The following is a 72,089-nucleotide window of genomic DNA, read 5'->3' on the forward strand; positions in this document are numbered from 1 at the left end:
GTTGTTTTTTTTTTAAAAAAAAAAACTTTAATCCTTATTGACACCCCCTTATGTATTGTAAAAATATATTCCAATGTCTTTTCTTGAAGAAAATTATTATTATTATTTAATCAATTTTGATAAAAAATTAACTTTAAAGAATTAAAGTTAAAATTTATTAAAAGTACAAGGACAAAAATTGAACAATTAAAATAATACATCGATGAAAAAGAAATGAAATGGTCAAAAGTACAAAGATCAAAATAATATTTTAACCTACAAATTAAAATTAAGTGAAACTAGTGTAAATATCCAAATCGACATGTATTTCTATAATTCAAGTACTGATTGGTTTGTTTCTCAAATGAAGTGAAAAAATGGCAAATTACAAAAACCACCCCTGAAGTATGGTGGTAGTTATAATTAGACCCTTAAACTTCTACAGATGTTAAAATTTGACCCTCAAACTTATAAAAAAAATCTCAAATGACAAAAATTGAACCCTAAAATTTATATAATTTTTACAATTTCTACAATTATGTAAGTTCAAGTCCAACTTTAATATTTATATAAGTTTGAAGGCTCGATTTTTACATTGAAAATTTGAGGGTATCATTGTAATTACCACCAATAGTTTTGTATAATTTATCCTAAGAATTACTAGTTAACAACTATTCAAATTCATATAAGTCAATACCAAAATGATGAAAAAAAATTGTTAGTATTATTTCTTCACATTAGAAATAATTATGGATGTTCTTAGGTTGGATTGGGTTAGGAACGTTGGGTTGAAATACTTTTTAGACCCAATCCAATCATTCGACTTGTAAATTTCTTCAACCCAGACAACTCTCGTTGAATAATGAATCCAACTAAACCTAACTATGAAATATTTGAGTTGGATTTGTTTGGGTTACTAGGGTCATTATTTAAATTTTTACTTTAAAAAAAGTAACATGTTAATATGTAAAAGACTTGTTTAAGTATTCAAGATTAGCAAATCAATTTTAATTTTATTATGAAAATTTTATTACCATAATGTTAAAATTTTATTTTAAATAATTGGTAGATAATAAATAATCTAAAACCAAATCATGAAATTAAGTAAAATTAAATAAATATATGTATATATAATTGTATTGAAAGTAATAAAAAAATTTTTTTAATATTAATAATAAGTTCGAGTAAGTTCAAGTTGGTTCAGATTAATTTTTTGTTAATACATAAACCAATCCAATCTATAAATTTTTTATTCAGTTGAACCCAATCCAATTCAAATGAATTAATAGTTCAATCCAAACCATACGGATTGGATTGATTGGATTTTTCAAGTTATCAAGTTAATTGAATGTTTTGAACATGGGTCCAAATAATGAAAAGTAATTTAACAGCCAAAAGAATTTATGGATAATTACTAAACAAAATTAATAATTTGAAAAGGATTAAATTGATGAGCCGCATAAAATTAGAGATCTCATATATAAAATTTTCAATTGGGAGTAAGTATGACTTATCCAGAAAAGTTCAAATTCTCCTATGAGTAATAATTATATAAAATTTTTGCTTCAAAAATAATGTTTCATTGAAATTTTGTCACTCTTGGAAACTAGCCCACATGGGGTCCAATAAGACCAAATCAAGGCAAAAACTTCTCCAATCAATATGGGAAAGAAGCCCAACCACTTACTTGGCCCAAACTCCCACATCCAAGTGTGTCCTAAATATAAAATGAGCAACTTGTACCATGTATATACAATTATGATAAAATTATGCAATATATACATAATTTTATCCTAATATAAAATTTAATGAAATAATATATCCAATCACAAAAATATAGGTCAAAGCGAACATTCTCAACTGATATATATTATGTGTTGGAGACTTATAGATTTGTGGTTCGAATCTTTTCACCTTTATTGTTCTAAAACAACCATAAGAATATAAATTATGATTGAATGGAATTTGTTGATCTTGAATATACTAGAAAATCAATAATCAATATTGGATATACTTGTACCAATTAGATATTGATTTTAATATAGTCAATTTGAGTGATTGCCTACTATTACATCGACCTAATGTACAATTTTTCTCAATTTGTGAAGAATACTCTCATCTCTCTTTCAATTTTTTCCCAAAAATTTTATAGGCATCATTTGATAACTATTTTTTTTTCTTTTTTTTTTTTTGTGTTTAAATGCTACTTTTGCTTATAATTTTCTTGTTTGATTGTCAACTTATTTTATTTTTGAAAACCTGGTTAGATTTTTAAAACTAAAGGAGTGTTTGGCTCATCAACTCAATGTTTGGTCCATCAATTTAAATGTTGGTAGAATTGAGTCGGTATATTTTACCAACTCACCACAACTCTTCCTTCTTCTAATGTTTCCAATGGCTCCACCTATCGACCACTGTCGGCGACTATTGCTGCCACACTCTAGAAATATACTCCAGGCTCCGACAACCACCTCCCGAGACCAATTTCAGACTTCGAAAACCACCTTCAGTAACCCAACTTCAACAACCAATTTTGGGCTCCGACAAACAAACTCTGACAACCACCTTCGTAGGCTCTGAAAACCACCTAACTACAACTTTGATGAAAATCACCTTTGACGACCACTTTCAAGCGAGTAACTTCGACGACCAACTCCGGACTTCAACAACCACATCCGATGACAAAACTTCGGCAACAAATTCCAATACCACCTTCATGAGACCAATTTCAAGCTTCGACAACCACCTCCGACGACACACTCCGGCGATGATCTTCTTCAATGATCAACTTTGAAAACCACTTTTGTGCGACCAACTCCGAACTTCGAAAACCACCTTCGACTACCAACTCTAATACCACCTTCATGTGAGCAACTTCAAGCTCCGACAACCACCTTCAGCTACAAACTCTAGCGAAAATCATCTTTGATAATGAATTTTGACAACCATTTGCGAGTATTATAAGACCAATGACTATTAAAGTATGTTGTAAGCTTGTTAATTATATATATAATAGTATTTTACCTACACTAAGTGTAATATTTATTGTAGAAGTTTGTAAAATATATTTTTATTTAATTAAATTCACATATCAAATGAGTATTAATAATATTTAGAAAAGCATGTATGTAGCTAAAGTGTGATTTTTTTCTTGTAATATTTTCTGGCAAGAAATAGTGAGAAATGGAGATTTGTTCTCTGCCGATCCTCCAAATTTGGAGAAATTGAAAGTAAAATTGTTGAAGAAATGTGGTGGTATTTAATTGGTTGCTAAAATGATAGGGGAGATTCAATTCAGAGCAACAATAGAAAGAAGAACAACAAGAAGATGATGATGATGAAATTCATGGAGAAAAATTGGGAATATAAAGTTTTGATTTCTCTTTGGTTTTCCACTTTATTTAACTATATTTCTGTAAAAAAAATATATATTGGGTGAATTGTTGTTCATTACCAAAAAAAAAAAAGAAAGAAATAAAGAAAACCTTTAAAAATTAAAAAAAACAAAAACAAAATTGCAATCCATATTTTATTCAATGCAAAGATGGGTAGAATTATTGAATAAAAAAAATTCAAAACAAAAAGTCATTATAAAATCAGATTATTTAGAGTTTAAAAAACTACACCAGAAACTCCAACTATATGAACTTAACTCTATACCCCAAACACAAACATATGAACTCAGACCAAATAACTTTGCATTTCAAGACATATAAACTCCACAGATATATAAACTCCATATAATATGAACTTCAAACATCATATCTCAATTCAGTATCCTAAACAACCACTAAGTGTTTTAAAGAAGATGAGAAATTTACCCACAAATAAAGAAACAAGTATTATTTTCAAAAACTAAAAATCGAACAAAATAATTATCAAATCATCCTAAAATTTTGAATTCCAAACATGTGTTATTTCTTACCCAATAACCTTTTTCTCTCGTGATTTATTTGTTATTAACTACTCATTGTTCGCCTTTGTAAAATATGTCACATTGGAAATATCTGTTTAAAATGACTCTTAAGTGTTTAATTGAAAATAAGTGTACTTATGTGCAAAACAAATTATTTTTAGATAAGTCATTCCATTCAAATTCAAAACCAAACTTAATCCAAGGCCAAAATAGTAATTTAACCAATTTTGTATTTTAACAAACTCTAATATTTTTATTCTTTAATTTACATTAAGTCTAGTATTAAAAAAAAGTGTTAAGTACGGATTTGACCAGTCAAAACATGGGGTTTTATTCCTTAATTTATTTTCTTTGAGGGACATTTATGTGTAAGTGTGTACGTGTAAATACATTAAAAGTCAATGATTGACAGTTTAATCCTAATTTATTATTTATAATATTGATTTTTTCGTATAACAATTATAAGGATGGAGGTTGAACTTTCGATCTTTTAAAAAGCAAGTCATGACAATACTACTAAGTCAAGCTCACTTTGATGCTTAGAATATTGTTTCATACATTATATCATCATTTTCAATCTTAAAATTTTCGCTGTAAGTTTGTTTTATTTTGATTCTTGAAATTATATAAAAAAAATTATTTTAGTTCATAAACTTTTAAAAACAATCATAATAGTTATTGCTATATGTAAAATTTATTTTTTCTTATAATGGTCCTTTACCTACTTGATTTGAATTCACGATTAGGTTAACGTGCTAACACATCGAAATTACATAATTGATGTTTTTTTTTCTCTAAATTAGAAACTTTAAAAATTTAGAAATCAAATGGAACAAACATGTATCCTCACGGACTACATCTTAAATATTTAAGATCAAAATAGAATAACGTGAAAAATTTAAGAAATTGAAATAAGATTCAAACTTAAAAAAGAAAAGCAAGATTTCAAACTAAATATTTTCTCTCAAAAGTAGGGATAAAAACATCTTTTTGATAACAACAATTAAGAAAATGTTTGGGACATTTAACCTATATATTTGTTATTGTCACGTAGAGTCGTAGATTCAACTTTCTATAAATTAAAATTACAAATTAAACCATAAGTTATATAATTAAACTCATTTTTTACCATCTTTTAGCATTCAAACACAAATTTGGACGGATTAATTTATAGCTAAAACGTCTCTTAATAACTTAATCAATCTAATTATAGTTTAACCAACTAAGAAACATAACGTCTCTTGATGTTACTCGAGATGTTAGAACGAAAAAAAAAAAGAAAATCTCTTGAGCATCACACAATCTTATATAAAATGAGTATATTGTAATATGATATATTAGAAAATTGCACAAGCCATGACTTGGAATTGGGAGCCACGTGATGCCATTAAGACAAAACCCCCCGACCAATTGATTAATTAATTAAGGTAAGCTCTAATTTCAATACTAGAGAGAGAGAGAGAGAGGTGGGATTGTGAAGGGGTATTTCAGTCAAATTGTCAAAAAAAAGTTACCAATTAATTTAAAGCAAGGTTTTTTTTTTTTTTTTTTTTTGGGTGTTAGTTAACACAAGGGAGATCTATGAGGGATGCCTTTCCTTCTACTTATGCTCATACTTGTTGCTATGTCTTCACTAGATATCTTTCTAGTTGATCTTCCACACAAACAAAGACCACTTCTTTTCTTTCGAACAATGGGTGGTTGAGCTATGCTCATGTTCTCGGATCCTGAAGACGAGCTCATTGGCTCGTCGTAGTCCACAACCGTCGAACGAGGAGTCTCGTTTGTCATCTCGTCATCTCCTACCTCTTGTGGAACTAAAAAATCCATACTAAGTGGGAGAGAATTGCATGATCTAAGGTAAGAAGTTAAGTCTCTCTTATGCTTCAACACAAAATCCACCTAAATTCATGAAAAAATCTAACTTAATTTCATCAACTCTCAGGTTAAATTGCAAAATTTTGGTTCTTTTATTGTCTGGTTAAGAGAAAAGTAGAATTTAGTCCTTATGATTTAAAAGTTAGAATCCATCCTTATGAATTGATAAAAAAAAATCTTTGTAAACAGAAAATCATAAAGGATTGAAATTCTAACTATTTTGAAACTAAAAGGACTAAATTTTAACTTTCTTCCAACTATAAAAGACCAAATTTGTAATTTAATAAAAAAAAATGAACATAATTATATACCTTGCATCCAAGAGAGCAATGGACATAAGGTTCTTGAAGACTTCTATCACAAGAAGTGCAATAATTTCCAGACCCTTTAAATTGTCTATTTTGAGGTCTCTTCTTGATGAACACCACTTTGGCACTATTTATGGTATAAGGCTAAGAAATTTACAAACAAAACCTTCAAATTAGCTAAATTAATTAAGCTCAATTACATTAGAGAGAAAAAGCTAGGGAAGAGAATTAAACATAATTTTTTCAAATATATATACTAACCTGAACATTGGAGCAATCTATAAGTTTTTGAAGATCTTCGAGTCGAACGACGTCGTGATAAACATATCGACGAACTTGAAGAAGACGATGGAATCGGTGAGACGACAAGCAATGAGGGCAAATACTAATACAACAATCCAAACAACAAATGTTCTTCTCATTCTTCTTTGCAGTCTCATGAAATGAACATCCCACAAAGAACTTTTGGTTATAAAGTGCTTCTAACCATGCAGGCTTTTGAATTCCCTAAGAGAAAAAAATTACAAAACCCCATCATCAATTGAACCACCAAAAACCAAAGAGAAGAAATTAGAGAGAAAATTTAAAAAAAAAAAAAAAAAAATACCATGATGACATAAAAGACTTGAAAACTTTGAAAGAGGCTTAGTAATGAAGAATAAATGGTTTTTAATGAGAAACTTTGGAGAGAGGGATTAATAGGGCAAACATGACGAGATAAAATGAGTATTTATGGAGTTTCACAAAGGAGCAAAGGACATAAAACTAATTAAATTTATTCCTTGGGGAACTACACAACATTTTGTCAATTGGGAGGCTTATTATTTATTTAATTTTTTTTAAAAAATATATATTTATATTTATAAAGAGAAGTAAGATATATAAGAAGGAACATGGGTGGTGTTTTTATGTCTCCCATTCTAAATTTAAACAATTTGCCACTCATCTTCTTGGCTTAAGTGCTCCAATTTGCTTAACTTAACTAATCTCTTCTTGAATTAGCTGCCTCTTTTCTCTCTCTCTTTTGATGCCCATCTCTTACTAATTCCAAAATATTTTTTCTTTTTTCTTTTTTTAGTTTATCTCTATTATTGTATCATTGTGTGTGTTGATTTATGTCTAGATCTATTAGATCTTTAGTTTTTTATATACTTTTTTTTTTCATTGGTTTAATTCTCTCTTTTTTTTTCTTTTTTTTTTTTTGTACAATTTATGATTTCTTTTCAAGTACTATATATATTTATTCTATTATTAATTGTATGTTTAATATTTTAATCTTTTTATTAAATCTCTATTTTCAACCATGGTTAGAATTTAATGTCGGATCGAAAAATATTATTTAGTTAATAGAGATACACTTGAATATTATTATTATAAGAGTAAAATATTGAAACTTGAAAAATGAAGGGTAAATTTACAAATATCATCCAAAATTAGAATATGTAGAGTAATAAAATAATCGGTTGATCTATATGATAATTTGTATCAAAAGAAAAAAATATATATTGGGGAAAAATTAAATTCAAGACTGTTTTAAAAATATAAAAAATTATAATAGGTAACACTTTTAAAGCTATTAAGTGTATAACAATATTTTTAAAGAATTACAAATGTAACAAAATCTATCTGTGATAAATTTTATCGTTGATAGATTCCTATTAACGGTATAGTCTACTACAGATAGACTTCAAGAGATGAATTTAGATTTTGTTATATCTACAATTTCTTTTGTATTGAACAATATCTATTAAAACTTTGGAAGTAATTACCATATTTGCAACTGTCCCTATAAATATTTATTGAGAAGAACATTTGACGTTTTTTTTTTTTTGGGATTTACGTAAACATAAAGCTCTAAATTTTGAGAACCTTATAAATTACACTTCCATTATTTTTTTTTTTGTTGTTGTTTTTTTTTTCCTTTTTTTTTTTTTTTTTTTTGCAATTTTCTTTGAATCTATAGGGTTGCATTTTTCTTGGGTGTAATTTATATGTTACTATACAGAAAATAAAATTTCAGAAAACAAAAAAGATAAAAATAAATTTATATGGTTTTACAAAGCAATTATTAAAGAGTAATTAGAGGCAGAATAAAAGGGAGAAGGAAAAGACAATTAAAGGACTCTTAATCCCATTAAGCACAATGTTCAATAGGAAGCCTCTTGAAAGCCACATATAGACAAAGTTAAAATAGGAAAAAAAAAAATAGATAGAGAGAGAGAGAGAGAAATTATGAAGGAAAAAAAAAATCTCTAGAAATTATGTATAAGAAAACAAAAAAATGGAGCTTTGTTAGCTTCATAAACAAAGTTTTTTTTTTTCAAAAAAAAAAAAAATCATAAACAAAGTTAAAAATAGAAGAGAGAGAGAAAGTTGATTGGTTTTGACTAGAAACAACAAAAAATGGGAGGTTGTCTTCATTTAGTGTTGTCAATATCAACTTAAAGCAGCCATTGTTCAATGGAACTATAATGAATAAAGATATTAATATGGGAACTATATAGCTAGGTCTAATGAAGAGCTAAGGCTTATTAAAACCCTTATATATGTATAGCATGAGGCAATTTAAATTACATATTATGATTGAAAGTTTTGTCAATATTAATACCTTATTGTTTCTTCAATTGAATTGTTTATATATTGTGACTGTGATGTTTGAAATTTGTGTTTTGTGTTTACCAATTGTATAATAAGATGAAGTGTTTAGTGGAATCATTGATTTGACATTGAAATACTAGCGTCTAGATTATATAAGGATAATTATTTTTTGTAGGAATATTTTTGAATTGAAAAGAAGATCGATTTTCTTTTTAATTTGACAATCGTGGAAGTGAGGAATAAAATTTATCAAACATCAATAGAAAATATAGTAATCTATGTCTTATCTACTAAATTATAATCAAATCGATGAAACGACACAACTAAATAAACTAGAAGCTATACTTCTCATATTGGTTTTTAAGTTCATATAATAATTTTATTTTTAAAAATGATATACAGGTTCATGCTAGCTTTCTTTTGTTTAGTTTTCAATTCATTTCAATTTTTTACTTGTGATGTTTTCTAGACATTTTTTTTTAAAAAAAAAGATTATTAATATTTTGAAAAATTCAAATTTGGTTAAGATTTTCAAAAGCTTTCGAAACTATTTTTTTTAGTTCATCAATTAAGTGAGGTGGGAATTTAAATTATTGGCATTTTGGTTGAGAACATATTTTAAACAGTTAAATTATATTGTCAAAATGAACATAATTTAATTAATATAATATTTGTGCTATCAATTTCGAAGTCTTAATGGTAAAAAAAGTTGGTTATTATAATAAAGAAAATTGTAGGGTAATTAATAAAGGTGATATCAAGAATGAAAACTTCACCAAATGATCCAAATGAGCACTGATGACTTGTTCAAAAATTCTTTCAAAAACTTTCTTTTCTTGTTTTCAAATATTGTTAAGAACTATGATAATTTTTTATTTCAAAGGTATTGTAATTAAAGTATGAAGTGGGAGAATCGAACTTCTAATCTCGAAATCGATAGTATAAATACTATGCAAATTGTACTACGCTCATATTAGTCACTATGATAAAATTACTTCAAAAAATAAATTAATGATTGATGATCCATTCTAACTCACATGAAAGAAAGCAAACCAAAATAATAATAATAATAATAATAGTTATTTTCATAGATTTTTTTAATATATATTTTAGAATAGGTCTGAATAGAAGACCTTAAGACCTTAGCTTCTCTCTCTCTTTTTTTTTCTAAAATACTATTTTTGTTCATAAATTTTAAGGTTGGTTCTATTTTGACAGCTTTAATCTCTAAACTTTAGAAAAATGTCTATTTTAGACTAATATTTTGTTAAAAACTTAACGGAATGATGATTTGACATATTTTCATAAGATGATGCATCCATCAAATAAGCAAGTTGGGTAGATTAGAGTGTGTTGTTCCTTATTCTCTCTCATAGTCTTTGTTTGATTTTTTTTTCCTTAAAACGGACCCAAAAGCTTAAGCTGATAGGTGAAGTTAAATTTAATTATAATATCTAACACTTTTGTAAATTTGAATTTTTCATCATCTTCACCTTCTCTCTTCTTCTACAATTTATCATTTTCTAAGTTGAACCAATCTCTTCCATTCTCTCTCATTAATCATTTCTCTTTTAACACTATCTTAATTTCATTTCTAGGTTTATGTTTGTGTATATTATATTTAGGTTCAATTTCTCTTGATTTCTACAACTACTCTTTTACTCTCTTGATTCTCTCTACGGTGTGCTCTATCTATCTATTTTTCTTCTTCTTTGATTAACGTTTGAGATAATATTTGGTTCTCAATCTCACGACTACGACATTGTTTGTCAACCTTCACTTCCTCTTTAAGCGTGAACTGGAAAAAACTAGAAAAGAACAGAGAAAATAAAACCCAAAAAGAAAAACGAAGTGGTGATTAGATTTGTAGCTTGTAATTTGTCATTAATGGCAGAAAATTGTGCATCTCACAAGCTATTTCTACCATTTTTGTGCAAGTTGCAAATTTTTTCAAGTTCTTTCTACCATTTTTTTGGAGGATTTTCAACAATAGAAAAATAAAGAAAACTATTTACACAAAATAACAAAATTTAATTATTTTAGAAGATTTCTATAAATTTTTATCACTGATAGACACTGAAATCTGAGGTTGATAAAAGTCTATTAGTATCTATTAATGTGTTTTGCTATTTTTGTAAATTGTTTGACATTTTTTCTAGATTAAAAATCACTTTTAGTCCATAAACTTTCATAGAAGTAACGATTTGGTCCCTGAATTTTACTTTATAACAATTTAATCCTTATACTTTAAATTTTGTAACAATTTAGTCTCTGAACTTTACTGTATAACAATTTAGTCATTGTACTTTAAATTTGTAACAATTTAGTCCCTATTGTAGAAATTAATGATAAGGTTTAATGAGATTTCATGCATAAATAAATCATAAACTAATTAGAGATTCAATATTTTTTTGCAAAATACAAAGTTTACGTCATAAAGTATTAAAAACTGACATCTAATTTTGATCAAATCTTTTACACGAGGGACTAAATTGTTACAATTTTGAGAGTAGAATGACTAAATTATTACATATTAAAGTTCAAGGATTAAATTGTTATAAAATTGAAAGTATAGGAACTAAATCGTTACAAACGAAAATTCAAGGATTAAATTGTTACTTTAAAAAAAAAAGTTCAAGAACCAGAAGTGATTCTTTAACCCTTTTTTATTTATAAAAATTTCCCTTTTTTTTAGCCTCCGTCTTGTCTAATTGAAGCCATAAGGCTTTTTGGTGATGAGTTTTCATATTTTTGCAAATTCAATCGGATATCCAACTTGTTTATTTGACATGGACTTAATGTCTAAGGACATATAAAAACAATAATGACAGTTATCTAAATAGAACTTATAATTTAAAAGTGATTGGTAAGTAACTATTTTGTTTTTTGTTTTTATTTTTAAAAATTAAATCTATATCATTTATATTTCTTATCATGATTTGTATATTTCTTAAGTACAATAGTTAAATTATTAGTCAAATTCAAAAAATAAAAATAATTTTTTAAAAGCTTCTTTTTTTTATTTCTCAAAATTTGGCTTGGTTTTTTAAACCATCGGTAAAAAGTAGATAATAAAAGAAGAAATCTGGAGGTGGAAGTAGTGTTCATAAGCTTAATTTTCAAAAATAAAAACAAAAAATAAAATGGTTACTAAACAGAACCTAAATAATTATTCAATTGGTAGGTTTTTGAATTTCATGAGGAGATTTTTTTCCTTTTAGTACAATAAATAGATGTAAAAGAGTTCGAACTAGCTCCGATCATAAGAGAAATAGTAAATTATCATTGAACTAAACTTATTTTAATATTAAGAGGGTTGATGAAGATCGTGATTTATAACACAATATATAATTTCAAATAAAAATAAAATAAAATAGAAAATAAAAGTATCTATTATATAATTTCACTCATAAAGTAAAATAACATTCATCTTAAGTTTAGGGCTTAGCACAAATACTTTTTCTAACAAAAAGGATGTTTGACCATATACTTTAATTTTTTCAGATGGTGTTTGAAGCTATATTAGGTAAATTATACTTACTTTTTGGTATATAATTTAATTCATCCCAAGTTATATATTTACTCTAATCTCACAAACTAATAAAGGCTTCCAATTAAATTTGCCAATCAGAACATTATTATCATAAACATCGAAATCGTAGGTTTAATCTCCATCTTTTATTATTATGATAGTAAAAAAATATCTAGAACCTAATTTTCCAAGCTATATGCCAATTTTATAAAATGATAATTTTTCCAATCAAACACACACCACACATGAACAAATATAGAATTCTTTTTTTTTTTCTTTTTTATATTTTGATTTTAACTCTCAAAAGTGTTTAACAGTCGATCTTTGAACTTTTAATTTCGCGTCTCTCAAATTCCTAAAATTTAAATACTTATTACTAATAGATCCTATCATATACAAAATTTATAAAAACATTAATTAATCTAATAGATACAAATTTGAATTTTACGTCTAATAGAACTCTAACTTAGCAATTTTGTGTTTATATAGTAGATCAATAATTTTTTTCTTTAAATATCAAATAGACCAACGACGAGTTAGATAGAAAATGAAAAGTCAAGAAATTCATTAGACATGAATTTTAGAAGTTTAACGTACTAAACATATAAAAGGATACGTACTCATTTTAAAAGTTTAGAGATTAAATAGACATAGACTCGATAGTTCGAGACAAAACTTATAATTTAACCGAAAAAATAAAGAAAAAGAAAAAGAACTATATGAACCCAAAACGTAAAAAGTTCCATTCCTGAATTGAATTCATACATGTGTTATATATACACAAAATTATTCAACATACGAACCAAATTTTTTCTAAAGTTGTGAGTCCAACACTGATCCTTTTTTCAATCTAGCTTTTAAACTCTTTTTTTTAAAGCATTCAAACACATTGAAAGTTGAAAAAACAACAAGAAAAGGCCTCATGGGGAATAAGAAAAGTAGGTTTTGATTGAAAACCAAATACAAATACCAAGGAAACAAATTAAAACATATTATTATTTGGGAAGTTATTGTACAAGCTTTTTAGCTTCAAGTCCCTTGTATTCTGTCTGTTCTTTTGGCAAATAATAGGAAGTGGAACAAGACATAAATATAAGCATGCATTTGTTTTGTACTATAATAAATAAATAAATAAATAAATAAATCCGGTTTTAAAGGAATCAAACATGGAAACCAAACACAAATCAAAAAAACCCAACCACTCCACTAATGAAAAATAAATTTTAATTTAGAAAATCTTGTTCAAAAATTTCTCCTAATAATAATAATAATAACAATAATAATAATGTTTTGTTTTATTTTGGTTATATGTAAATGCTTAAAATTATTAAGTATAATATGTTTGACAGAGAGACAAAGCACAACTCACAAAGCACTAGTTTTTAGGGCAAAATGGGATAGCTTACCTACATTATATTGTTTTTTGGCTTCAATTTTTAAGGAACAACATAGAAAACAACCCACATTATTAAAATAACTTTTGTAATTTTTTTTTTATGGCTCTGTGCTCTAACCAAGGGCTGATCTTGGGGTTTGCAATATTAATAATTTTGCAAGAGGTGGTTTAATTCTTATATATGACAAAGATAATTTACTAGTTTTAATGTTCATTTTAAGTTAAAGAAACTTTGTTTCTTTGATTCAAAGATGTGGATCAACCCCACTTTTTTTTTTTCTTTTTTTTCTTTTTTTTTTTTTTTTAAAAAAAATCATAAAGTTCAATTTGAAGGGTTATTATTTTTCTACCAATATATAAAATCATTATCATAAGAGAAAACTTGCATATTATAAGGGAAAAGAGATGTTATATTGTCATTATTTATACTATTTGTTTAGTAATTCTGTTTGGCAAGATCAACTTCTTAATTGAATATAGGGAATCAAAATATACATGAATTTGAAATTAGTATTGTATGTCTTTATATTTTAGAAAAAAAGAATATGCTTTTGTCCCTAAATTTTAGGTCTCATTTTCATTTTATCTCTATCAAACATAATGTAATTACACTTTTACTTCTGAATTTGAGTTTTATTTTTATTTAATCTTTGATTTCAAATTATTACATTTTTAACTTTGAATTTTGAGTTTCATTTTCATTTAATCCTTAAATTTCAAATTGTTACATTTTTACCTTGAATTTTAAGTTTTGAGTTTTGTTTTGATTTGGTTCTATTTCAAGATTTACATTTTTATCCATTTTCAATAAATAAGCTCTTCAATCATTAGGGTAAATGTTTATTAATTAATTTATAAGAATAAAAAAATAATATAATTAATTAGTTTTCACTAAATTTTCATCATTGTTAAAATAATTTTAAAAATTTATTTCATAATTATTTTATACTAATTAACTAATAGTTACACGAGAAACCAATGTGAGTATCAGTGAAAATTCAAAGGTATAAGTGTATACTTTTGAAACTTAGAGACCAATTAAAAACTAAACTCAAAATTGAAAAGTAAAAATGTTACATTTTGAAATTAAAGACCAAAATAAAATTAAACAATTATTTAAGAATAGAAATGTAATATTTTAAAATCCCGACACTCAATAGAAACTAGTTTCACTCTAATTATTAAACATAGAAAATCACATCATTCAATTAGGGAATCAAATTTTTGGGTCAGGAGAGAACAAGTTTGAAGAGAAGAGTAGTCAAATGTTTGTAAGATGAGAGTTTTAAAATAATTTTTATTAAAAAAAATCATATAAAGCAATTTGCAACCTACCACACCTAGTCCCCTACAATTATATTGAAATTAAGCTCAAATAATACAGTAGAATAATTATAACTCATTTAAATATATCAATTGTATTTTAAAATTTAAAATTGAAGTTAAGCTCAATGTAAATATAACTTGGGTCTTAAGAATGTGTCCTTTACAAAACCCACACTGTTTTATATGGCATCTTGTTTGACCTAAACCTTGCATTTCTCTCAAATGATCAATAGAGTTTTTGTTACAATGTAAAGCTGCTTTTTTTTTGTTTTTTTCTTTTCTTTCTTTGCTTCTTTTGGTTACCTATTAATTAATGACTATTTTTATGGACAAAGAATGGAAACTGAACCATGGCTTTTTGTCTTAATCCTACCCTATATTATATAACTAGATATTAGTAAAGAAAAAAGAAGCAAAAAAAAAGAAAAAAAAAAGAAAAAAGAAATTTGTTGAATCACCAATTGACATTGTAAGAGAATTTGAACGTGGGTGCGAAAGAAGATTTAATATTATATCCACGTTCTAATGGAAAAAATTTATATAAAAATTTGTTCATATAATAAGGAGTAATATCAATCCTCTTATAGAAACAAAATCTTTACTTTTAATATTAATTTTCTTACTTATTTTGAAAAATATTAGTTGTACCCAAGGTTTGAAATATTGATGTCGATAAAAATATTGAGGTCCCGATTTTAGAGAAATATCGATGAAAATTTCGAGAAACTTTAAGGAAATTGTTATAATTAGTTAATGAAATTTTGATTATGGCTGAATTAAACTATAATTGACCATTTTTAATAATTATTTATATAAAGCAAGACAACATTTAGATGTATATTATAAAATATCTATGTAAATATTGATGCAATGGTAGAAATTAAAAAAAAAAAATTGAAAAAAAATTACAAAAAATATCAAATATTTGAATTTTTTTATAGAATCAAATGTTGGAAACTAATTACAGTATAAAATTGACATAATATAACATAATAAAAATAGAAAAATCATAACATTAAACATAAGAAAAATATAAAAAACAAAACAATAAACGTAACACAACATAATGTAAAAGAAAAAACTTCATAGAAAACCGACCGATCGATTTAAGCAAAATTTTTTTGATGAGCGATTTTGACTTTTATAAACAGAAGAGGGTGGTTTCGGTGGCGGTTTTCATAGAAAACTGACCCGCCCGACCAATGCTCCCTCTTAGAAAGAAGAAAAAGAAAACTCTATAAATTGATAGAGATTAAGAGAAAATGAGAGGAATATTAGAGAACTCACATTCAATCAAGTTTGAGATGAAATGATGTGAAAATTTAATGGAAAATATTTGAATGAAAATATGTGGTTTCTTGAAAATAAAGATTTTTTGTGGTAAAAGAGAAATAACTTTCCTCGAACTTTTTTTTTAGCTATTGCTAAAAAAAAAATCAAAAAATCAAAAAAATCAAAATTTTAATGAAAATTTGAAAATATTGGTAGAAAATCGAAATTTCCTCGTACTAAAATTTGGAGCCTATAGGAAATTTCAACTATGGTTGCACCGTGTAACGGTCATGCTTGTCCAGGGCCTGTTGCCCATGGCCGCATGCCCAATCCAACCCCCTTCTAGCATATTTTCATGTCCTGTATTGTATTAGTTTAGTTAGCTTGCTTTCTTTACATTTTCATTGTAAGTGACCACTCGCCCTTTTGCATATGCAAGGGCGCCAGTTGGCTTTTTGTACAGAATGCACTATATGGGGATAAGACTAACCATCATTTCCTCATACCCGGAGTAGTACTCTATAAAGCCGTTGTTGTTGCTTATTGCTTTCTAGTCTACTACAATCTTTCTCTCTTTATTCACACTCACAAATCTTCTTACGAAAACCTTTTCTCCAAACCCGTTTTCTAAAACCGTTTTCCCTAAAACGGGGGGTGGAGGTTGCAAGAGGCACTCGGTGTGCCATCGGCAGTCCGTAATCGAGTTGGCTGGCTTGTTCGTGAGTGGGAACAAGTGCCGCACAATCGCTAAGAGAAGCTTCTGAAAGAGCGATTGTGACACACCGCACCCATCTTTTGTACCCAAACAATTGGTCTGCCTTTCGTTTGGTAGCTTGCGAAAGATTTGAAAGCTTTTTTTTCACAAGTCATGAGATGTTTTTAAATTTAATCATATCAAGGCCAAAGAATTTTGGAAATTATATGTAAAACTTTGTTAGCTTGTGAAAGTTTGGAAGGTTTTCTACAAGTCATGAGACCTTCTCAATTAATCATTTCTCAATGTTAAAGGTTTTTGGATAAACTATAACTTTACCAAAAACAAAATGGTAATATATCTTCTAATTAAAATGATTTCTTTTCTTGTTTGAAATATTGTATTACTTCATTTTACCATTATTATTATTTTTAAATGTGCAATTGCCTATCGGGAGAAAATGGTATATATAGAACTAAATAAACTAGTAAACTGATTACACCTCAATTACTAGAAACAATACATTCAATGTATGATATTCAAACTCAAACGAAAGCCACATGGTGTAACATGTTTAGATATGAAAATAACCAAAGATTTGAAAGAACTTCAAAACCTTTAGAGACTCAAAACGTAGTTGAGACACGCTTCCAATAAGCGTTGTCCTAAAGACAATTATTCGCTCTGCACGAATTGCAAGCAGACTACACCAATTATCTCAGCAAGATATAACGACTAACTCCGGTAGAATTACAACCTCAAACTACTCGGATCTAACAGAACTTTTGAATAGTTTCTCTCAACTCAACTCAAGAACAAAAGAAAGAAAGAAAGAAAGAAAGCAAAAAATTCTTCAATTTGGAGTGGGATGCTACAAATGAAGAACCAAGTTGCTATTTATAGGCTAGCAACTTAGTAACTGTCCAAATTATAAAATAAAATCAAATAAATACAAAAATTGAGACATTTGTCAAATTTAACTCAATTGAGTTGTTACTTGACAAAAATCAAACATAACTCATTCAAATTGAAAAAAACTACAAATTTAACTTTATTTAACTTTCGTACATATTAAATTTATATATTAAACATCATTTTAATTTGAGATTTCAATTCAGTTTGAAAGTTTCTAAACAATGAATTTAATCTACACAATTAAATTCATTTTATATTTCAAATCTTCACCAAACTTTCACTTTCTTTCACTATATATATCCAACAATCCCCCACATAAAAAAAAAATGAGAAAAATCAAGAAAAATCGTTGAGAGCAAACAGACAAGCTATGCATAAGGATAGGTGTCTTCTGGACTTGAACCTTCCTTAGTGAATATCCATCGAATTTACCAAAGAAATAGTGAGACTAAACTCTGGAACTATCATTCTCATTGGTGAATTGAGACAATAGATATCATACACAACTTGTCTTGTATTTTTGAGTTCTATACTTTTGTGTCCATTTTGGTCATAGACAAAATCTTGAATTCATAAGAGCTTTAGAGAACTTAAGACATTCAAAAAGCTCTCGTAAAAACGACCCCACTTCTACTCTCATATAGGTAATATTGATTAAGAGCATCCTATCACTACTCCTTTGTAAACCAAGATATCAATATAACCTTGACATCAACAAATCACGCACTCTAAATCATCATAGAAATGGGAAGAAACTATAAGTTTCTTAGTGTGTCAACTATGAATTATCTAACTAATTTGTCTATTGAACCTAGATCTTGTGATCTCTAGTCAACTGAGTTAGGTTACCACCAGATAACTCATTTTATAGGCTTTAGCTCCATTTCCCTCAATGTATATGTGACTTTCTCTCTTGACAGTCCTTTCGTCAAAGGATCTGTAATATTCTCATTCGACTTCACATAATCAATGGAAATTACTCCATTAGAGAGCAATTGCCTTATCAAATTATGCATGCATCTAATATTTCGTGATTTACTATTATAGACATTATTCTTGGCTCCCATAGAAGTCGTTAAATTGTCACAATAAATACATATTACATTTACAGGCTTTGGCTGCAATGGAAGATCTTCAAGAAAATTTCAGAGTCATTCAGCTTCTTCTCCTGCTTTATCAAGAGCTATAAACTCTGATTCCATACTAGAACATGCTATACACGTCTTTTTTGAAGATTTCCATGATACAACTGCTTCACCTAAGGTAAAAAGATACTCGTTCGTTGATTTAGTCTCCATGCTATCAGAAATCCAATTAGCATCACTAAATCCTTCGAGCACATGTGGATACCTCGTATAATGCAATCCATAGTCTAGAGTGTACTTCAAGTACCTTAGAATTCTAACTAACTATTCCAATGATCATGCCTAAGATTGCTGAAGTATCTTGCTAACCTTCCTACTAAATAGGCAATATCAGGTACAATTCATTGTGTACATTAAGCTATCAATAACTCTAGAATATTTTAGAGAAGACACACCTTCATCATTATTTTTCTTCAAATTACAATTTGGATCAAATGGAGTAGCAACCAGCTTACTCTCAAAATGATCAAATTTTCTCAATACTTGCTCTATATAATGAGATTGAGAAAGTATGTATCCACTTGGATTTCTTATTATTTGAATTCCAAGGATAACATCTGCAAGACCAAGATCTTTCATATCAAAGTTTGATTTCAACATCCTTTTAGTGAAATCAATAACATTTCTATTTGTGTCCATTATTAGCATATCATCCACATACAAGCAAACAATGACATACTCTTGATCTATGGTTTTAACATAGACACATTTATCACACTCATTTATCCTAAATTCATTTGATAACATAGTGTGATCAAACTTTTCATGTCATTGTTTAGGTGCTTGTTTCAACCCATAAAGAGACTTAACAAGTTTACAAACTTTGTCTTTAAGTCCTTTAACAACAAACCCTTCAGGTTGTTTCATAAATTTCTTTATCTAAATCTCCATTTAAAAATATAGTTTTTGCATCCATTTGGTGTATTTTCAAAATTTTGTAAAGTTGATATTGCAATTAACATCCTTATAGATGTAATCCTTGTCACTGGAGAATAGGTATCAAAGAAATCTAGCCCTTTTTTTTTTTACGAAAGCCTTTAGCTATCAATCGGGCTTTGTACTTATCAATAGTGTCATCAACCTTTAACTTTCTCTTAAAAATCTATTTACTCTCAATTGGTTTACTTCCAGAAGGTAAATCAACCAATACCATATATTGTTCTGTAAAATGGATTCTAGCTCACTATTGATAGCTTCCTTCCAATAAGGTGCATCGGGAGATGATACAGCTCCATGAAAACTTTGAGGCTCATCTTCTATCATATAAGTTATTAAATCAAGTCCAAAGAAGTAGCTTTCTTAGCTCTTTTGCTTCTTTTAGGTTTAAACTCAGTATTTTGATCGTCTTGACCTTTCGAAGAGCTAGCCTCATTAATTCTTTTAGTACCAGTAATTTTATGTTCTTCCTCCTTTAAAAGAAAAATGTCTTCAAAGAATTCAGCTTCAATAGGTTCCATTCTGTTATTAGTATTGATATTAGATATTTCTGATTTAATCACCATGAATCTATAAGCAGCATTATGCGTTGCATAGCCTATAAAGACACAATCAATTGTCTTATGCCCAAGTTTGATCCTTTTTGGTAAAGGAACTTGTACCTTTGCCAAACACCCCCACACTTTCAGCATTTTATACAAGGATAACTTTCCATTCCACACTTCATAAGGCGATTTATTAGTCTTCTTTTGTGGAATTCTATTTAGTAAAAAATTTGCTATCAACAAAGCTTCCCCCCACAAATTGTGAGGTAAACCTAAACTTTTTAACATACAATTAACCATGTCCTTTAAAGTTCAATTCTTTCTTTCAGCTACACCGTTTTGTTGTGGTGTATAAGGTACAGTAGTTTGATGGATTATACCATTAATTTCACATAATTCATAAAGCGATGATGATTCATATTCACCACCTCTATCTGATATGAGCACCTTTACTTTCTTCTTAGGTTGACTTTCAACTTCTGCCTTATATGTTTAAAAACATTAAAGGTTTCATCTTTCCTATGTAATAAATATACATAGCAATATTTACTACAATCATCAATGAATATGACAAAGTGTCTCTTACCACCTTGTTTGGGAGTACTTTTCATGTCACATACATCACTGTGGATTAACAAGTAAATCATTACTTCTTTCCACAGATGAAAATGACTTTCTAGTAAATTTTGATTCAACACAAACTTCACATTTATGTCTATTATCAATGTTAAAATTCGACAATAGTTCTAAGTTTACCATTCCATTTAAAGAACGATAATTGACATGTCACAATCTAGAATGTCATACATTATACAACTCAACATTATAAGCAGAAGAGTTGATATTATTATTATTATTATTATTCTTTGGCATTTGTGCCAGTACATTCAATTTGAACATGTCATCACCCAGATAGCCTTTTCCCTCTTACATATCTCATTTGCCAAAATAAATTTATCTGACTTAAATACAAGCTTGAACCCATTTTTGTTAAGTAGGGTTCTTGACACTAGATTCTTTCGAATCTTTGGCACATGCCATACGTCATTAATGGTAAGTATCTTTTCAGATGTCCATTTCAGCAGAACCTTTCATTTTCCTTCCATTGAGGCCATTGAAGCATTTCCCATGTCCAGCTTATCGTTGCTATCTAGTTTCTCATATGTAATGAACAATGACTTGTTCTTACAAATGTGCCTAGTAGAACTAGTATCAATCCACCGATCGTTGGTGTCTAAAGCCATATTTACCTCAGAAATGATGCCAACCAAATTGTCATTTTCCACGAAATTGGCTTGATTGTTGGAACTTTGTCCCTTCTTGTGCTTACACATTGTAGCAGTATGACTATTTTTACCACAAACCCAACAATTGCCTTGAATGTGCTTGCTAGTATCATTCCTTGACCTATGATTCACACTTTTCTTCTTGAAACTCTACTTCTTGGGTTTATGTTTTGAAACTTCAGTAATGTGAGCCGTGGCTTCAACTTCTAGCAAAGATTTATCTCCTTTTTTGTTATCCTCTTCTATTTGGAATTTTACCACAAGGTTTTCCATGGATAATTTCTTTCACTTGTGTTTGAGATAACATTTGAAGTCCTTCCACGAAGGAGGCAACTTCTCAATCACAGCAGCAACTTGGAATGGCTCATTGATGTCCAATCCTTCACTTTGTAAATCATTGATGACAATTTGCAATTTTTCTATCTAATTGACTACCAACTTGGTGTCAATCATCTTATAATATAAGAATTTTTCCACAAGGAATTTTTTAGTACTAGCATATTCTAGCTTGTGCTTCTTGTCTAATGCCTCCCACAATAGTTTTGATGTATTGTAAGCATTGTAATAGACATTATACAAAGTGTCCTCAAGACCACTAAGTATATAATTACGACACAGGAAGTCCAAATGCATCCATACTTTCTTTGCAACTTCTGTTCAGGAGTTACAGGGTAATTAGACAATCTTCCTTCAAAATATGAGCAAGATTTAGTGTGTTAAGATAGAAGATCATCTTCTGTTTCCATCTCTTGAAATTGTCTCCCTTGAATTTCTTTGGTTTTTCAGCATGAGGTTTGACAATGTGCAATCCAATGATGGTAGAAGTAGCAACATTGGTGGAGGAGTTTGCAGCCATCAGTTCAAATATATAAATTATCTTCAGATTGTTGGGGAAAATGGTATATATACAATTGAATACACTAACAAACTGATTACACCTCAATTACTAGAAACAATACTCTCAATGTATGATATTCAAACTCAAAACATAGTCGCGACATGCTTCTGGTAAGCGCTATCTTGAAAACGATTATTCATTCTGCACGGGCTGCAAGCAGACTACAACAATCATCTTAATAGGATACAACGACTAACTCTGGTAGAACTGCAACCTCAAACTACTCGGATTTGATAGAACTCTTGGATACTTGCTCTCAACTCACCTCAAGAACAAAAGAAAGAAAGAAAGAAATAAAGAAAGAAAGAAGAGAACTCTTCAATTTGGATGAAGAACCATAGGCTAGCAACTTGGTAACTCTCCAAATTATAAAATAAAATCAAATAGATACAAAAATTAAAACATTTGTCAAATTTAAATCAATTGAGTTGTTAATTGGTAAAATCAACAATTGAAAAAACTACAAATTCAACTTTCATACATGTTAAATTTGTACATGAAACATCATTTTAATTTGAAGTTTCAATTCAATTTGAAACTTTCTAAACAATGAATTTAATCTACACAATTAAATTCATTTTATGTTTCAAATCTTCACCAAACTTTCACTTTCTTTCACTATATATATCCAACACTTCCAAATTTATTTGTAAAGTTACAGTAATCTCAAACTAAATCTAAATAAAAAATAAATACTAGGCATGTAGTTGGACCCACTCTCGAAATTATTGAAAACAAAAACAAATACATTTTGTAAATGAAAATTGAAATAAACTAAATTAGCAAAATTAGAATGAAAGGATCTCATCAATAAAATAAAATGAGTGAGGGTCAATTATTTGAAAGTAAACCTCCATTCTACTTTTACCTTTCATTGTATTTCTTACTAAGGGTTTTAAAAAGAAAATGACACCATACTTCGTTTGTGTAGAATCTTAAAAGTTTGAGACAGTTAAAATATAATTATTTATTAATAGTTATGAATATGTTTAATCTTTTTGGTTATTTGTTTACTCTCTCTCTCATAGTCATATATGAGCATGAACTTTTTTCAAGTAATTTGAGCATATTCCTATATTAGATATATAGTATGTTGAGGGCTAAATATTATGCTTTAATTTTTTAATATTTTTATGCCTTAAAACATATCAACTATGTTTCTTATTTATGAAGGCAAATACATAACTTTAGTTCTTTGCAAGACAAAGTTTAATATATCAAAATTATTCATCCATGGGGTAGTGGGTCTCTAGAATATTTTTGGGTAATAAAAAAAAAATCACTTTTTTTCCTTCTAAAACAATTCACTTTCCTTGGGTTTGTTAACTGCTGCAAATAGAAATTCCCATGTGAGAAAAGGTAATTAAGTTTTTGGACTCAAAAATACACTTGTGTAAAAATAATAAAAAATAATAATAATTTAGAACCATTTGGTAACTATTTAGATTTTGTTAAATAAATATTTAGTTTTTTTCTCAAAATTAAGTCTATAAACACATCTTCCATCGTCTCTAAGTTTTTTTTTTTTTTTTTTTTTGACTTTGTTATCTATTTTCTATCGATGTATTCAAAAATCAAGTTAAATTTTGAAAACTATAGAAATAATTTTCAAAAATCCTGTTTTTGTCTTTTGGAATTTAACAAGGAATTTTTGTGTTTTTTTTAAAAAACTAAAAGTGAGAAATATAATTGAAATTTTAGGAAGAAACCGATCTAAATTTTGAAACATAAAAATAAAGATGAAATTATTATCGACATAACCTTAATTACCTAGATATTTTAATTACTTTCATTTATATGCGTGTGTATGAGATCGTTAGATAAATAATAGGTTCCTATACTATAAAAAAAATCTAATAGATCCTTAAATTTTTATTATTGTGTTTGGACGTGATCATTGAACTTTAAAAAAATTTTAACTTTCAATTTTTCCTTAAAAAATTTTAATTTTATGTAATAGATTTTGAACTGTTCGAAATTTTTAAAAAAATTACAAAACTATTGAACACAAAATTTAAACTCGAACATTCTAGATACAAGATTTAATTTCACGTCTAACATTTCGTTGTTTTTAAAAATGTTGAATATACTAGAACCTAATTAAAGTACAAATGACCTATTTGATATTTTTAAAGTTCAAAGCTGAGTAGATGCAAAATTGAAAATTGAAAATTGTATTATATATTAATATGGAAATTTAGAGACTAAATCTGTAATTTCAAATATATACTTTTTAGTTGTCATCTTCCTCTTGAAGTTTTGGATTAATTTGTATTAGACATCTAAATTGAAAAGTGTATGTATGGTTTGATAATGGTTTTTTCTGAAAAATGGTAAGCTTATTTAGTGTGTGTATATATATAATATGCAAAGTTTTTACAATTTTTACCTTGCATTTAGGGGGAAAAAAAAGAAATATATTTACTAAATCATTTATTGGATTTTTTTAGCAAATTTATTAAGTTGATTTTTTGGAATATTCTTTTTTTTCTTTCTTTTTCAAACATAGACAGAAATGTTATAAAATAATTTGACTTTTATTTGTAGTTAAAAAGGGAAAATTTGAGTAATGAAAGTTCAAAATAAATGGAACTTTCGGTTGATAACAGCAAGTTTGATGATCTTTTAAAACCGACCAATTAAAATTGTACCCCACACGTGCAAACCTGATCTTCGAATCCGATATTTTTTTTTCCAAATATTATTTTTTAAAACTCTTATATACAAAGAAAAAATTAATTAATGTAATAAAAGGAAAGAGTGGCCAACCCCACGTGCACGTGCCATGACAAAAAAAAAAAAAAAGGCAATTTGAATTTTGGCATAAAGATAGCTCACGTGCAAGAGATCTACTCATAGTCATAGGTTAGATTTGTGTAATTGTTAAAAGAGTTGAGTTTATATTTGACATATGGCTTTTAATTGCTTAAGACTAAGAATTTATTAGACCCTTTGCAAAAAAGAATATATATATATATTAGTATGTTATGCAAATTTACTCATTTGAACGTATCTAGTTTGATGAACAAGAGAGATTAACTTGTACATAGCTCAACTGATTTAGATATATAAGTTAATTTGAACATAATTCAACTAGTTTAGACATATATCATGAATCAAAAGGTCTAAGATTCGAATCTTCATCATCATAAATTAAACTAAAAAAATGAACAAGAAATTATTATTAAATCACCCACTCTATGATTGTTGAATTAAAAAAAGATCGATGAACCTCATTAATGTAAATTGGTGCATTAATATTATTTAACAAAAAAAAGAAATAAGTCGAAGTCATAGGTTAGTCCTTAACTTTCTAGATTTTTGTCTATTTTATTCCTATAATTTCGATTTCGTGTCTAATAGGTCTTTGATACATTCAACGATATATTTTTAAATTAATAAATTTATTAGACATAAAATTGAATTTTGTCTAATAGAACATCAAACTTTCAATTTTGATAAGTTTGTGAATTCTTAAAAATATTGAAGAGATCAATGACCTATTAGACATGCAATGACTTATTAGATACAAATCAAAATTTTAAGATTGTATTATATATCTTTTAAGATTTGGAGACTTATTAAATACAAAATTCAGAGACATATCCAACATTCAAAGGTTGAAAAATTAAGCTTTATCATCTCACTTAATTATAGATATTTATTTTTCACAAACGAAATGCAAATGTGTTGTTTCTCTTAAACTCTTTTAATATTTGATTGATTTGATCAATAATGGAAATTAACTCATCATTTAATTTATTTATATCGGTCATTGATTTGGATATAGATTGAAATGATGATAGGTCTTTATATTAGCAATTCACATGCACTCTATTAAATTAATACCCCTTTTCTTTATATTAGCCGAAAATGAAATTATAATTTCTTTATATTAACTTATCTTATAAATTATATTTAATATATTGACATGGTTTGATATAATAGGGTGGTAAATAATTTTTTTTAAGAAAACAAAGCCACAAACAAACTACAGAATTACATTATGAGACAATAACAAAGAAAACTACTCTAATTAAAAAGAAACAATGAGAGAAGACACATGTTCCTCCAATGAAATTAGGACAGAAAATTGTAGCAACGTTTTATACGAGAGAAGTAGATCATTCTTTCCCTTTTTAAAATTTATAATATTATTATCTAGAAAACTTTAAAACATGGGATTTTTAATAGCCTTCATACTTATAAGATTTTTATATCTGAAAGATGAATAAAGCCTGATTAACAAATAAATTAATATCAATTAATCATTACTATTAATTTAATTTATTATTAAAATATAAATATATTGCTTAGACTTGATAAATTCCAACTAATATATTTATCATTGATATTTTATATTATCTCAACTATCTAATATAAATTTTGTTATTAATTATTAATATTCTGATCCATTTATATTTACTTCATTATTTTTATTAATTAAATAATGTTTAATTAAAATTTTTATTTATTGATATTTTAAATAATTAAATAATTGATCAATATAATAATATATTAAATAATTAAATTTAATTATGACTACCTTAATTGTTTTCTTACATTCAATTAATAATCATTTAGTTTTAATTTCTATATTTAAAATTGGTAAATCAAACATATTTATTTAACTTTCAGATATTAATTATCATACAAATTTAAATAAAGACATTAATTATTCCGATCATTTAAATTTCACATCTAATATCTATATCTATAAAACAATATCTACCATACAAACCACTTAAAAGAGAGTTCAAAGGGGGAAAAAAAATTGGTCAAACGTCAAAGAGGGAGGGAAGTGAGATGAGAAAGTGCGTGGGTGCCGCACGTGGGGATTGGACTGGCTTTTTGTCAGTCAGAATTCTGAATCCCCACTTCTCATTCCCAATTGCCCCTTCCATTTTTAATTATTTACTAAATCCACCCACCTCACCATCACTTCTTTTCCTTTCCTTTCCTTTTCTTTTCCTTTCCATTTTTTTTATATAATAATAAGATTTAAGTATTGGGTTTTTTTTAGGGATAATTTCATTTGAAAGACTCAAATGAAAAATGAACACCTGTAAAGAATGTAATGAAAAATGACATTTTGCTTATATATGATTTTACCAATTCGTATCCGAGATGCACCTCACACCTGCCAATACCATGCTTGATGCTAATGCAACGACTTGTAATTCGTTTATTTAAAAACAAAAACACTAAATTCATCAGATTAAGACATTTTTTTTAACTGCATAAGATGTTCATTCAATTCATTTAAACATCGACAACTTTATTTTCTATTAATATTATTAATAATAAAATTTGTCCAAAAGACATATTATCAATAATAAATAATAATACCTCCGACCTTTAGAACTTCAGTGCATGTCAATTATGTTAAAGCTATATTCATCTTTTACCGTGATAACTAGCTCTAAAGTATTGTTGTTTTTTTAATCACATAATCAACACTTTAAGCCAGCCCATTGCGATAATTTTCAAAATAGAAACTAAAAGTAAAATTATCATCAAATAAACTCCAAAATTTTGATTTTTTGGTAATTTCTATACAAATAAGAACAAGTTCATATTCAAAAATCAAGTAAATTTAGCGAAGAGAGACAACCAGAACAAGCTTATGAGTTATGAGATATGCCTACAAAATGGAAATAAGTGAAATCAACCAGTAAAGAGAGCATTATTACACATCTATTCTCAATTTAATTCTATTCAATTGAATCAATTATCCTTCAGTTCCAACAAGTATTGTATTAAATTATCAATATAATTCTTTAGAGTTTAATTCTGAACATACACATCATAATGAAGATGAGATTGAAACTCACTTTCTTCAAGGCTTCTGCGCAGAGAACATGATGAAAGATTGCTGCATTTTACTTGAATAGTTAATCAGACCGCAGGATTTGCACAAATCCTCTATTTCTTCCTCTGTTAAGTAGCCAAAATTCTGAAAAGCACGCTGCAGTACACAAACTTATAACGCTCACAAGTCCATCTTCATAACCAAGAAAATGTGAAAATCATTGCATCCTTAGAATTAGAGGAACCTAGAATCTTATCAGTCATTAAAATGCAATTGTTTATCATAAGATGGTTGGCAGCAATTTTACATTCTTGTTTTGGGTCTTGGGATCGGTTGGTATTTGAACAATTGATGGATTATGACAGGATTCAGGATTATTCATAGTATAGATGTCGGTATCTATAAAATGATGGAGGTCATTTAGATCCTCCTCTCCAAGAAAAAGATTGTGTTCACCAACCAGTAGTTTCTTTTCCATAATGTAGTTTGCTTGACTAGAAAGAAATAGGAGAATATTGGTTGGACTATGTAGGTCGTGAAAATTTGGGTTTTGGATTAATTTGTGCAATTATGAGAATGTTGGTTGCACCGATTGATAAACAGAAATCTTATTTATGGTTCTGATAGAACCTCAATTATTTATCCACTGTTTTGGCCCCAAAATAGCCAAGGAAGGTCGAGTTCTCCCCCTCAATACAACCTTAAGCTTTTACAAGATAAAAAGATGTCTCTCCTCCTCTATATTCCTATCTTTTATACTAATTTGTTATCTCCCTCTCTACTAACAAACTTCCCCACTACTAACCGATTTGTTATAGATTTGGTGGTTCCCTCTAATTAATTTGATTCTTTTCCCAATTTACATTTGAGCCCCTCTCTCTATTCTTCCTTTTGCCCTTTCTTTCATACCTTTTAAATATGGGGGGTCTATCATTACCCTCCCCCCAAAGCACCACCTTGTCCTCAAGGTGAAAATCAGGGAACTGTTCAGCCAATTGAGCTCCTCCTTCCCAAGTTGCATCTTCTACTGGTAGGTCTTCCCATTGTATAAGCACTTCGAAGTCATTTGGTGAAGATATTGTTGAACCAATCTTCCTAACTCACAAGACTGCCAATGGTTTTGGTTGTTTCCCCAAGGACCCTATTGTTGGTGAGGAGAATCGTGGTAACATGATCCCTTCTGCCCTTCTTAGTTGTGAAACATGTATCACTGGATGTATGGAGACATTGTGGGGTAGATCAAGCTTATATGCCACAGGTCCGATCTTTTGAATTACCTGAAAGGGTCCAATGTAATGTGGTGCTAGTTTTGGATGCTTGTGCACCAGCAATGATCCTTGGTGATAGGGCTTGAGCTTGATGTAAACTCAATCAGATACTTCAAAGTTTACCTCTCTTATTTTTGAATCTGTTAGGGCCTTCATTCTTTGTTGTGTTGCTTCTAGTGTTTTCTTCAGTTGTTTGAGCATCTCGTCCCTGTTTTTAAGTAGGACATCAACTTTTCCTACTGTGGCATTCCCTTGTGTGTAATAGACGATAGTAGGTGTTGGTCTACCATACAATACCTCATAAGGAGTACGTTTGATGGCTGTGTGCTAGGATGTATTGTAATTATATTCAGCCCATGCCAGCCATTTGTGCCATTGTGAAGGGTTCTCCATAGTAAAGCACCTTAGGTAAGCCTCTAAGCCTCTGTTGACAACTTCTGTTTGCCCATCTGTTTGTAGGTGGGATGAGCTTCTCTTGAGTTGTGTTCCCATCAATTTAAACAATTCTTCCCAAAATAGGCTTGTAAACACCTTATCGCTGTCAAAAATAATGCTCCTAGGTACTCCATGCAAACATACGATCTCCTTCATAAATAAAGTAGCCATTGTTGCTGCTGTATAAGGGTGGTGAAGGGCAATGAAATGTGCATATTTGGACAGCCTGTTGACCACTACCAAGACTGAGTTGTAACCCTCTGATTTTGACAGTCCCTCCACAAAGTCCATGCTGATATCTTGCCAGGCGAGCTCGGGTATTGGCAAAGGTTGGAGCAGCCCAGCAAGGGCTAAGGGAAAATACTTGGCTTACTGGCAGATAGAACAGTCCCCTACAAAAGCCCTTACCCTTGTCTTCATTCCTGTCCAGAAAAATTCCTTTTTTAGCTGTTGGTACATCTTCACTACCCCATTGTGTCTCCCAATTGGATTGTTGTGAAACTCTTGTAGGAGTAATGGAATGGTAGGTGATTGAGGTGGAAGTACAATGCGTTGCTTATACAATAGAAGTTCCCCTTGCAGTGTATATCCCTAGGGGTGTGGTAGCTCTGCCCGAATGTTGTCCCTTATTGCCCTTAGTTCTTGATCTTGCTCAACTTGACTTGTGAATATCTCCTGATTCAGGGCATGTAGTACACCTGTCTCTTATACACATCTAGATGTGTATAAGAGACAGCTCTGCCCGAATGTTGTCCCTTATTGCCCTTAGTTCTTGATCTTGCTCAACTTGTCGTGAATATCTCCTGATTCAGGGCATGTAATACACCTGTCTCTTATACACATCTAGATGTGTATAAGAGACAGGTGTATATCCCTGGGGTGTGGTTGCTCTGCCCGAATGTTGTCCCTTATTGCCCTTAGTTCTTGATCTTGCTCAACTTGACTTGTGAATATCTCCTGATTCAGGGCATGGCGTACCTGTCTCTTATACACATCTAGATGTGTATAAGAGACAGGCCATGACTATGGCAATTAGTTCCCTTTCGTAGGCAGCCTTGAGTCGATGTGTAGGTGGGAGTGCCTTGCTGAAATAAGCCACTGGTCTTCCTTCTTGCATCAGGACTGCCCCAACTCCTACCCCAGAAGCATCTGCTTCAATTATGAAAGTTTGATTGAAATCAGAAAGCTTGAGGGTGGGTAGTTGGGTCATGTGTTGTTTCAAGGTTTCGAAGGCTGCCTGAGTATTTTCATTCCACTCCAATCTATCCTTCTTGAGCTACTGTGTTAGAGGGAAGGCTAACGAACCATATTGAGGTACAAACTTGCGATAATAGCCTGTTAGCCCAAGGAATCCCTTGAGTTGCTTGACGGTTGTAAGTGTTGGCCATTGGAGCATAGCTTCCACCTTTGAAGGGCCTGCTGCTACACCTTTTTCTGATATGATATGCCCCAGATAGTCTATTTGCCTTGCCCCAAACGTACACTTCTTAAGATTGGCCACGAATTGGTTGTCTTCCAAAGCTTGCAATACCACGGATAAATGATGCACATGATCACATAAAGAAGAGCTGTAGATTAAGATATCATCGAAGAATACTAACACAAATTTTCTTAAGTAAGGGTGCAAGAGGTCGTTCATTACCGATTAAAAGGTGGATGGAGCGTTTCTCAGACCGAATGACATGACTAAGAACTCATAGTGGCCTTCATGAGTTCGAAATGCGGTCTTGTGTATATCTGAGGGAGCCACTCGGATCTGATGATACCCTGACTTCAAATCAATCTTCGAGAATACCCGTGCACCAACCAACTCATCAAGGAGTTCTTCAACCATTGGAATAGGGAAGTTATCTGGAACTGTCACTTGATTCAAAGCACTATAATCGACACAAAACCGCCAGCTACCATCCTTCTTTTTCACTAATAACACCGGACTTGAAAAAGGACTCACACTAGGCTGAATGATTCCAGCAGTAAGCATGTCTTCTACCAGCTTCTCAATTTCGTCCTTCTGGAATTGTGGGTACCTATACGGCCTCACTTTCACTGGTCTTGCCCCTGGTTTGAGTTGAATGTGGTGTTCATGGTGTCTCATAGGTGGCAACCCTTCTACTGGACTGAAAACGGCTTGGTGCCTCTCCAAAATGTCTTGTATTTCCCGTTGCAGCTCAGTTATTGACCTTATTTCTCCACTTTTTTCAGAGGTCATGAGGGAGATTAGCTCGAGAAGGATACCTTGGCCTTCTCCTTTTACCAACTTCATCATTGTCTTCAGTGAAATTTGTGACCTCATCAAGCTACAGTCACCCTGCAAGTGGACTCTCCAATCACCTACTTGGAATTCTATCTCGGTCATTCCCCAGTCACATTCAACACGTCCTAAGGTCATCAGCCATTGCACTCCTAACACTACATCAGCACTACCCAGAGGCAAAGGAAAAAAGTCATTGATGATAGTTAAGTTTGGAAGGTTAAGAATTACTCCCTTGCAAATGCCCTTTGTCTTCACTGATACCCCTGTTCCTAACATTATTCCATAACTCGTTGTTGGCGTCTGTGGTAGTTGCAGGGCTGATACTAACTTGTTGTCAATGAAATTGTGTGAAGCACCACTGTCAATGAGGACAATCACATCCTTATCTCCTATAGCTCCCCTGACTTTGATCGTTCGAGGTGAGTCGATCCCGGCAAGAGAGTTTTAAGGATAGCTTTGCTTCTTGTTCGTTCTTTTCCATCACCATCGATTATAAGGTAGTTGTCATGGGCATCTCGGCCTCCTCTGCTTCGTTCACTGCTTCCGTATCATCATCCCCCTCTTCCTCGTCATGGTAAAGGAAAATGCTCAACTCTTTCTTTTTACATCGATGCCCTGGTGTATATTTTTCCTCACAACGGTAACAAAGTCCTTTGTCTCTTCCATCTCCCTGTCGGATAAGCGCTTGAAAGCTCCAGTCGTGAACGGATTTCCGTTGACATCCTTTAAGGTAACAGAGTTTGAAGACGTACCAGAAAGCCGGGTCAGATTGAGAGAGATCGTCCAAGCAGCTGCGTGCGTGTTCTGATTCGGGTTGGGGCCGGTTTGACCCGTGACCGTGTTAGATCCCGAGTTCGAGGATGCGTTTGTTGATTTTGCAGGATTCGGGTTGCCCCACTTCTTTCTTCTGGCCTTCTCCATGTTTCTCATCTTCTCTTTCAGCCCAATCAACTTAAACATTCTCATTTCGACTTGGATGTCTTCCTTCAGCCCACTAACGAACTTGCTTTCTAATGTTTCATCAGATAGGTCTTTCAACGGTTCTGAAAGCTGCTCGAATCGCCGCCGGTAAGCTCGCACACTGCCATCCTGTTCAAGGTGAGAAACAGAGCCCTCCGGTCCTCTTCCTTGACTGGTAAGAATCGTAGCAATAGTTATTCCTTAAATTTGGCCCATGTATCCATCGCAGTCCTTTCTTCCTCCCATTGGTGCCACTCCAAAGCTTCTCCTTCTAAACACAAGATTGCAGCCTCGATTTTGTCCTTCTCTGATAACCTATTCACAATAAAATACCTCTAGACTCTATGGAACCATCCCATTGGATCCTCGCCTGGTTCTCCTTTGAATATTGGTATTTCCAGCTTTCTCAATCGCATATCGAACAAGGGCACCTCCCTTCTTTCTCCCTTTTCCTCACTTGCCGGTTGCTTGTCTTTATCAGTCACTGTTCTTTCTGATGAATCCGACCCCATCTCCTTGGTTGTTTCTGATTTCTTTGACCAAACCTCCAATGCTCGTATCATCTTCTGCTCCATTGACTCTCCTAGTGCTTCGATTTTCGCTGTCAACAAGCTCTCCGTGATTTGTTGCATTTCTCTGAACCTTTGATCCATTCTGTTCTCCATTCCAACTTGAAGCAAGGTAAGTTGTTCTTCCATAGCTGTTAATCTTGCCTCCATCTTCTTCACCATACCCTTTTCCCACGAATCGGATAGCTCTGATACCAAATGATAGAACCTTAATTATTTATCCACTGTTTTGGCCCCAAAATAGTCAAGGAAGGTCGAGTCCTCCCCCTCAATACAGCCTTAAGCTTTTACAAGATAAAAAGATGTCTCTCCTCCTCTATATTCCTATCTTTTATACTAATTTGTTATCTCCCTCCCTACTAACAAACTTCCCCACTACTAATTGATTTGTTATAGATTTGGTGGTCCCCTCTAACTAATTTGATTCTTTTTCCAATTTACATCTGAGCCCCTCTCTTTATTCTTCCTTTTGCCCTTTCTTTCATACCTTTTAAATATGGGGGATCTATCAGGTTCCAAAAGATTAAATAGTTAGAATCTCTAGTAAATATTGACACTCAGTCCAATGAAACTGAAAATTATAAGCCAGCAAGAAGTTCAATCTACCAATTAGGAAGCTAGCTTGTTTACTTTATTGCGAGTTATTTGAAATTATGCAAGGACGGACTTCGTGTATGCAAATGCGTGATAACCAAGTCCTAGACCCGAGAAATATCAAGAAGATAACACAAATGTTTATCATAGCTGCTTCTTGATAACTAGTGAAATTAAATTTTCTACTAATAGATATCCTTAAGTATAAGGATGGCACAGGATAGATTAAGAGTATACCTCTCTCGAAAATCTTATGTACCAGGGAGTAGATGAAGTGTACCGCAAAAAAGTGGTTCCCACAAATACTCCACCACTCCGCATTATACGAGTGATCTCAGCAATCTGATAAGAGTCAAAGAAAACCATTACTAAAACTAGAAGAAGCAGAAAAAGATTAACCTTACGGTGATCAGAACAGGGAGAACCTGAGCTGAAGATATCATAAATGGATGCGTCGTTGCTATAAATATATAAAAATACCCAGGAGCTAATTCCTAAATATTTCAACTAAAACTTCCTGAACGAATGTGTTCAAGAAGACGCATCAAAATTCCAATTGGCCAGTAGAACCTGCTGTTGTTTTAGACACAACAACGTATATTGTTTCATATGAATTGAGTCCATCATAACTACTGTGAAGAGTAAGCTTTGATCACTTCCTTTTAATGGACCAAGTACCAAGAGGAATTGGGGCAAGGGCAAGCATGGAGAGAAAACTTTAAATGATTTCAATCATATATTGCTGGTTAAGAAGAGAATTTCAATCATGAATGTAACGGGATGAATTCAACGACTCAACAGTGGTATTCTGTAACCTGGTTGAGTTCAGCGGATCATGACTACTGGTAGGGAATCGAATAATTGAATATGATCCTACAAGACAAAATGCTTACAGCATTGGAAGGAGATGGCCAACAATGCAAAGCTGCACCAGCATGGACAGCATCCACAGATCCTGATGAAAAGGGAAGCCTAGAGATATCTGCCCTCACAAGAGCAAGATTGCTGCATATTTTGCAAAAGAGGATGAGCTAATTAGGATATCCTTCCTTTTTTACAAGTGAAGAGAACTTAATACACAAGCCAGCAGAGTATAACAATGATTGCAGTTCTAAGGACTTAATGAAGAAAAAATAAAAGTCAAACTAAAATTACCTGTTCAAGAGAGTAGAATCTTTCTTAATGAAATCATAACATTGAAGGAGCATATTCTCAGAAAAATCAAGTGCAATTACACCTGAGAAAGACCCAGATTTTGCAAATTTTCTGGAAAACAAACCACTACCACAGCTTGCATCCACTAAAAGACCTCCTTCAACAGATTTAAAATACTCCATGGCCATTTTAAACTGCAATAGTGTATAGATACAGAAAATATATCAGCCTATATTCACTTTATCCAAGGAAATGAAAAGGCTATACGCCTAATACCAAGGTAACTTATGTAACATTATAATAAGACTTCCTTTCCTTCACGAATAACCTTCGCACATTTGAATGGTAGTGTTATTATTGAGAAGGTATCAACCCATATTCACATTCTCCAAAGAAATGAAAAGGTTATATATCGAATACCAAGGTAGCCTGTGTAACATTGCAAATAGACTTTATTTTCTCCCCGAATAATCTTTTGAATTGCATTAAAATATCAATGTAAAAGCTTCTTCCATTTGCATGGTAGTGTTATTATTGAGAGGGAGCATACTTCTTCATCAAGGCCAGGGAAACCACTTCGGTTGAAGTTTTGACGCCATCCTCTTTCATATAGAAACGAAACAAGTGGACTCCTACAAAGTTAAAAAATCAGAAGAAGTTCAGAATTATCTCCTTGCGAGGGGAAAATGGAGATAATACTGTACTCCTCCCTTTAACTAAACTAATGGGTGACATCAACTTAACACATAAAGATGAAACAAATTAGGAGAACTCAGAAGTGAATTATACAGAGAAGAAAAAATGAAGAGGAAATATCAAACAGATACCGAAACAGCTCAGTCCCCCCAGGTTTGACTTCAACATATTCTTTCATTCCAGAAGTAACCGTGAGATCTAAAAAGATGTTTTTGCTGGTATACGTCTTATTGCATCTTCTACACTTGAAACCAGACCTATAAATAGCTGGCCTGCAAATTTTCCACTTCATCCAGATCAAATTATAATGTAATGTAACAATACAAATTTCAAAAGTTGGTAGACATCCCAATTAGTCAACTTACAAATTTAAACCCGGTGGACCTTTTCTCAACAATGGCTCATAACAAACCGGACATGAAAACACGTCAATTTTCGAATTCTGATCCTGTTGAATGCCTAAATCCTGATAGCAACATAAAATAATAGTAACTTAAAATTCAATCTAGATGAGTTACAATTACAAATTAAACAAAAATTTCCCTAACAGTCAATCACAGGATGGAAAATCACAGTACAATTCAACTTCAACGCACAATAGGGATTCATTTTAAAACAATAACATAAAAAAGGGGAATTATAAACGATAATAGGAACAAGAAAGATAAGGTGAAGCATACCGACTCAAGAACGAGTCCCGAGCTCGCTCGAACGGTAGAGAAGAAAGAACGACGAGTGGAGAAACGAAGAGGAGACCGAAATCGGATGTCGCGAGAAAGAAAATGGCGATTGTTGTATGAAGTTTGAGAAGGAAAGAAAGTAGCTACCGCCATGAAAATGGATTTAGAGAGTTCCTCTGAACTCTGTTTCTTCTTCTTCCCCCTTTCACCAGCTAAATTAATTAACTGCCTTTTGGTGACGTCGATTCTTTATATATTAATAATCTCTAAAATTTGGACGTTAATGGTTTTTTCTTTTTAATTCTGTGTGAACTTTTTTTTTTTTAATTTTTTTTACCGTTGTTTTTTTGTTTTGAGAAAATGAATTTTTTCTCGTGTTTTATAGGGTACTAATTTTATAAAAATCTTTTCTTTTCAAAACAAAATTAAAAAAGTATTTAATAAGACTTAACTTTTAGTAAATATATAATTAAATTTTATATTCTTCACATTATTTTTTATTGCTTCAACGTCAAATTCTTTTATTTGATAAAACTATGAAATTTTTATGTGTAATAGATTTGAGAGTTCAAAATTTTTACTTTAAAAAATATTAAACATAAGATTAAAAGTTTACTGATTTATTATAAATTTTTATAGAATATAAGTATTGAATATAAAATTCTAGGTCTTAAAAATTTATTAGATACATCTTATAATTTAGAGATTAAAGAAATTAAACTTGTAATTATTAGCTATTCAACCTTCAAATTAATGACAAACGATTTTACTATAGGTTTTTTTTTAATTAAAACAAGTCTATAGCCAAAAATAAAAATAGTAAAATAAAATTGAAAAGCATTTTTATGAAACCAAATGTTCCACGCGGCACCACGCGCTCCACGGCCTGAATGTGATATAAATATTAATCATATATATGTGTGATTTAAAATATCAATCGCTCCTTTATTTTTTTATTTTTTTATTTTAAGCATTTATCACTTAGTCCTTGTTCATTAGGATTAGGAGAGATTTAATTTTAGTTATTGTATTTTCAAATAAAAATTTGGTTTTTATATTATTAATAATTTCAAATTTATTCCGTCAAAGTTAAATTGTTATTAAACTTGGTACAATAATATTTTTTTAAAAAAATTGATCAAATAATAATAATAAGGGCAAATATCAATTTACACTCCTAAATTATGGAGTTTGTATCAATTTAAACCCGAAACTAATAATTATATCCTTTGAATTTTGGATTGTATCAATTTAAACCCAAATAAAGAATTGTATCAATTTAAACTCTAAATTTTCATAAGTGCATCAATTTAAACCTTGAACTTTTATGAGTATATAAATTTAAACTCTAAACTTGTATAAGTGTGTCCAAATAAAATATAATAGAGAGTTTAAACTGATACAACTACGAAAGTTTAAAGTTTAAATTGATAAATTTATAAAAGTTCAAAGTTTAAATTGATATAATTATTAGTTTGAGGTTTAAATTGATACAACTCCCAAAGTTCAGAGTCTAAATTAGTTTATGGTTTAAATCGATACAACCCCAAAGTTTAAGGGTATAAACTGATATTTTCTCTAATAATAATAATAATAATATAAGAAGATATAATGTCAATATGGATAGAAAGGTTGAGGTTCGATAAAAATATAACTATTCCTAGAAAGATTATAAAAATAAAGATAATTATTAGGTACAACTTAGGTTAAACCTAATTTCATACTCCCCTCTCCTTTACATTAAAAGAAAATTAAAAAATTACTTTTTTAAAAAATAAAATAAAAAGTGTCACATGACATTTTTATTGGGTGTTGTCAGGTTGCACAAAATATGGGCGCAGCCATCATATACCTAAATTTTTCCTAAAAGTAAAAAGTTCGAAAAATAGTGTTGATTGATCAACAAGCATTTTACACTTTATTGATGAGTTAAAATAGTCATTATTAGCTAAAATGGTCGTTGTTGATATATTATATATTTTTTCATATTAATGGCATTTTGTTGCGTTTTTCTTATGCTTCCTTGATATTTTATGATAATAAAAATGTCAATTCTCCTCTTCTATCGATGTCAAACGATAGTAAGTTAATTATGTTCAGTTTTAGTTGAAATTTGTCCATTTAAAAAGTTATTATTTTCATTAACATTAATCGGTCAATAATTAAATATGGAGTAAACTTGCAACACATGTTTAAGTTGACATCTCAATTTGATGATTTTTTTTTTAAAAAAAAAAGAAAAAATCTATAGTGAAAATTATACAACATGTCAAATTTGTGTGTATCCTATAACCTTTGGTTTTCCCCAAGCTCAGAAATAAACTTGTAGAGTCGATTTGAAGTGGGGAAAAAAAGTTTCAATTACTTAGTACCCATAAGTAAACTTTGTAATTTCGACTAATTTCATCACAGTAAATTAGAACATTTACGGCCCGTTAATTATATTTCTGTTTTTTATTCTTGATTTATATTTTTCAAGATATATACTTATTTGATAATCATTTTCGCTTCTTAAAATGGGGTGAGTTTGAAACTTAAAAGAATCAAATCATTTTCTTTCTATTTTTTTAATCGGCCATATTTATATTTACATTTTTTTATTTTTTATTTTTCAATACATATTTTTTAAAATTTTAATTTTTTGCAATATGTATAGTTACATATCATTTGCTTCATTTCTTAATTTTGTATTGTATTTGTATATTTATATATTATTTGAATGATAAATTTTAAATTTTATATATATATATATATATATATGAAGAGTCGAACATTTGACTTTTAGATTAATAATACAAGCTTTATGACAATTGAACTAGTTTCGTTTTGAATATAAATTTTATCATATATATATAATTTATACATAATATTTAATGTTTTCTACACAATATTTATATAGCAATATAATTGATTTGGATATGAGTTGATACTATTTAAGGTAAAGGCCTTGAGTGACAGAAAACATTATACGTCCAATTCTGGACGTGTCAATATTTGAAGGATATAAACATTTTTATTGTTCTTATTAATTTTACATTGAGGTTGATTTGTATTAGATAATGTAAGTCTTTAATAAATTTTTAATACGTTTGGATGCATATTATGTATTTTTATATTATATTATTAAATTATATTCAAACCTTAAAATGGAGAAAATAAATCAAAGTAAGCTTAGCCTAGTGGTATTGACATACCTCCAATTTGAGAAGTCGACGGTTGAATCTCCTACCCATAATTATTATACTAAAAAAAGGAAAAAAATAACAATAAACAATAAATAGTTATATCAACCGAGAACGTTCAGATCTTATATTTCACTTGATAAAATTTCAAAATTATGTTGGGTCATTGGCATATTTATTAATTACAAATGGTGTGGTGTTATTGGTGAACTATCCATTGTGTACTTGAAAAAAAAGATTGATGTGATTATACATAAATGTCATCGTGTAGTCACATGAATACTAACATCTCATATCACACATAGTTCAATTGATGAAGTTGCGTATTTTTCTTGTAAGGATTAAACGTGTCTCATAAAGACTTAACCTCTAATAAGAGATTATTAAATTTCAAGTTTAATCTTTATATTCACTTAATTGATTTGAAAATTTTGATCCATATGGTAGAATACTTGGACTATATTATAATCTCACTAATTTGATTTTTTTTATTAGATAATTTATATTTAAGACATTTCTCTTTTAAATAGTGATTATTAAAGAGAGATTACACCATTTAAATTGAGATTTAGTGGAAAGTTAACTATTCTAATTAAAAAGAAATTCTTAAAAAAAAAACAATTAAAAGAAATTCAATAGAATTTGTTCATTTTAATTGTTAAAAAACTACATCGAGAATAATTTCTTATGAAAACTCAATCTTTGCATATTCACCCCAAACCCCACAAAATGTAGTAGTTGTTTCACGAGATGGAGAATTAAAATGAGAATGGGATGAGCCTCTATCTCCATCCTATCCTAAAAATATTATCGTGACTTTGTATTTTGTTGTACAAAAAACGTCTCATACTATTAGAAGTAATTGTTCTTACTTATATACCAGAGAACTTCTCCTTACCTAACTAATGTAAAGACCTATTTAGATGGACTAAAGAAAAAAGTGTTTTAAAAGAATCATTTTTATTTAAACTCTCTTGATAAAAACAATTTAAAATACATTTTAGAAGTGTTTCAAAAGCTATTTTGGTTGTTTGTCAAATATTTTAATTTTTTCGAAATTACCTATTTTTAAAATTAAACAGTTGAAAAATTAAACCAAACACACCTTAAGACTTTGAACACACCCTAATAGTAAGAAGTTTAAAACTCTACACCCTTAAATTAAACAAATAAAGAGAGCGAGAGAGATGAGATTTGAATCTTTTAACAATGTTTTTGATATTTAAAATCTCGAAAGCCCAAGCCCCCTTCTTTCTTACTAAAACATGTAACTGCTTCCAACTTCTCCGGTGGATCTTCTTTTTGTCATCCGAGGAGCCCCACCAAAACTTGGCACACATTTGTTCTAAATCCTTGCAGACAACATCAAAGAGCTTAAAGCAGCTCATCCAATAGCAGGGAATGGCTTGAGCAACTGCCTTTAAAAGGACCTCTTTACCTCTAGCAGAGAAAACTTTTTCTTTCCAACCATGCACCATTTCTAGACTCGCTCTTTAACTTCCTTGAAAGCCAACCCCTTGTTACGACTAGATTGGAGGAAAGACAAATATACCGACCCAAAGATCTAACAACATTCATACCCGACCAACTTTCAACTGCCACCCTTTTCCCCAAAGACATATTCTTACTCATGATAAACATGGACTTTTTCCTATTAATAGCCTATCCAGAAGCTTTCTCGTAGTCTTCCAAAATCACTTTGATCGTGTTGAACTCCTTTTTTGAATCTTTGAAGAAAAAAAGGTTGTAATCAACAAAGAAAATATGAGTTAAAACAGGACAAAAACTTAGAGATTTTGATACCATAAATGTTAGAAAGAGACATTTTCCTGGATATGCGAGCAGAAAGGCCAGGTATGGAGACAACGGATCGTCTTGCCCCAGTCCTCGAGAAGGAGAAAAGGATTCCCTCAGGACCCCCAACCTCAAAGCTCAGACTCAACACACTTCATGTCCAAATCAAGCCACTTCCGATGAAAACCCTACTTATTCATCACCTCCCTCAAAAAGCACCACTCAACTTTGTTCTAAGCTTTGTTGATGCTGGTCTTCAAAGCAATCCAACCTATTTCCCTTTCCTTCTATTTTGGATCATGGAAACATTCAAATCCAATAAGGACATTATTCGATATGAGGCACCCCGGAACAAAAGCAGACTGGGAAGGATTAATCACATCATTTAACACTGTTCTAAATCGATTTGCTCAGGATTTGGCCACTAATTTGTAGAACACATTACAAAGATTGATGGGTCTAAAATCTACCAATCTCATAGGCATCTTTCTTGAGGCTAGGCTAGGTAATTGTCCTTTCATTTTCCTAGAAGAGTATTTTGTAGAGGAGGGAGTTGCTTGATAAGGGGTACAAATGGAGAGAGTGGGACGGGAACTCTATTTCTATTGTTGACGACCCTTGGATCCCAAACAATAGAAATTTCAAGCCTACTTGGATGCATAATAGGGCTAAAAACAAGAAAGTGTCTTTCATGCTGAATAGTGATGAGTCTTGGAATGAGGATCTTATTAGGGAGGTGTTTTTTTCCCCAGGATGCCGACGAAATTCTCAACATCCCCATCGGTAGAAGAAGATCCGAGGATGTATTGATATGAAATTTTGATAAAAATGGGCAATTCTCTATTAGGAGTGCTTGTCATTTATGGTTGAAATGTTCCAATTGTTTCTCCCCTTCACCTTCAAGTCATGAAGAGACTAGAGGCTTGGAAGGCCATATAGGGGGTGAGGGCGAAACCAAAAATCAAAATTTCTTGTTGGAGAATTTTGAATTATCTCATCCCTACCATGTGTAATTTGCAATCTAAAGGTGTTTATACTAATTCAACCTTGTCTTTTTTGCATGTCGAAGTAAGAATCCACGTGTCACATAATATGGGAGTATAAGTTCTCCAAAATTATTTGGAGTTATTTGCTTCTGACTAATGTTGATCTGTTTGGTGTTGGTAGAGATTGTTGGACCCCAATAGACTACTGGGATTGTTTATGTTCATTTTGTTTGAAAGAGGAGCTGGATTGTGCTTTGATCATTCTTTAGAGCCTGTGGAATATTAGAAATGAGATTTACTTTAAGAAGAAGGTGCCTGACATTGTGGCTGTCAAAAAGTATATTGAGGTTCAACTCTTGGAATTCATCGATGAAGGTATGGGTTCGAGGGAGTCAATCCTTGGCTCTAGGTTGTCTCGTCCTTCTCTTTCTACCCCCTTAGTGTTGGTCTCTGCCTAAGTCGAGTTGCTGGAAGCTGAATGCTGATGCAACTTGGTCGTCAGAGAAAGGCTCTGGCGGGCTTGGTTGGGTTGTTCGTGATCACGTTGGCCGTGCGATTTTAAGGGGTTATAGGTTCGTGAAGTAATGTTAAAGTATCAACTTGCTTGAAGCGGAATTCCTACTTGATGGTTTGATTTCAGTTGAAAAAGAATGGGTTCAGTCTAACCCACCTTTTGAGGTGGAGTCTGACACGTTGGGGTAAAAACTAAAGTTCCACCCTAATGAATCAATCGTAGGGTCAATCGTAGGGAAAAACTGATTGGGGGAAAAACTAAAGTGACCTTATCCATTACAGGAGTTTGAGTTTGATTCCATGCAAACACCTTTCGTAGGGGGACACAAACAAATAGTGCCACGAGGCTGAGCATGAAAATCTCACTATAAAACCAATGAAAGAGACTGTGGCATGTGTTAACACACGTCCCTCTCCCACTTACTATAAATGAAGGGATTTGAAATTTTTGAAATGGATGCCAAGTATCTCTAATTTTTATTTACATAACTCAAATATACAGAGTGATAGAAACATGGATAAATAAAGAGAACTAAGCATGTTTTTCAACTTTGAAATTAGAGAGGAAAAAGGGAAATGTGAAACTAACCCTTAAAGAATCATCTTCTAGCTTCCTCTCCCGTTCATAGCATAAACTCATTCTTTTCCTCATAAACCGATCAACCACATACACAGTAGTAAGGTTGGAGTTCGAAAATCACCTCAGTATCTTCCTCGTTATTCTCAAGGTAAAAATCAATAAAGAGAGTGTGAGCTTTTGTAGGTTAATTTTGGTGAAGGGGGATTTTTGATAGTAAGAGAATTTGGCATAAAGAGATGAAGATAAAGAAAGGATTTTTGACAGTACACCTCACTTATGTGTCAAAAATGATATTCACGTATATCATTTTTTTTTTTTCATCCAACCCATCTCCCATTCATATGAGAGTTCAGGGATTTAACTTCCCACTAAATCAAATTAACTCCCTCAGGAGTTATTGTTTTTAAATTCAAAATTAAAAAAAATAATTATAATTATATTAACCAACTAATATAATTAAACTATATATTATATCTCATATAATATATAACATATAATATAACCTATAGTTTACAATCTTTCATTTAACCAATAGTATTAATATGAATCATATTCATGTTAATTTTAACATATAGATTTTTTATATGAATCACATTCATACAATTAATATTTGAATCATATTCAAATATTCTCTCATTAAAACTTTATATTATAATATATCATATACATTATATCAGCTGTCAGTCTTTAATGAAATGACCCACAGTTAATGAAAGTTGATTAATTTAATTAAACAATTTAATTAATTAATGAAGTATCACTGGAGCTTTAATCTATAAGTCCACAAGGTTTCCTTGTTAGCTCAATAAGAATTAATAAGAATCAAATTAATTATGGATTAATTGGAATTGTTTAAATTAATAAAGGAAATTAATTGTATGTAGTTGTGTTTCGGTCTTATGTAAAATCTTTGTATAAAATACTCCTGCTCATATGTTTCCACATGAATGATCAAGATCAGACCATTTGTAACACTTTACAACGATTTTAACAATTACAAAGCGGGTCGTATTCGTAGTATTACTAAGATAAGGTACCCAACCTTATCCATCTACTACAGACCTTTTAAGTTATTACTTAAACATGATCCACCTATATGTCTCCGTATACATGTTTAAGTTACATCCTATAACATTGGATCTTAGTTTATTGGTTTTGGGTTAATGTAACTAAATGTCAAATAAAATAACACTTATTTTATTAAATAAATAATATGTTTGTACAATACATACTATAAAACCACAAAATTTAGAGTATTAACCCAACGATAAACATTTTCTCCATTCACCTTGATATTGACCTATGCAAATACCTTCTGTAGGGAGACAAGCAAACGGTACCACAAGGCCGAACATAGATCTCACTGTGTAAACTTTCATGGAGAGCGTGAGAGAAAAATGACATATCATATATATATTTTTCTCTCACTAAGTATTGTAAAAAATGCGGGTTCATTAGTTAGGTAAATTAGGCAAAAAAGTTTATTTAAGTATTATTAATTTGCCCAATATAACTCTTACATTAAATAGTTTAACAATGTATGATTATCATTTATTAAACATTTTAATAAATTATAATCATATATTGCATAGTTACAAAACATTTGATTAATTCACCTTCCAAGTTGGTTCTCAAGTAGGGGTATTCCACTTCTGTCAACTTAAATATCTCAATCCTAGACATAATGTTCCTTAAACAAAGGTCCTCTATAAGCAAGTGCTTTATAAATTTAATTTTTTCATTTTTTCATTTTAATTCTATTAAAAGAAAAATAAAAGATTTATTTTAAGTCTAAACTTATTAGAAACAAGATTTGAAGATTAATAAAACAATTTTAGACCATTTATAACAAATTAATTAACCTTATCCATCTCATTAGGCTAGAATGCAATCGAAACATATGCATCTCGCAGTATTATTAACTGAATATAACAATTATAAACAAGTTAGTAAAATCCTATTCCATGCATATCATATTCATCAACATACATAATATAACTCTTATATTAATGTTAATAAATAACTGTATAGTAGGCATGCTTTTAATCAAACATTAAAATATATAATATAACTCTTATATTATAGTTATGCAAACTATATAGTATAATCGCGTAGGTACATACTTTAGAAATTAACTTAAACTTTAAATATAACAATTATATTTAAATATGCATCATGTCTTTCATTAATTAATATAATTCTTATATTAATACTAATGAAAATAATAAGCATGCTAGAAAATAATATAACACTTATGTTAAAAAAAAAAAATACACGACATGCTTACTAAAACATGCAAGCATATAATATAACATTTATATTAGATATGGTGTATGTGCATGCTTATTATATCATGCAATCATATAATATAACGCTTATACTAAATATGATGCATGAAAATGTTTGTCCTAAGCTGGGATTCTAAACTATATGGTATACATTATGCAACATACAATTAGCATTACTTAAATCATACATCATATAAAAAAATTAAATTAATCAGCAAAATAGACCAAATTTGACACTCCTAAAAAATTAATTAAATTAATGTAATCAAATTATATCAATTTAATTAATAAAAGAAATAACAAGCATAAAAAGGAAAAACTGCTGCAAACTACTCCTGGGCAATTTGAAACCCACAATCTGCTAGTTTCTAGGCACACTAGTGACCAACGAAGTGACGTGACGCTCTTAATTAGCGCTATGATGCTAATTGAATTTAATCTGTAGGATACGTGCAACCTTTGGAGCGTAGCAACCTTATGGGCAGTGTAGCTATGTTGGCTTTGCTTATCGTAGCGTAAAGCACAACGTAGCTATGTTGCGTGTTATGTTCAAGCACAGAATGCTTATATTTGCTTCGTTCTTCTCCTAAAAAAACTCTTGCTTCTCGACTAACACGGACTTATAAACTCGATTACACAAATAAAATGTCCAAAACAACAGGCCCTTACATCGATCTCATCAATACAAAATTGTAATCTAAATGCCAAAATTTGAAATTGCCTATATTGCAAACCCATACATCAAATGCACATAAAGCTACCTACCTCTTCTCTATTTTTTCAATCCAAAACAAAATCAAAAGTACGATTTGGCTCTGATATCAATTGAAGGAATCAAATTCCTCAAGGGAAGCTCGTGAACGTATGGCGTGCAATCAAAATTCATTTTGGAAATCGTGAAAAATAGTGAGACATACATAACATGATAAACACAACTTCATAAGCATGCTTTTAAAAAAGAAAAGGAACATATCCTTGAAGATATTCTTCAATGCTTCCTTCTCCACGATCACATGGACTGTTCAAAACTTCCTTAAACTCAAATCTTCTTCCAAGAACACGATCAATCGTCGAGACACCACCACCAGGCTTTCCCTGGTATTCTCTGGAATAAGAATCCGGGATAAGTGGACTCCTTGATAAGGAAAGTAAATTTGAGAGAGGGAGAGATTTCCATTCTCTAGAGAGGAAGTTGAGTGATAAATCCCTTAGAAGAACTCTCTTCCTCTGTATTTCAACATCACAGAACAATTTCCGTGTATCATTCATGTGAGGGGATGACTCTTCTCAACTTCACGTTTAATTCCCTTGCTAACTACTTGGGAGTTAACACTGACATTTAATTTAATATTAAATTAAATTAAATACATATTAGTTAATTCAATTAACTAATATCAATGAATTAAATATCATATATTTAATTAATATCACATTTGAATCATATTCAAATGTGTTTACACTCATATACTATAGTTTTAATATGAATCTCATTCCATTAAATTTAACCTATAGTTTTAATATGAATCTTATTTATATTAATTAAACATATAATTTTAATATAAATCTTATTTATATTAAATTTAACCTATAGTTATAATATGATTCTCATTCATATTATTTAATATTTGAATCTTATTCAAATACATTATTCTCTCATATAACTTATAGATTTGATATGAATATTATCCATATTGATTTTAACCTATAGTTTTACATGAATCTCATGCATATAAATAATATTTGAATTTTATTCAAATGTTTATCTCTCTCATAATAATAAAGTATAATTTTGATTCTTATTCAAAATTAACTTTATATTGTAATATATCTATACACATTATATTAATTGTAACTTATACAATTAATTTTCTTATTTAATTTGAATAATCAAATTAACTAAAAAATAATTTATTCTTATTTTTACCCTTAATGAGCTAGCAAGAGATCTTAAGAACCCACATATTAGAAGCTCCAAGGATACGAGATTAATTAATTAATCAACATTCATTAACTGCAAGTCACTCCATAAAGACCATAGTTGCACTATTCGCAGAGTAGATATATTTTTGTGTCAATGGATATAACCAATCAACAGTAGGTTGACCCTTCACGAATCACTCATAATTACAGTGGGGTAAGATTATCGTTTTACCCCTGTAATTACATCTAACTCATTACGTCTCATTGATTCTCTAATGAACGACATGTTTATGTCCTACCATAAACAAAACACTCTCAAGCCAGTGAAAGGGAGGAGCTCCATTGTTCAAGGCCCAGAATCAGCACTTAAGGGAGAAATTCATCTACTTACCCAAAAAACGGGAATGAGTGAATTCCATCTTGTGTAGCTATGTTCTCAGCTCCCTACTCGGATAAATCTCCAAAATGGTAGGTTTATTGAGTCGGCGAGTTGGATCACTTTTACCCATACAAATCAAAGGACTGCCCTAATAGACAAGAATTCATAACTTACTCAGGATTGAGTTCGGGTTATCTATGGTCATCCTATGAAATATTAATCTTTTCAGTCAAGATATTATAAAGAGAGACTAATCATTTTGCATTCCGGTCCTATACAAACTCTTAGGATACCTCCACTCGCATGTCTCCACATGAACGATTAGGATCAAATTGTTTGTAATACTTTACAACTTTTGTAACAATTACAAAGTGAGCCATACTTGTAGTGTCACCAAGATAAGACACCCAACTTTATCCATATACTACAAACTATTTAGATTGTTACTTAAACATGATCCACCTGTATGTCAACCACATACATGTTTAAGTTATATAAAATAACCTTTGATCTTTCTTTAATGGATTATTGCATATAAAATAATCAACAATTATTTCAAATAACATATTAACTATGAGGCCTTAGAGTATACATCCCACCATAATCTCCCTAATAGAAAGGATTCTTCTTTATTAGAAATTGGGGTTGTTATTGATGATATTATTGTTTTGAGGAATTCTATGAACGTTGTTCTTTTTTGTCATACCTAAATTTGTCCATGCTTTTAGTAGCTTTGATCTCCTCTCGTGGATGTTCTTTCATCTAGAAAGATGTTTTTCTACATAACATTCTCCCTTCCTTTACAATGAGAAGGTGAGGAAGCTCGATTGAATAGTGCTTCTTTATTTTTTCCTTCATGCATAAAAAAAAAATGTTGTTGACTTGAAAAAAGAAATGTTCCAATTAGCAGCTTTTAAATTCAAATCTTTGAGAATGTTTTTTTTTTTTTTTTTAAAAAAAATGAAGCATGTGTATTCACTATGACGACATGACGCACATAATTAGGTTGGGACGACATGACGACAATGAAAACCAATTCCATTAAACAGGCAAATCAATGTGTTCCTGTCTTCAGTTTCATCTCCCAAAACTAACTAATTTCTTAGTTGGGATCCATTTTCCGACACAAATTTGCAGTATTTTTTTTTAGTTTTTATTTCCATTTAAAAGATAATTTATTTAAATCATACAAAACATACCACATTGAATCAGAAATACTTTTTTAAAAAAGGAAATATAATAGTTGGACCAAATTGACCAATCAAGCAGAAAAAATAAGATGAGAGAAGCATATTAAAAAGTTAATTATTCAACTAAATGATTTGACCATCAACTATATAGTTTGATTTGAAAAAAAAAAAAAAGACAGTCTACCTCAATTAGCGTATATATATATTATCACAACTTCAAAATTAGAAGTTGGATCCTTCGTATTCCATATATTGATAAAAAAAAAAACAAAAACTAAGATTTTATATTTCATCGAATTAAGTATAATTTTTTATTTCAATTTGAATGACACTCTGGAAAGTTTGTTTAGTAACGTTTTTGTTTAATATATTTAACATTTTAATTAAAAAAAAGGGCTGCATTTAGTAATTGCTTCTTGTTCTTTTATTATTATTATTATTTTAAAAACCCTAAACCCTAAAAAGAGAAATGGAACAAGTTTGATTTCTCTTGTTTCTCATTTTTTGAATTTAATTAAAATTGTAAAAAGTTCACATGAAATAGGTTCCTCACACATAAGAGAAATTGTTATAAATAGAAAATTCCAAAAAATATTTATATTTTATAACAAAAGGTTCCAAACACCCCTTTTCATAATTAAATATCAATTCATTTATTTTATTTTCATTCTTAGATATTTAATATGGAATTTTAAATATAAAAACCTCATTTCATATTCTTATATATTTTCTAAATTTGGTTGTTAATTCAAAATAATTTTTAAGAGAATAAAAACAAATGTGAGTAAAAATGCTTTTCTTTTTGAAAGGAAGACCATGGAAAATTATTTAAGAGGGATAAAAATATATTTTCTTTCTACAAAACGAAGAGTATTTTTTTTAAAAAAAAATTACAATTAGATGGAATAGGAAATTGAAACTCTAACTTCAAAGTCGATTTAGTACATGTTAATATCTTATAAGTTATGTTTAGGTTGATAAAGTTGTGTTTAATTGTGTAGTAATTAATATTATTATATTCTTGCTATTTATTTGGATTTAAAATATCAGGCAAAACCCTTTCTTTTTTTTTTTTTTTTTTTTTTTTTAATAACTAGACATCCAAACCAAGAGCTAAAAGCAACTTAGATGTCTAAAAGGAAAACATGTTTTATGATAATATATTGTTCTGTCTTGTTAATGGGTTGGTTTTTTAATGTAAGTTTGTCTGATTGTTCTTGTACTTTAAGTACTTGGTAAATTTTAACATTACAGAACATATTTTTAGTGGAAACTGAAAAGTGGGTTTAAGCTTTCTAATAAAAAATTAAATTAAATTCTTGATAATATTCTTGATGATTTACTTTTATAGGATCCCAATTTCCAATCACAATTTTGTGCTTTTTTTTTTTCATATGATAAGTTAAAACAGTTCAAATATTTTTAAATTTAAAAGAGACCTGGGAATTCTTAATGAAACTAATTCAAGAGATTTTCTTTAAATATAAAAAGTATTTATCGTTTATAGCAAAAAGTTTCAAAAGTGATTTTTCTACTTATAAGAATTTCCACTCATTTTTCAAACTTATGGAATTTTGCAAAAAAAAAAAAAAAAAAAAGATTTTTTTTTTAAGGTGAATTGATAATTATAATCTAAATTCTATATATCTCTATTTAAACTATACCAAAATTCATTTGGATGATAAAATTACAATCATTATTTAATATTTTCAATTTTACATATATGAGCATATAAAAATATGCACTTTATTTTAGTGTTTGTTTTCAATGAACATGTGACTATATATGTAAGAAAAGAAAAAATAATGCAGGTATATATGATTACTCAAATCTCTCAAAATCTCAAATCTGTACAAAATTTTTCTATACTTTTTTTTGTTCCAAAAGAAGGGAAATTTTCATATGTCAAGATTGAATTACATCAATCACCAAATTTTGTGATTAGTCAATCAAAAGAAGGAAAGTTCCAAACCAAAAGCCAATTCATTCACCTCAAACATATATATCATTGGTAGATGGCAAATCAAGTTGTCTCCTCATGTGGGTATGGATTGAAACCCTAGTATTTCAATAAAAATGTTTTTTTTAGTTCAACAATACGTCAGATCATATTTGAACCGTTATTGATTTATTGGATATTAAAAAAACTCAACTTTTTCAGAAACAACTATTTTAAAATATAATTTTGTTCTTGTTTTCAAAAACTAGAATTAGACAATTATGATTTATCAAATTTGTTGTGGGTCTTAATTTACTATTTAGTAAGACCACATTTTGTATCTATTTTAAAATTAAGTTTATATATATTGCTTCTATGATTGGTTAGTTATTCATGTTTAGAAAAAATAATTTTCAAAAATTTATTTTTGTCTTATGAATTTAGCTAGGAATTCAAGTGTTAGGTGAAAATCGCACTAGAAAAATTAAAAGAAAATAAACATACATTTCAAGAACAGAAAACTAAAATTAAAGTCGTTAAATAAGCATAAACTAATGACTCGTTTGGATTGAGTTAAAAAAAATTCAAAAAATTAATTTTTATTTAAACACTTTTGATAAAAATTGATTAAAATACACTTTAAATATTATTTTGAATGATTGCCAAACATTCAATTTTTTTTTTCAAAATAACTTATTTTTTAAATTAAATATTTAAAAATATAATTCAAACCCACCTTGGACCATTCTAATTATTTAGAAAAAAAAAATTGTACACTACTTGTAATAATAATAAAAAAACCATTTTCTCATTTAACTTTTTAAAAATATAGTGCAAACATTCTCCCGCCCCCAAAAAAATCAAACCCTAACTCTAATTTAGAATGTAATTAACATTAAAAATATGAGACAAAGATTTGACCATTCAACCCAACATAGATCTTACTAATATTATAATATTTTTATGACAGAACTTACTAATTTTATAATGATCCTCATATAAAAATTAAAAAAATATATTTTCTTTGTTGATCAATGATGACCCCTTCTTATTAATACTTACTTTAAAAAAGAAACTACAATGAGATTAAAAAAAAAAAAACAAAAACCAACTCACACTCCACAAAGCAAAGTCTCATCATTCAAAGTGATCACTTTTAACAAAATTAAAATTGTATTTAACAAATAATTACAATAGATAATATTTTTATGATTAATAATTAAATATATAATAACATTTTAAAAAAATTTACAAATATGATAAAATCTATAAGTAATAGCTAGATTCTATCGTCGATAAATTTGTACGAGTGATAAAGTCCAATTACCGATATAGTCTATCATTGATAGAGTCTCAAAGTTTGATCTAAATTATACTATATTGATAAATTTGTTTACATTGTATTATAAATTATTATATCTATTAATATTTCGAGTCTGTATTTGCAACTAAAAAAACATCCCTAATAATTCTATTATATATAAAATAACCTCAAAAGAAGCATATATAAAATGATTGGTCTTTTCACTGTTCCCCATCTTCACAAAACAGACAAAACAAACCGGAAATAAAGTAGCTCCCATTTTCTCTCTCTCTTTATATATATACCAATCAACAAATCGCTTCCCAAAAAGTTCATTGGATTCACATCTATTTTCTCCAATTCCCTTAAGGAAAAAGAAAAAAAAAAAAAAGAACAAATAGATTCATCAAATCAAAAACCTCAAAGTTTAAATCTTGTCTTGATTCTCATAGCCATTGTTACACTGAAAGCAAAAGTGCTTTCTTCATTCATATTCCAAATGAAGCTCTCTTCAATGGCGGTTCTTCTTCTTTTCCTTATCATGTCTCAAGCTCAAGGTATGTATCAATTAATTTCCTCAACTAATTTTCAAGCTAGGTTTTATTTTAGTTTGGTTTTTGATGTTTTAAAATTGATTTATGACGTATTTGAGAATGATTTTAAAGTTGTTATAATCACTTCAAAACATGTAATTAATCATTTTCAAATATTAAAGTCACGTTTCATAATTAATTGAGTTTTCAGTTTTGAAAAATTAAGTTTATAAACACTATTTTCATATATTTTTCTTTGTTTTATTGTCAATTTTCTATCAATATTTTAAAAGATCAAGTCCAATTTTGAAATAAAAGTTACTTTTGTTTTTAGAATTTGATTTAAGAATTCAAATTATGTTTTTTTTTTTTTAAGAAAGATGAAACCCAACAAAACATAAATTTCAAAAACAAAAAGTTAAAAATGAAATAAATGCTAAATGAGGTCTAAATTAATTTTAAACGATTACAAGTATCTTTCCGTGTGTAGCTTTTTTAATACGTCATCACTTCCAAATAAGCTATTATATCCTTTGTTAGGTGAAAAAAAATTAATTTGATTTTTTGTTCTTTGGAAGGGATTCGTTTGTTGGAGAAAGGGATGAACAAAGAGTATAAGAAAAGTGGAGCTATTTTGAATGGTAAAAATGGTGGAGATTTATTGATGACAATGAAGAAGAGAGCTCCAATCAGAGCCTTAAGAAAACCATATTCTCATTGGCTACCAGGCATTCAAGAAGATTATCATGGACCAAGAAGCCATAAATCTAGGCACCATTAGTTTATCTTTTATTTTTTTGGTTGAGTGATTTGAGTCGTAAATACAAACCGAATATTTATTAGTTGGATCGTCATATATTATTCTTTAGTAGAATTGATTGATAGAGAAATGAAGGAAAAAGTGACTGATTTAAAAAAAATTATTTGAGGAGTTAGAATAATGTGGCTAACAATGTCTTTTGTAGTGTACTCTGTAATATGTACAAGAGAGAAATTAAAAATGCTTGTGGTAGCCACGTTTAATAGCTCTTCTAATTTTAGCTTTAACTATCTAGGTTGAATTAGGGACCGTGATAGATTAGCTTGAAATGGTTAGAAATTTCAAGGATCAAATTCTTTTATAAATAAGATTCAAGAAATGTTGAATCCGAAAATTAGTTTAGTTCTTCACTCACTTATTCTCTTCTCTCAAGGCAATTTTATGTGTTTTTTTACCATAATCAATTAACTCATTCTCTTTAGTTTTGTATTGTTTAATTTTTTTTTCATCAACAGTCGAAAACTTAATATCTTAATTGTGTTTAAATTAGAATTCCTCCCGATGTTGATGAAGACTAACAATTTATTAATCATATTAGCAACCATTTTTCAATAGTACTTGAATTTCACACTATTGATTGAGGGTAAGAACCATTGAAATATGAAATTAATAAAATAAAAGAAAAAAGGAGAGTGATAAATATTTAAAAGTACATAGCAAGAAAAGGTAAATAAAATTTAAATTAATTAGTAAAAGAGACTGAAAGAGTGACACCAATACGGAAAAGCTGCAACATTTTTGGGGTCTTTTTTTTTTTAATATTATTTTCTTACGTTCTTAGTAAAACCACCAAACTTGTGCTTTATCCACGGTGATTTAACAGTGTCCTTTGGTTACCAAATACATATTTTAAGTTATTTTTATTTTAGCAACATCACCAAACTTTATATATATACATATTAAGAAACAAACATTGTAGCACCTATGTTAAGTTTTTTATCCCTTAAATCTTTTACCTCATGCAATGTGTTATCGAGTTACCATGAAAAACGATGCCCCCAACCAATTACGAACTAACAAACCCAAAGAGAAAAGATTTCCTTAGCGCTCTCGTGGGACTGGACTGAATTTGAACATTGACTAAAATAAAGAGGATATATATATGACTTACCAAGCTTGGTATGTTATTTACATTCTAGTCATCTCATCCAACAACCCACACACATGTGGGAAAGACAACATATAAATAGAAGAAATTCATTCTATGAAATGAGGTACAAAATTATCTTGGACCTACTTCGACATTAATTTAGTATTAACTCGAGTATAAGAGTGTTGGACATAACACTATATTGGTATTAGTTCTCACTAACAGGACTAGGGACTGACTAGTCAATAGATTAATAATCTACACTATATTGAGCTAACCAAAACAATGTGTGAACATACTTTATCCATATGTTTGGGTATAAGAATTAACTCATAAGCTGGCTTATAGTTATACTAATTATGGATGTCAACTCAACACATCAAACTTTGTGATAAACAGAAGATCTCCTTTTCTTTTTCTTTTTCTTTCTTTTTCTAACATCATGTCTACCTCAGGAAACTTAGTCATATAGAAAGATGTCCAACCTCTTGTCTAACTACTCAAGTCAATCTCAATATATCTTGGCTTAGTTTATATTTTAGCATAACCTCTCACAACAAGATTTCTTTGATTTTTTTGCTTGCTTAAAGTTTAAATAATATATACAATAACAATAAAGGTATAGAGAAAATATAATATAATAATAATATATAAACAAATAAAATAAAACAACAAAATATAAAATAATGACAATAAGTATTTAGGGAAATTATATTGAAATTTAGAAAACACTCTTAATATCTCACCAATGTGCATTTCTCTTAAATCCACCAAATGCCACTATTTATAGGCAATTTAGTAAATATGAGGTGGAATTACATGGACATTAAGAGGTTGTAATTGTAGAACATATGGACAATATGCATAAATACATAACGGGTTAGTGGGAGAATGCCATTTGGGTATCTATTTTATAATATATATAATATTCCCCTTTAGATGCCCACTAAATATATATGAAACATGTCTCAGTAAAACCTTACTAAAATAAAACCCAATAGGAAAAAAATCCTAGTGAAGAAAAAAGAATGCACATATTTCATATAATCTATTAATTCTAAAGAATACAACATATTTGTTCCCCCTTATGGAAACATCATTTGAGATCTCTAAGTTGAGGCATTCCAATATTGTGCACCAATTTTTCAAAAGTTGCGGTAGGTAATGACTTTGTAAATAAGTGTCACACCTCTCTCGAGCTTACCTCTTTCACTCAAGAGGAGATGTGAAGACAACAAATGTCAACCCTCTTGTGACATTTACTATCAATTGAACCTGTTTAACCTTAGAACTTGAACCTATATAGCTCTAAACTTTAACCTGTGAAACCTGTGTAATGCCTAACCAACATAATCTCCTATCACAACTTAACACACAACCATAAAATTTATTCTAATAATACAACCTTGTAAACAATATTATTTACAAACCAAGCCTTGACTGTACCTCTATAGAAGCTCATTAATTACAAACCAGATTTATAACAACATCAAAACCTTTTTAAACCTTTGACCTATGAAACACTTGAGTCGGTGGCAGACTGAACCTTTCCTGACAAGCAACCAGCAACCTTGGAACCCTAGAACTCTCCTACTACCTGAGGGAGAAAAACAAAACAATGAAAAGCACGACCTGGGAAGCCCCGTAAGTAGCATGTTTTATATGAACCTCGATTTACTTTGAAAATTCCTTTTGAAATCATTTAAGTAAATCAACATCATTTGAAACCAGAACTTTAACATAAGTCATGCATCATGTTTAGCAATTCATTCTTAAGAAACCTTGAAGACTTACATTCATCATAATACTGTATAATCATAAACTATCTTAATGAAAACCATAGATTAGTTTTTACATAGAAATTCTAGTTGAACCAGGAATTATTCTATTAAATCTTGAAACATAAATACATTTACATGCTCATAGACTTCCTCAGTTAAAGCAGAGAATTCTTAAACATAAAACATTTCTTATAATACCAGAGATTTCATTCATAAACCTTTCACATTTAAAACTTAGCATACTTTTCATAGTTTCTAGTAAAACATATTTAATTTGTATGGAAAACTGTCAATCATCAGTTTCTTCTCCTTGATTGATGAAGACTAACTCATAAAACATTCACATTGGATCATGAAAATAACATAATATGATATCTCAATAAAACCAGAGATTAAACTCATTTAGTTCCTTTAAAACCAAGAAAACGTACTTTGATCTCGTTATAAACTATCTATCATTAGCTTCCTCTCCTTGACTGATGAAAAACTAAACTTATTAAACTTTTGTATAAAAACTAGAAAACATACTTGACTTGTACTCATCTTATCCCATCCCCATTTTCACATGTTGACAATTCCCAGCTAGACATACTAGAGTATGTTGATATTTTCCATTAGTGTACACTGATAATTCCCATCAAACGTCTCTGTCGTATGCTAGCAACTTAGTGTTGGGGTTTGTGCCCTAAAATCTCATGTCCTATAGTTTGTAAACAACTTTGTACGAATACTTGTGATGTATAATATATGTGATATTTACTTCACTTCTTGACTTTACACATTTAGATTTTTTTTATTTTACCACAAACCAATAAACTTAATATCCCTGGTTGTCTTTATGTAACTTAAGCATGTATATAGTGACATACAAGTGGATCATGTCTTAAGTGACAACCAAAATAGTCTATAGTATATGGATGTAGGAGGGAAACCTTATCTTGGTAACACTACGAACGCGGCCCGCTTTGTGGAATTGTTACAAATGTTGTAACTTGTCGTAGATGGTTTGATCCTGATCATTCGTGTAGTGGACATGCGAGTGGGGGCGTCCTATACAAAGAGTTTGTATAAGACCTGACCTCGAAGTGTTAATCTCTTGTCATATAACTCCGTTTATGACTGAGACTTCACTTCACTAGGATGACCATAGGTAACATGACCTTAATCCTGAGTGAGTTGGGAACTCCTGCCATTGAGGGCGGTTCTTTGATTTGCATGGATGAGAGTGGCCAGACCGTCGACTCAAACCTACCATTTTAGGGATTCATCTGATTTGGGATCTAGGAACTTAGCTTTACAAGATAGAGTTCACTCCTTCCTCAAAGTAGGGGTAAGTAAAAAGATTACTCTCTTAAGGGCTGATCCCGAGACTTGAACAATGTGGCGCCACACACCTTCTCATGGCCCGAGAGGTGTTCACACATGGTAGGACTATGCTGTATTGTTCATTAAAGGGATCAGTGGTACTTAAGAAGAAAGATGTAATTATAGGGGTAAAATGGTAAATTGGCCTGTTGTAATTACGAGCATCTGTGAAGGGTCATCGTACTGATGATTGGTTACATCCAATAGACATGGCAATATATCTATGACAAGAAGAGTTCAACTGTCGATCTTTAATGGAATGCCTGGCAGTTAACGGATGGTGGATATTATGACTAAAGAGTTTAGTTAGCTATTCACGTACCGTTGAAGCTTCGAGCCATGGGTCCATAAGATCCCCTTGGTAGCTTGGATACAAGTTGAGAGTCAGTTTTTGGGTCAATTTAAAATGTTCAAATTGACAAGAGGGAGTTCGATTATATATGATATAATTGAACGAGTTAATTAAATATGATATAATTAACTTTGTGTATGAGATACATTAATTTGGAGGAAATTGGATATAAATATGATTTATATCTAGTAGAGGAAAATATTGCAATTAATATATGATATTAATTTATATGTTATGAATATGATGAGATCACATTCATTGGACGGTTATAAAGAAAATGGGACGACGTCTCTTCTGTTCTAAATAATGGATGAGTGTATTGGAAGATCACTTTGAGATGCATAAATAGCTAACGGTGTGTTGAGCATGGAGGTGCGGACATTTTGTTAAAGAGAGTGTCATCGCTTAGAAAATCAATGCCTATACGATAGTACCTGCACGATCGCTTACATATATGATATTGCTAAGCGATTGCTTACCGATTACACCTTCGTGCGCTATTAACTAAACGATCGTTTATCTTTTCCTAAGCGATCGTTTAGCACCAGATATTTACTAAACGATCGTATAGACGATCGCTTAGTTTTTCCTACACGATCATTTAGACAATCGCTCACCCTTTTCCTCCACGATCGTTTAGACGATCGCTTACCCTTTCCTATACGATCGTTTAAACGATCGCTTACTTTTTCCTACACGATTGTATACTTTACCTAAACGATCAAACATCTTGTCTATGTGATAGACGACCTCATCTCCAACTTGATTGATCGTTGTGTACGGTCTCTCTTCGTCCTTCCCTCTACCAAATNCATGCTTAGTTCTATTCCAATGTTTTTTGTTGGAGAAGAACTATATTTAACTAATAAATTTACTGAAAATGCAATATATGGTCTTGTATTATTAGCAAGATATATAAGCTGTCTCTTATACACATCTAGATGTGTATAAGAGACAGATACGATCCCTTTTCCTCCCCCCCCCCCCTCCACACTTTGGATTCTCACTCCAAGAATACTAAAGGCTCCGAGTGGTGGTGTCATCTCCGTTTCCTTCTGTCCAAGTGGTGATTGTTCAAGGTAGATGGTTGGTTTTAGACTCGTTGTGAAGAAGAAATCTTCATGTAGTATGATCTCTTGATCTCTTTAGCATTATGAATGCATATTAGTATGTTTTGAATGTATATGTGGTAATTCTGTCATAATGAATTGGAAAGATCTGCTTTCGCTCGTAGGTACTATTGAATAAGAGCTCCTTCACTTAGGATACCTAGCCAGTGGTTGGAAACCCTTTCATTCTAAAATTACAATTTACTCATAAACATCATAAATTGCTTATTGAAATCATAGATAAATCATACTTTCAAATCATTAGTCATGCTTTGGGTTTATAATAAACTCATGGAAATCCCTCTTAAAGAGACATAACATGGTATAAACTTCTTTAGAAAACATGGCACCTTATAAACCTTTTGGAAAATGATAATATAGCCTTACCACTTTGAAAATCATAACATACATAAGCCTTTTGGAACTCAACACATGGCATATTCCTTTTTGTATAACATTATGGAAATTCATAGCATACTTTTCTTGTAAAAGATAGCTTATCATAACTTCATTGAAATTCATTGCATAGCTTAAAATTTTCCAATAACCATAGATAAAATAAGTTTACCTAAATCATGCTTTGTACTAATATGGAAAAGTTGCTTACTTAAGCATATCATAGGCATACTTTATTTTATGCATATCAATAAATATATTTATTGAAATACTTTTAAAAATAAGAGCCACTCACACTTAGCTAGCTTTCCTCTTTGAACCTCTCTAAGCTTTAACTTCTTCTTCACCCAAATGACCCTTCCTTAAGCCAGACAACTCCTTTCATCGCATGCCTTGGTTGGCCACATAACTTAGTTGGGTGTACAGAATGTGTTGAACGCATGGGCAAGCTGGTTTCAACAACTCTTAGGCTGTAGGCACTGGCCCTCGAAAGTTGGTGACTAGATGGGCATGCAACACTTCTTGCACAGACATGTGCACTAAGGCTAGGCGTCGGGCACTGGTATACACCAAACCAGTAGGTGATATGTGTGCGACGACTGTCTCTATTGAAAATCCAGCCGATAACTCCCTTTTCAACACTTTCTATTTTCCCTTCATTTTCCAGCGCTTACAACTTTAATTCCAACCTAAATCAAACAAAACTTTCTTCATGAAACTTATTAAATAATGTCTTAAAAAGCCTACCTCCAAATTTGGGCTTCTAAATCTTCCTTAAGATCTCGGAATGCACTAAAATCCTAAACCTGTTTTGGTTGCTTCGAAACTCAAAACTTCCTAAATTATCCTTCACTTTTGAGCATCCTCTCGGCTAAATTCCTTTTTGGAAGCCCAAGATTAATTTCTATACTCACAAAGCTTTAACTTGGCAGAAGAAACACCTTATTTGCACGAACCAAAGGTTCAAACCGCTTCCTTTTTTCAACCTTCAACCAACTACTTGCTTCTTCAACACCTGATTTCCAAATTCAATTTTCAAAATATATAACTTAAAATTCATCCATTGAAACCCAACCCTTCCTTCTATAAACTTCTTACATATTCTTTAAACTATCTTACCTCAAAATTAAAACTCTAAATTCCTTTTGAAAAACTCAAAATTCACCAAACACCATATCTTGCTCGGTGATGCCCAGAATCTGGGCAACCTTTGATTTCCTTAAGTTTTCAGCATCAATCGTTGAAAATTCTTCACAGCAGCCCTAGAAAATTTCCCTCACTCGTCAAGCTTTCAATTGGGTATAAAGCTCTCCTTTTGTATGAATAGAATGGCCAAAACGGACTTTATCCTTACAATTTTTTTTTTATTTATTTATGACATCTTGCTAGCCTTCTTGCCTAGTAACTTGACTCCTAGGCATCTACTTGGCATTTCGTTCATACTTAGCTATCTTTTCCTTTAGCCACCTCATCCCACATGTAAGGGTAAGTCTTTAATCGACCAACCACTCTTAGCCTTAGCCCTCAATGATGGCAAGCTTAACTCTACACCTAACAAGCCTTTCTCAACGCGACGCTAAGGCCTCATTTCCCTTTGTCTTCCGTGCACAGCCAACATTTACCTGACCACATGTCTCCAACGCAAGGCTCCCCCATGACATCATCTAGCTCGGCGAACCTTCCCATGTGATTCCCTTACTCATTCTTTCCATTCATGGCCTACCAAGCTATTTTCCCGGCATGGCTTACATTCCTTCCTTTATGCATACTCCCGACGCAAGGTTGTTCCCATTTACAACACTTAGCAATTCAATTCTCATGCTAACTCCCTTTGTTTGCAACATCTTTTCAACGCATAGGCTAATCTTACCTATCCTTCACTTTTTCAAGCCAAGGCTCACCTTAACCAACACAAGCCTTTCTTTTTCCATTATTTTCAAGGCAATCGCATACTCCAAGCCTAATTCTCCTAAGTACCTCAAGCCAACTTCACAAGAAACCTAACTTGAAAGATCTTTGGGGAAGAGTTTTGGGTTTTACATTTTCGTATCTGGGTTTGTCCAGCACATGTGTTGGTACAAAATCCTAAGAAACCGGAAACACGTTCAAAGTTATGCCTCTTTGTAGGATACCCCAAAGAAACAAAAGGAGGATTGTTCTATGATCCCCAAGAAGACAAAGGATTTTTATCGACAAACACTACATTCTTGGAAGAAGGTCATATAAAAAAACATCTACCTCGCAGTAAACTAATATTGCAAGAAATGACCAAAGATGCTATAAAAACATCAACAAGAGTTGTTGATCAAGCTGGTCCATCAACAACTGCTGTTGTCCCGTAACGTCCATCTCAAGATTTGAGTATGCCTCGATGTAGTGGAAGGGTTATTCAACAATCTGAACGCTATATGGGTTTAACAAAAACTCAAAAAATCATACATGATGATGGATTAGAGGATCTATTAACCTTTAAAAAGGCAATGGAAGATGTTGACAGGGAATAGTGGATAAAAGCCATGAAAGTTGAAATGAAGTCTATGTACTTCAACTCTGTCTGGGAACTTATAGATTAACCACATGGGGTTAAACTTATAGGTTGCAAATGGATCTACAAAAGAAAACGAGACCAGACTGGCATGATAAAATCGATTAGGATACTTCTATCCATTGCCACATATTATGATTATGAAATACAGAAAATGGATGTCAAGACAACTTTTCTAAATGGCCATCTTGATGAAAATATTTTTATGTCTTAATCAGAAAGGTTCATTGAACAAGGACGGAGCAGGAAGTTTGTAAGCTTAAACGATCCATTTATGAGTTAAAACAAGCTTGAAGATCCTGGAATACAAGATTTGATACTGTGATCAAATCTTATGGCTTTGAATAGAATGTTGACAAACCTTGTATATACAAGAAGATAGTTAACAAGACTGTAGCATTCTTAGTTCTTTATGTTGATGATATCTTGCTCATTGGGAATGAGACAAGCTTCCTTGCTGACGTAAATAGATGGTTAGCAACACAATTCCAAATGAAAGATTTGGGTGATGCACAATACGTTCTAGGAATACAAATCTTTCGAAATTGAAAGAATAGAACCTTAGCACTATTTCACATCTTATATTGACAAGATGTTGTCAAGATATAATATGCAAAATTCCGAAAGAGGTATGTTACCTTTTAGACACAAAATTCATTTTTTAAAGGAACAGTGTCCTAAAACACCTCAAGATGTTTAGGAAATGACAAGAATTTCATACGCATCTGTAGTTGGGAGTTTGATGTATACAATGTTATGTACACGCCCTGACATATGCTTTGCAGTTGAAATCATCAACAGGTTCCAATCCAATCTAGGACACAGTCATTGGACTGTATAAAAAACATCCTCAAGTATTTAAGGAGAACGAGAGACTATATGCTTGTGTATGGACCTAAGGATTTGATTATTGCTGAATACACTGATCCTGATTTCTAGACTGACGTGGATTCAAGGAAATCTACTTCAGGATCAATTTTCACTCTCAATGGAGGAGCTATACTTTGGAGGAGCATTAAGCAAAGTTGTATCGTTGACTCCACAATGGAAGCAGAATATGTAGGCGCATGTGAAGCCGCTAAAGAAGCAGTATGGCTACCCAAATTCTTGGCTAACTTGGAAGTAGTTCTAGATATACACCTACCTATCACACTGTATTGTGACAATAGTGGTGTTGTTGCCAACTTGAAAGAACCAAGCATCACAAACATGGAAAACATGTTGAAAGAAAGTATCATTTCATTAGAGAGACAGTGCACCGAGGAGACGTGATCGACATGAAGATAGCCTCTGAAGACAATCTTGCTGATCCATTTATGAAGTCCCTATCGGTTAAAGTGTTCGAGGGCCACCTAGTTGGACTTGGACTCCGAGCAACGTAATCTAGGGCATGTGAGAGAATATCTATGGTATTAGAGATGCTCTAGTTTATTATATTTTCCCTTTTATGTTTCTCAACATTGTATATATTTATTCTCACTGAAGTTTTAGTCCAAGTGGGAGATTGTTGTGAATGTCTTAGAACTCACAGTTCATAAATTTTATGTTAAACATTCTATTTATCAATAAAATATTATTGAGTGTCTCATTCAATAAAGTTGTTGATTTTTCATTCTATTATAAAAATATGAAAATCCAATAAACATATCTATGACTATAGTATGAATACTTTAACTTTATGTGGTGACATAAATAGGATCAAGTTAATAGTATATAGCCTAAATGATCTATAAGTATATGGATGAAATTGTGTATCTCATCCTGGTAACACTATTGGATGCGGCCCATTTTGTATAGGTAATACAAATGATGTGATCCACAGATCATTCATTTAGAGACATGTGAGTAGGGGCATCCTATGCAATGAGTTTGCATATATACTGTACCACGAAATAGTCACTTTTTTTTTTTTATAACGACCGTTTACTGTTAAAACTGACTATTTCATATTTAAAGTAACCTAGGATAACTCGATCTTAATCCTGAGCTAGCTATGAACTCCTGTTTATTCGGGATTATCCTTTGATTTGAATGGGTGAGATTAGTCCAACAGCACTACTCAATAAGCCTTTCATTTTGGGGAAAAGATCGAATGGATAGATGGGGACATAGCTCTGCAAGATAGAATTCACTCCTACCCATTTTTAGGGTTAGCAGATATGTTGTTCTCTTAAGTACTGATTTCAGATCTTGAATAATCGGGGCTCCGCCTTCTCATGATAGAGAAGGACATGATTCATAAGTAGTATTATGAATCAAATTGTTCATTAGAGAGTCAGTGGGAACTTAAGTAACGAGATGTATTTACAGGGGTAAAATGGTAATTTTGATCCAACTGTAATTACGAACGACCTGTGAAGGATCGGCTTATTGATTATTGTTTATATAGACAGAAATATATCTACAGTGAGAAGAGTGCAACTATCGAGCTATAGTGGTATGTCTTGATAGTTAACGAATAGTAATTAATTCGATTAAAGAGTTTTAATGAATTAATTACAGATCGTTGGAGCTCATAATCTGTAAGTCTATTAGGTCCCTCTACTAGCTCATTAAATTGGAATAACAAATTGAGTATTGATGTATGAAATTAAGGTTATGAATTTGAAATGTTCAAATTCAATTTTTAGGGTTTTCAATTGATTGTATATGATACAATTATAAACATTTAATTTAATTGAAATAAAACAAAATTGGAGAATCAATTAATATTTAAATTATGATTTGAATATACAATTGATTTATTGGTGATATTAATATTTTATTAATTTAATATTTAGATATTAAATTAATATTATTAAAAATCACTTAAAATTAGTTTTATTTAAATTAATTATTTTGAATTAATTTAAATAAAATGATTTTTGAATCATTTCAGCTTAACGGGTTTACACATTTTTGGGAAAAACCCACTGACACATTTGTTGGATAATCACTAAATTCCATTTCTAGATTTAATGATCTTCAAGCTGGAGTTGTTCTTCATGCAACCCTATACATTTGCATGAATTCTTCCTATATATAAAAGCTCCATGCATGAAGAACATTAAGCAATTCGGTGATATACTTGCTAAAGTGATAACCTGAAAAGTCTACATACCTCCCTCACTTGTTCTTCATCAATTCAACTTGGTTTAAGTGTTTCCACCACACGTTCCAGCTTGAGCATAATAGAGAAGATCTCAGTGGTAGTCTTCTTGGTGATTCAAGCTCTATCTTGGTGTTTTTTTAGCTAAATTCATGGAGAAATCTTCAAAGGTAATATGCATTTCAAACCCTCTTATGAATAGCATATGAACAACATGCTTAAAACTCAAATTAAATGTAGTTTAAGTGCTTATAGATTCTGTAATCTTTCATTACATGATATATCATTCCTTCATAAATATCTAGAATCTACATAATCAACTAAATCAAAAGTTGATTTATTTGAGTAAAACAAACCCATATCGATCGTTCCTCGAAGATAACGGAGTACATGCTTAGTTCTATTCCAATGTTTTTTGTTGGAGAAGAACTATATTTAACTAATAAATTTACTGAAAATGCAATATATGGTCTTGTATTATTAGTAAGATACATAAGTACACCAATTGCACTAAGATATGGTACTTTAAGACCAAGAAGTTCTCCGTTATCATCTTGAGGTAGAAATATATCTTTATTCACATCCAATGAACGAACTTCTGTTGGAATGTTCAGTGGATGTACTTTATCCATATAGAATCTTTTTAGAATTTTTCCTGTATAAATTGATTAATGAACAAATATCTCATCTAATAAATGCTCAATTTACAAGCCAAGACAAACTTTTGTTTTTCCAAAATCTTTCATCTCAAATTTTTTTCTTAAGATATTCTATTGTCTTTGAAAGCTCTTCCAGAGTTCCAATTATATTTATGTCATCAACATATATAGTTATAATAGCAAATCCCGACTGTGATTTCTTTATGAAAACACACGGATATATTGGATTGTCTTGATATCCTTCTCTCAACAAATATCCACACAGGCGATTGTACCATATCTGTCTTGATTTTTTGAATCCATATAGTGATTTCCGTAATTTTATTCAATACAATTCCTAGGAATTTGATTTATACGGGTATCTTAAATCCTATTGAGATAATCATATAAATATCATTATCAAAAGATCCATATAAATATAATGTGACAAAATTCATAAGATGCATGTCCAAACTTTCACACATAGTCAAACCAATTAGAAATCTTAGTGTAATTGCATCCACCACTGGAGAATACGTCTCCTCATAATCAATACCAGGTCTTTGTGAAAAAACCTTGTGCAACTAGTTTTGCTTTATATCTTACTACCTCACTATTTTTCATTTATTTTTCTCACAAATACCCATTTATATCCACAAGCTTAACACCTTCTAGTGTTTTAACTATTGGTCGAAAACCTAACGTTTTAAAAGTGAGTTTAATTCTGCCTCGATTAGTTTTTTGCACTAAAGTCAATCTTTTCTATATCTACATCCTTCAACTGATCTTGGTTTAGGATCCTCATTTTTAGATATAATATCAAGAGCAACATTAATGCAAAAATGTTGTCAATAACTACATTAGTTCGATTCCAACTTTCCTTGTCATGACATAGTTTATTGAAATCTCATTATTATCTTTAGGTATTTCACCTTCTTCACTAGTCACGTCTAGGACTTCTTCATGGATATTTATATCCTCAACTAAGTTTTTTTTACTATTGTTTATTTTCCTTTTTCAAGGGGTTTTGTCTTTGAAACCCATTGGTCTACCACACTTTTGGCGTGTTCCAAACTCATTAGTGACAACTTGTTCTGATGGGATATCAATTTTTTATGGAGCATTTGTAGTTGATATATGTGACTTAGTTACTTTCTTTGCATCTAAAAATGCATCTAATAATTGATTTACTATATTTTAGAAATAATTTATTTTCTAAACTTTAAGTTCACACTAATTTGTAGGAGAATCTAAATGAGACAATAACAATGCATTCCATGTAATTTCTCTTTCCAACTTCTTAATTCCTCCCCCTAATGTTGGAAAATTTGTCTAACTAAAATAAAAATCAACAAATCGTGCAGTAAATATATCACCCGTCAGGGGTTCAAAACATTTAATAATTGATGGGGAATCAAATTCAACATATATTCCTAACCTTCTTTGAGGCTTAGTACGTCGTGGTGGAGTAATTAGAAAATATACTACACATAAAAAATTCGCACGTGAGAAATATTTAGCTCATGGCCATAAGCTAATTGTAATGGCGAATACTTATGATAAGCTACCGGCCTAATATGTACAAATGACGCAACATGCCAAATAACATGTCCCCATACAGATGTTTCATAATTAATGGTCTAGCAATTAATTGCAAAAACTTTATAAATGATTCTACTAAACCATTTTGTGTATGAACATGAGCTACAGGATGTTCAACACTTATCCCAATTGACATACAATAATTATCAAAAGCTTGGGATGTAAATTCACCAGAATTAACAAGACGAATGGTCTTAATTGTATAATCAAGAAATTGTGCCTTTAACTCAAATATTTAGGCAAGTAATCTTGCAAATCTAGAATTTCGACTTGATAATTAGCATATGTGTGACCATCTACTGGATGTGTCTATTAAAACCATAAAATATATAAATGATCCACTTGGTGGGTTAATAGGTCCACATATATCACCATGAATTCATTCTAAAAATGTAAGTGATTTAGTCTCCACTTTAGCTGGTGATGGTCTAATTATTAATTTTCCTTGAGAGCAAGCATCACATGATAATTCATTAGGTTTTTGATGTCCATGTGAATGATCAATAATTCTTCTCATCATTATAGATCCTAGATAACCCAATCGATCATGCTAGATTGCAATATGTATGGATTCATGAATTTCAGGTTCATTGTTGCATATGTTTCAATTACTCATATATGAGTATAATATAAAGAAGATGAAGCAAACAACTTTTCCAGTATACTTTGTTCATGTGAGACAGTAGATTACTATATCTGATTCTTTCTATTAGTTTCAATATGATAACCATTGCAACATATTTCTTTAAAACTTAGTAGATTTATCTTTGATTGACTAGAGAACAATGTATTATCAATTGTAAATTTTGTTTCTCCAAAGAATAGTTGCTTTTCTAAATCCTTCAATTAGGTTTGCAGAACCTAATATCGTATTGAATTTTGCTTCCAGCATTGTCAACTTGGAAAAATGTATTTTTTACTTGTACGCATTGTGTGTGTAATTACATCGTCTACTAGACATATATCTCCCTTGCTCATTTTTTAGTCACTATGGAAATTGTCCATGCTTCTTCATTAAACAAAGTAATTATAATAAAAGAAACAAAACTTAGAATATTAAAAGTTAAATCTTAGCCAAGAAAGCATGAAAAATAGATTCTAGAAAAACATTAATCCAGGATACTCTTAAAATCAAAAGAAACACTTTTTATGCCATCAATTGTCAATTTTCTCTTCAGAAGATTCGAAAAAGTTTACCACATCAACATTTATTTATATTGGATGGGTCAAATATATCATTATCCTTTTAGGAAAATCCTTCCACATTTTTCATTTTATTGAATTATTATCTTATGGAGCTTTGAAATTTGGATGATTACTGATGTGTTGAATTGAATGCATGCAAATGAACGTGGTCAAGTTATAATAATTAAAATGACTTGAAAGGCTGAGTATTGTCCTTTGGGATACACAGACACTGACAATACACAACACACAAGCATTATTGTGCAAAATTTTTCTTAAGCCACAAAGAGAATCCTCTTTACTCTCCAAAACCCCTTTTTCTCCTCTCCCTCTCCCAATAGTTAGATACCTATCTCGCTATTGGAATCATAGAGAATAAAGAGGATATTCTCGTGGTAATGTTCGAGATTGCTCAAGAAATCGTTTGTGATCAAGATTGTTGGAGTAGTCGTTCGTTGGAACTTCGAGAGGATTGTTTGTGAAGCTTGAAAATCTACAAAGGTAAGAATGGTTCTAATTTTTTTTCCCTAAAGCATGCTACATGTTTATATTCTATTTTTTCCCTAAAGCTTGAGTGGGGGCATCCTATGCAAATGATGTTTGCATAAGACCGGACCATGAAATAGTCACTTTTTTTTATAACAACCGTTAACTATTAAAACTGAATTTTTCAAATCGACGACCTAAGGTAACTCAATCTTAATCCCGAGCTAACTACGAACTCCTGTTTATTTGAAATTATTCTTTAATATGCATAGATAAGAGTGGTTTGACATCACTACTTAATATGTCTCCCATTTTAGGGGTAAGACTGGATAGATAGCTGGGGACATAGTCCTACAAGATGGAATTTACTCCTACTCGTCTTTAGGGTTAAGTTGTTCCCTTAAGTACTGATTCCTGATCTTGAACAAAGCATCCCCGCCCTCTCATGGCAGAGAGGGATTTGGTTTATTGGTTGGACTTTAAAACCAATTGTTCAATAGAAGATCAGTAGAGACTTAAGAAACAAGATGTATTACAGGGGTAAAATAGTAATTTTGACCTAACTGTAAATATGAACGACCTGTAAAAAATCGACATACTGATTACGGTTAAATTAAATGGATAGAAATATCTCTACATAGAGAAGAGTGCAACTACTGAGCTACAGTGGTGTGTCTTGGTAATTAACTAATAGTGATTAATTCGGTTTAAAAGAGTTTAGCCAATTAATCTCAAATCATTGGAGTTTATGATCTGTAGGTCCATTAGGTTCCTCAACTAGCTCGTAAAAGGATTAAACCTTAGAATAGTGTATTGAGAGAATCTGAAATGTTCAAACTCGGTTTAGCATTTGGAGAATTATATTGATATAATTAATATTTAATCAACAAATTAAATATCACGGTTTTTAGAGAGTTGATAATATTTACATATGATTTTAATATTTAAATATGATTTAAATATTTGATGGGGTGTTTTAAATAATTTAATATTTGATATTAAATTAAATTAATTAAATTAGTTTAAGTAATTTTCCAAATTAATTAATTAAAAATTTGAATTTATGAAATTCAAAATTATGAAATTAATTAAATTAATTGTTTGTTTTTGAATTTGGAAATGATTAAATTTATTTAATTAATTTTTAAATTGAAAGTGGGTTTATCCCACAAATTCCATTACAAATCACACCTCATGCCACTTTCTTGTGCGGTTTTTGAAGTGGCAACCTCACATCTGATCGTATATGCATAGTATTATGATATATAAAGAATGGATCAGATCAGATTGGGCTTCATGCAAGTGGGAAAAATCTGGAAAAAAAGATATGTTTTCTCTCTTAATCAACTCTCTAAACCTATATTGAATTCATCTCAACTTGAGCTCCACCATTTAATCTAAGGCTTGAGGATAGTAGAGAAGATTTTGATGGTGGTCTGTTGCTAAAATTGAAGAAGAAATCTTAAGAATCAAGTAATTTGGTGTACTCTACAAAGATTGTGTTTTATAAACCATATCTCTTGCTTCTTGAACATGCATGCTTTTCCCTTAAAATTGATGTAGTTAGAGTACTTAAATCCTTAATAGTTTCCGTCTAGTGAATGTTAACTCTATCAAAGTGGTGTTATGAATACTCGTGAAGGAATAGCTTGCTGTTATTGGTCTAAATCTGTGGACACAGAAATATATCTACAGTGAGAAGAGTGTACTTGTAGATCTTTAGTGAAGTGTATCCATAGTTAACGAATATTGATTAATTTGATTAATGAGTTTAGCCAATTAATCTCATATCGTTGGAGCTTCTGATCTGTAGGTCAATGAGGTCCCTTTCCTAGCTCGTAAAGGGAATTGAGATAACTATGTCTTGAGAGTTTATATTTTAATTAAACTTTATAATATAAATTTAATTTATATTATGATACATCATAATATATAGTTTATATTTTAATTTAAATTTATAATATAAATTTAATTTTGG

General features: G+C 30.4%; 2 protein-coding genes across 2 annotated transcripts; both read right to left on the reverse strand.

Moving 5' to 3' along the window:
• Window positions 1-5,458: 5,458 nt before the first annotated feature.
• LOC120079291 lies at window positions 5,459-21,774 on the reverse strand. Its single transcript, XM_039033444.1, has 4 exons — window positions 21,691-21,774; window positions 6,343-6,588; window positions 6,085-6,225; window positions 5,459-5,797 (listed from the first exon to the last, which is right to left on the reverse strand). The coding sequence occupies exons 1-4, from the start codon at window positions 21,772-21,774 to the stop codon at window positions 5,459-5,461; spliced, it is 810 nt and encodes a 269-aa protein (XP_038889372.1).
• A 6,525-nt stretch (window positions 21,775-28,299) lies between these two features.
• Window positions 28,300-37,283, reverse strand: LOC120079642 (uncharacterized methyltransferase At2g41040, chloroplastic). Its single transcript, XM_039033910.1, has 8 exons — window positions 37,048-37,283; window positions 36,733-36,833; window positions 36,499-36,639; window positions 36,222-36,303; window positions 35,672-35,865; window positions 35,410-35,521; window positions 34,754-34,858; window positions 28,300-28,592 (listed from the first exon to the last, which is right to left on the reverse strand). Exons 1-8 carry the CDS (start codon window positions 37,198-37,200, stop codon window positions 28,464-28,466), a joined length of 1,017 nt encoding a protein of 338 aa, XP_038889838.1. The 5' UTR covers window positions 37,201-37,283; the 3' UTR covers window positions 28,300-28,463.
• Window positions 37,284-72,089: the final 34,806 nt, after the last annotated feature.

This window comes from Benincasa hispida, chromosome 6 (assembly GCF_009727055.1).
Source record: "Benincasa hispida cultivar B227 chromosome 6, ASM972705v1, whole genome shotgun sequence".
Classification (NCBI taxonomy): domain Eukaryota; kingdom Viridiplantae; phylum Streptophyta; class Magnoliopsida; order Cucurbitales; family Cucurbitaceae; genus Benincasa; species Benincasa hispida.

Bases quoted from the DNA above. Each gene is read 5' to 3' on its own strand.
- LOC120079291 (XM_039033444.1), bottom strand. From the start codon at position 21,774: ATGTGTAAGCACAAGAAGGGACAAAGTTCCAACAATCAAGCCAATTTC. The intron at 6,589-21,690 runs GTAAATATGGCT...TTTTTCTCTTAG, and splicing joins TGGTTGGCATCATTTCTGAG to GGAATTCAAAAGCCTGCATG. The intron at 5,798-6,084 runs GTATATAATTAT...TCATGAATTTAG, and splicing joins ATTGCTCTCTTGGATGCAAG to GTGGATTTTGTGTTGAAGCA.
- LOC120079642 (XM_039033910.1), bottom strand. From the start codon at position 37,200: ATGGCGGTAGCTACTTTCTTTCCTTCTCAAACTTCATACAACAATCGC. The intron at 36,834-37,047 runs GTATGCTTCACC...TGTTGCTATCAG, and splicing joins CGGGACTCGTTCTTGAGTCG to GATTTAGGCATTCAACAGGA. The intron at 36,304-36,498 runs GTATCTGTTTGA...TTAACTTTGTAG, and splicing joins GGGGGGACTGAGCTGTTTCG to GAGTCCACTTGTTTCGTTTC.